The sequence below is a fragment of the Equus przewalskii genome, chromosome 17 (genome assembly GCF_037783145.1).
Source record: "Equus przewalskii isolate Varuska chromosome 17, EquPr2, whole genome shotgun sequence".
NCBI classification, from domain to species: Eukaryota; Metazoa; Chordata; class Mammalia; order Perissodactyla; family Equidae; genus Equus; species Equus przewalskii.
In genome coordinates, this window is record NC_091847.1 from 62,920,180 (window position 1) to 62,980,941 (window position 60,762).

A 60,762-nucleotide genomic window follows, 5' to 3' on the forward strand; every position below is an offset into this window, starting at 1 on the left:
ATGAAAAATGGAAAAATTTTTATGGAAAACTGTATTTTCCAGAAAAAAGATTAATGAGAAGAGTAGTGGTGCTTTGCATTTTTGCAAATCTCTTTAATATCTGTCAATAGAAGATGGTTGAATGCTCATTTCTGCTTCTTGATTAAAATATATAATGAAAATCCAGTCTCACACAGATATACTATTAGAAAAGAGAAGGACATTTTGATATTTTTTCAAATAACTGTGAAAAATGTTCTTTGATAATAAACTAAAACTAGAGAAATAAAAGTTTTTTAAAAAGGTTAGTTGCAATGAGGACTCTGAAACTGCATCAATAAATTTTCATACTTTGTTAAATTAAAATGACCCATCTTGCACTTTGAATGGATCTTTTACCCACATATAGTTTTGTTAACTCATGCGTTAGTCTTTTGAAAAATATCAGTTCACTGGGTTATTATCAGCTCAAATGTTTGTTATAAAATGATTTTAAAAATCACATTTGTTAACACTACCACCCACATCATCAGAAAAATCTTTAGGTATTATGAAGCTGTCAAGAAAAGCAACTAATTCATCTTTCAACCCTAACAACTACACTAATGTTTTTCCTTGACATGCCATTGTATTTCAGTATGCAGCAGAAGAGCTTTATAAATACTTTTGATTTTGTCACATAGAATGTTACAAAGATGGACATAGGGGTCAAGGTTTAATAAAATTAATAGTTTATACTGCTTGATCAAGGACATTCTTAAGTGAAACTTGATTTTTTTTCTATGAGTTCGTAGCAACGAAGAATACAACGACTACTAGTATTGTCAGGTGCCACTGCTTTGGTATGTGCTAAGGTGCCAACAGTGTTACCCATTGCTTTGGCACTATCAGTGCAAATTCCAACACATGCAAAATGCAAATAAAGTTTTAACTTTATTATGAACATAATTTTGACCTCATGGACCCCTGAAAAGGTATTAGAGACTGCCCCCTTGCTAATGTCTTTGTGCCTCAATTTAAGAACCTCTGATCTACAACACTGGAGTATTAGGAACCAAAGAATTGGCACAGTTCACCCTTTATCTCCTGGCAGAAATAAAAAACTCAGTACCAAATAGCTGCAATTTTGTGTCTTAGTCCCAACCTAGAAATAGACTTCTGGACTAAGCAGGATGCAAAGATCAAGTTTGCATAGAAGAGATTAGAAGATGAAAACCAGTAGGAAGGCATTTGCAATCACTCAAAAATACTATAAGAGCTTGAACTTAGGGTAGCAAATATGTCAATAACACCCTAGCTTTGGGGAAACATGGCAGAGGTGGAGTAAAAGATGATTTCTCAAACCCAAGATTGGTGGTACTAATGGGAGAAAACTAGATTCAGGAGGAATCACTGGAAAAGAAGAATAGAGATAATAGTGGTAACAATAATAATAACTAACACCCTTGAACTTTTGAGATTATACTAAGCAGTATTCGAATCACTTTGGTTTTAGATATCTTTTTGTTTTTAGATTTGGGCTTTGTTTTAAAATGAGAGAGGATGCTAATAAACTAAGAAATTATAAAATTTCTGTCCCACCTCTTTGCCAGTGTCTTTTTTTCTTTCTCTATTACCTTGTTACCACTACAGTATCTGGCAACTGTGCTATAAAGAATACCAGGGGGCCGACCCAGTGGCATAGTGGTTAAGTTCACACACTCCACTTGGCAGCCCAGGGTTTGCAAGTTCAGATCCTGGGTGTAGACCTACACACCACTCATCAAGCTGTGCTGTGGCAGCACCTCACATACACAAAATAGAGGAAGATTAGCATAGATGTTAGCTTCATGACGATCTTCCTTAAGCAAAAAGAGGAAGATTGGCAACAGATGTTAGCTCAGGGCCAATCTTCCTCACCAAAAATAAAAAGAAGAAGAAGAATACCAGGAACAAGTCAAAGGATAACACTAAAATCTTAGCATTTTTAATCTTGGTTAATGTGTAAAAACAAAAGTACATGCTTACTTAGTAGAGGGGGATGTGAGTCAGTCCACAATTAGTCTGAGAAATTATTGCTGTTAAATTAATCAATGCAGATTGTGTGGTAGGTACTTTCTAAGATGACCTTTGACGATCCTAGGATCCCTGTCCTGGTATTCCTGCCCTTATGTAATCCCCTTTCCTTGAGTGCGGGCTGAACTTACTGACTTGCTTTACAAATAGAATACAGTAAAAATGGCAGGCTGTCACTTCCAAGATTAGGTTCAAGACTTTGGCATCCAACTTGCTTGCCCTTTCTTCCTCTCTCACTTGCTCACTCTGATAGAAGTCAGCTTCACGTTGTGACTGTCCAACGCAGAGGCCCACCTTACAAGTGTCTGAGAGAGATCTCCAGCCCACCCTCTGTGAGAAACTCAGGCACTGAGTCAAACAACCCACAGGGACATGAATTCTGTCAGCAACAACTCGAGCGAGCTTGGAAGTGGAGCCTTCCCTATTCGAGCCTTCAGACAAGATCACAGCCCTGGCCACTGCTTGACTGCAGCCGGAGGACCCAGCGAGCCAAGCCCAGATTTCTGACAAACAGAAAGTGTGAGATGATAGATGTTTGTTGTGTTAAGCCACTGAGTTTTGGGGTATTGTAGTCCCCCCTTATCCATTGGGGATATGTTCCAAGACCCCCAGTGGATGGCTGAAACTGCAGAGAGTACCAAACCCTGTATATACTATGATTTTTCCTATACATACTACCTATTATAAAGCTTAATTTATAAATTAGGCACAGTAAGAGATTAATAGAAATAACTAATTATAAAATAGAACAACTATAACAATATACGGTAATAAAAGTTACCACAGATCTTAGCAACTTCAGCATATGATTTTTTTTTTTTTTTTGCTTTCCTTATTAAGCAAGAACTTTTACTTTTTCACTTAAAGGAAGTACTTTATGGCTTCTCTTTGGCATATCCAAATTGCCAGCCTCACTACTCTTGTACTTTGGGGCCATTGCTAAGTAAAATAAGGGTTACTTGAACACAAGCACTGCCATACCGCAACAGTTGATCCGACAAGCGAGATGGCTACTAAGTGACTAACAGGTGGGTAGCACATACAATGTGGATACACTGGACAAAGGGAAGATTCACAACCCGGGCAGGATGGGGCGGGACAGAGCAGAACAGCCAGAGATTTCATCACGCTACGCAGAATGGCACCCAATTTAAAACTCATGAATTTTATTCTGGAATTTTTTATTCAGAATTGTTTATTTCTGAAATTTTCCATTTAATATTTTTGGGCCATGATTGACCACAGATAACTGAAACTGTGAAAACCGAAACTGCTATAAGGGGGGACTACTGTAATTCATTATGCTGCCATTGAGAAATAATAACGAAAGGAACAGTTGCTCAACATTCATTTATTTATTCAGTGAATATATATTGGATGTCTTTGTGCCAGTCACTGTACCAAGGAGACGAGAAGGGGATGTGACTATGAAAAGTGGCCTGCCCTTGAGAAAATCAGTCTGGTGAGGGAGAAACATAGGTAAATAGATAGAATACAATATCTATAATGGAGATATAAGAAAAAATTATGTGGGACTATGAAAAAGAAAATAACTAATTCTATTTGAGGAGGTTTCACTAAGTAACTGCCATTTGAGCTAAAGCATAAAGTTTGAGCACGTTAAGACTCTGGCACATGGCACTGATTCAGTTGAAGCTGTTACTTCCAGGAACGAAACCAAGGAGTCTGCGTGTGATCATTTTCAAGCCGCCTGCATGCAGTTATGAGACAAAGCCGTGAGAGAGAATAATATCTCTTCAGAGAAAAAAGCATGTGGAGAAAAGGGAAGACTCAAGACGCATGTAGGTAAAATAAGGGAAGACAGCATTTGATTGATAAGATGAATAAACAAGGGGTCATAAAGTGCTCGTCAAGTTGACTTCAGACAAAAACCAGTCAGATAACTGGAAAAAAGCTTGTTGAAGGAGGCAATAATTTTAGGGATTGTTTAAATCATGTAATAAATATTTTGGGCTATACAAATAAGAAGCAAAAATACTCCTCAACCCCTTCAAAGGGTAAGATGGTTAATTACAGTTTCTACATAGTAAAAGTGATCATTTTCTCAATATTAAGAATTTAATATCTGAAATCAGAAAAAATCACTACCAATTTAACATAGTACACAAAAATGAGGGGTTTTGTGAAAAACAAAACTTTATGAACAGAGATACATAATTCTCTAAGTTAGATTAAAACTACAAAATGAAAATTTGAGCAGTTATAATTTAATCACTTTTTAAAAAACCAATTTCACCAAGATAAATAAAAGCACAGTACCAAGAAGACACTCAAGAAATATTGGTTGAACTGAGAACGGAACACCACTACAATCTGTACTACCTAATTACTTAAAAGCCTGGACTTTGGAAGTAAGAAGAGGGCTCCTGGCTCGCCTACTTAGTAACTGACTCTAGACAACTAATGAATTATATAATCCTAAGTTTTCTTATTTGAAAACTGGAGATTATCATAACTCTATCCTTAAAACCAGATTTTTTTGTGAGTTCCTATTAGGTAATATATGCGAAATTCCTCTGGAAATGTTTAACCCACCATACCATTCTTGTAGCTATTCAAGCAAGGCTATCAGACTACGGTCACCAAGACTAATTTTCAGACTACATGAGTTTAAAAACCTACTTTCTATTTAACTGACAAAAAAAGTGAATTTTGATTTTTAGCCTTGACATATGGCAATGAAACATGAATTACACATTGAATTCACACATAAATGTCAGAAAAATTTCCTTGATTTTTTTATATGAAATTTATTCCATTTGGAGGATCTGTTGCATTTCCGTAGGAAATTAATAACTTGATCAAAGCCACGGTATAAGGTTTGCTGCATTTATTTTGCCTTGTTTTACACAATGGCTTTTCACAGCTGTGTGTGCTACTTTGCCTCACAATATGAGAAGGAGGCCATTTACTGAAGGATACCATTTGCTCTGTGTATCTTTGAGTTTTGTTTGCACTGGACATTTGAATTAATATATTCCAAATCTCCCTCCAATTTACTTGTGAGTTTATTGTAGTTAGTTAAAAAACAAACAAAAACCTGCAGGTAAGTCAGATAATAAACTGAGACTTTCTAGGGCATTAATCTTCTGTATTAAGTAGGAGTCAGAAAGCTACACAGACAATTGGGCCATAGCATTCAGTAAGACAACTGATAGTGAATCAACAGGTCATTTCCTCCACCCCACTCTGTAGCTCTCAATGAAGCAACTGACATCTTCTTCCTCTAATAGAAGTTAGCATAGTCCCTTGGAAAAATAGTCCTTTCCCCACAAGAACACATAGGAAATAAAATATTTTAAATACATTAAAAACACCAATTAGCATAACTTTCTCCAGCAGTACTCAATAGTAGATGAACTGGACAGAAAAGGTGGATTGTGGAGGGATGGTTAGATCAAGGAGGGATCTCTATACCTCCAAATACCTATATTTGTGCCCACTCAGGCTCCATTTCCTCTTATTTCATAGAGACTGGTGGTTTCTCCACTTTTCCAAGGAAAGCATCTCTTCCTATGTTCTCTATCTAACTGTATTCAGCCTCCTTGATTTTGCTTCATCATTAATTCACTTAATTTCTGCATCTAGGCTGTTTTTGACTTCTCATTCTATAAACAGCTCAGCCTAACCAAAACCAAATTCCTGTTTTCCTTTCTCCTTGCTCCCAATCTGGCTGTTTCTTTTATATCTTACACCCAGTTGCCCAAGATAGAAAATATGAAATTATCCTCAATTCCTACCTATCCTCCCCTCTCATATCCTTTGATATAGATTTATCCTTATTGTTTCTATGTTCTAAATAATTCTAAATTTATCTACTCTCTCCATCATCACTATCTTTGTACAGGTTGTCATCATTTCTCTTGAAGACTACTGTGGTAGCCTAACAACTGACCTCTATGTCTAGTCTCTCCTCTTTCTAATTTGTCTTTTGTCAGATTTCTCTTGGCTAAAATATATATCTGAGATCATATATCTCTATAAGAACTTTGAATGGCTCATTAATAACTCAGTTTAAAGCCCAAGTCCTTTAAAATGATATATAAGAGCCTATAAAATCTGATCCCAATGTATTTTCAGCTTCATCTTTTGTCACTGTCTCAACACATCTTCACCAAATCATTGTCATTCTCCTGAAATGTCGTGTCCTTTCACACATTCATATATTTCCACGTGCTATTTTCTCTGCCTGAAATACGCACCACTCTCCACTTGGTAGACTCCTATAGTATTGAGAGTTCAAACAGCATCTCCTCTAAGCTCCTCTCCCTGAATTCCCTGGATGTGAAGTCATTTTTATCTATTCCACATCATTTTGCATATACTGATGACATATCTTTGTCACCTATATATCGTGGATGTTTTCAGGACTGTTTCAATTTTAAACGTCCTCTCTTTATGTCCTTATAAGAACATGAATAAATTTGTCAGACTGTGTTTCCCAATTTTTAATTCAGAAAATATGATTGCTAGTGACACCACTTGTCCCCTCCAGGAATTCCAGAATAAGCTATTGCAGGAAAAGACTTATCTGTCTCTTGTAGAATTTTTGGAATCTTTTCTGATTTTATGTGGCAAACATGCACCATTGAAGAAAGTACAGTGTCATTTCAAGCCCAGAGCACAAGTAAATATTTTTAAAATATTTGTATAAACAAAAAAAATGTTTATACCCTTCTCCACATTGCCCATTCCCCATTCACAACGCACAACACACCATCACAAACCCACATTCCATAATAAGCAGCTGAGGCATCATCAGCAGAACTGGAATAAAGGAAGCTTATAAATGTGTCTGTACACCTAATTAAAGATGTTTATCCTCACAAGTCTTATCTACTAATTTTGTCCTTTTCTGTGGAATCTTGGCATTTAGAGACATATAGCACATCCCCATTATTGCTGGAAAATACCCCAGATGGAGCTGACTGCTCATAACGTCTTGGCACAGAGGCTTTTATTAAATTCATCTTCAGTAGATAAGATAAATGCCAAAACTAAATACACACAGAGCAAATGGGAAAGAAATCTCAGGTCTCAACTTAGTTCTCGGCCATCATTCTTTTTTTTTCTATTGATGTCATAATACTTTATAACATTGTGAAATACAATACAGCCTCAGCAGGGAATGAGGAATAATTTTTCCATAGTCTAGAACCCTGGAATCTCAAGCATAGAGGAATTCAAAAGCAGTTAACATTCTGTTTTCTTTAGGATTAGACTTTTCGTTTCTTCCTTAATTCAAACATTTTCATGCAGCTAGAGGAAATAAAACTGCACATTTTTTTTCTTGTTGCTTTGTTTGAAGTATTCTGGACTTTAGCCATTGAAGTACTAATGGCTTTTTGACATATCTGCATATCAACTCTACTATGTACTTTTCTTTATTGAGGTCATAGTGGTTTACAAAATTGTGAGGTTTCAGTTGTGGATTCTTATTTGCCTGTCACCATATAAATGCTCCCCTTCACACTTTGTGCCCACCCCTCAGACCCCTTTCCCCTGGTAACCACCAAACTCTTCTCTTTGTCCATGTGTTTGCTTATCTTCCACATGAGTGAAATCATATAGTGTTTGCCTTTTTCTGTCTGGCTTATTTCACTTAACATAATACCCTCAAGATCGCTCCATATGTAGTATGGACATTTTAACTACGTTTATCATTGCAAATGGGACAATTCTGTCATTTTTTATGGCTGAGTAGTATTCTATTGTATATATATACACCACATCTTCTTTATGCAATAATCAGTCAATGGGCACTTGGGTCGTTTCCACATCTTGGCTATTGTGAATAATGCTGCAATGTACATAGGAGTGCATAAGTCTCTTTATTGTTGATTTCAACTTCTTTGGATAAACACCCAGTAGTGGAATATCTGGCTCATATGGTATTTCGATTTTTAATTTTTTGAGAAATCTCCATACTGTTTTCCATAGTGGCTGTACCAGTTTGAATTCCCACCAGCAGTGTATCAGGGTTCCCTTTTATCCACATCCCCTCCAACAATTGTTGTTTTTGTCTTGGTAATTATAGCCATTCTAACTGGTGTAAGGTAATATCTCATTGTAGTTTTTATTTTCATTTCCCTGATGATTAGTGATGTTGAACATGTTTTCATGCGCCTGTTGGCCATCTGTGTATCTTCTTCGGAAAAATGTCTGTTCACATCCTCTGCCCATTTTTCAATCAGGTTGTTTGGTTTTTTGTTGTTGTTGAGTTGTGTGAATTCTTTATAGATTTTGGAGATTAACTGCTTGTCAGATACACGATTGGCAAATATCATCTCCCAGTTAGTAGGTTGTCTTTTCATTGTTCATGGTTTCCTTTGCCTTGCAGAAGCTCTTTAGTCTGATGAAGCCTGATTTGTTTATTTTTTCTTTTGTTTCCCCTGCCTGAGTAGATATGGTATTCAAAAAGATCCTTCTAAGACAGATGTCCAAGAGTATACTGCCTATATTTTCTTCTAGGGGTTTTATGGTTTCAGGTCTTACATCCAAGTCTTTGAACCATTTTGAGTTAATTTTTGTGTATGGCGAAAGATAATGGTCTACTTTCATTCTATTGCATGTGGCTGTACAGTTTTCCCAACACCATTTATTGAAGAGAATTTTCTTTCTCCATCGTATGTTCATAGCTTCTTTATCGAAGATTAGCTGTCCATACATGTGTGGTTTTATTTCTGGACTTTCAATTCTGTTCCATTGATCTGTGTGTCTGTTTTTGTACCAGTACCATGCTGTTTTGATTTCTATACCTTTGTTGTATATTTTGAAGTCAGGGATTGGGATGCCTCCAGCTTTGTTCTTTTTTCTCATGATTGGTTTAGCAATTCAAGGTCTTTGGTTGCCCCATATGAATTTTAGGAGACTTTGTTGTATTTTCATGAAGAATGTCACTGGGATTCTGATTGGGATTGCATTGAATCTGTAGATTCCTTTTGGTAGTATGGACATTTTAACTACGTTTATTCTTCCAATCCATATGCATGGAATATCTTTCCATTTCTTTATGTCATCATCATTTTCTTTTAATAATGTCTTATAGTTTTCCTTGTATAGGTCTTTCACCTCCTTGGTTAAATTTATTCCTAGATATTTTATTCTTTTTGTTCTGATTGTAAATGAGATTGTATTCTTGAGTTCTCTTTCTGTTCATTATTAGTGTCTAGAAATACAACTGATTTTTGTAAGTTGATTTTGTACCCTGAAACTTTGCTGTAGCTGTTGTTAATTTCTAATAATTTTCTGGTGAATTCTTCAGGGTTGTCTATCTATAGGATCATGTTGTCTGCAAACAGTGAGAGTTTCACTCCCTCCTTGCCAATTTGGATACCTTTTATTTCTTTTTCTTGCCTAATTGCTCTGGCCAAACCCTCCAGTACTGTACTACAGTACAGTAAGAGATAGCTTTCAGTTTTTCACCATTGAGTATGACGTTGACTGGGGGTTTGTCATGTACGGCCTATATCATGTGGAAGTACTTTCCTTCTATACCCATTTTATTGAGAGTTTTTATGATAAATGGATGTTGGGTCTTGTCAAATGCTTTCTCAGTGTCTATTGAGATGATCATGTGATTTTTATTCCTGATTTTGTTAATGTGGTGTAACATGCTGATTGATATGCTGATGTTGAATCATCCCTGTATCCCTGGTATGAATCCAACTTGATCATGGTGTATGATCCTTTTAACGTATTGCTGTATTTAGTTTGCCAATATTTTGTTGAGGATTTTTGCATCTATGTTCATCAGCGATATTGGCCTGTAGTTTTCCTTCTTTATGTTGTCGTTGTCTGGCTTTGGGATCAGGTGATGTTGGCCTAATAAGATGTGTTAGGAAATGTTTCATCTTCTTCAATTTTTGGAATAGTTTGAGGAGGATAGGTATTAAATCATGTTTTAATGTTTTGTAGAATTCCCCAGAAAAACCATCCGGTCCTGGACTTTTATTTTTTGGGAGGCTTTTGAGTACTGTTTCAATCTCTTTACTTGTGATTGGTCAATTCAGAGTCTCCATTTCTTCTTGGTTCAATTTTGGGAGGTTGTGTGAGTCTAAGAATTTATCCTTTTCTTCTAGATTATCCAATTTGTTTTTTTTTTTGAGGAAGATTAGCCCTGAGCTTGCTAACACCAGTGCTCCTCTTTTTGCTGAGGAAGCCTGGCCCTGAGCTAACATCCATGCCCATCTTCCTCTACTTTATATGTGGGACGCCTACCACAGCATGGCATGCCAAGCTGTGCCGTGTCTGCACCTGGGATCCAAACTGGGGAGCCCCAGGCCACCCAGAACCAGAATGTGTGTGCTTAACAGCATCAACACCGGGCCAACCCCTAGAATATCCAATTTGTTGGCATATAGTTTTTCAGAGTATTCTCTTATAATCCTTTGTATTTCTGTGGTATCTGTTGTAATTTCTCCTCTTTCATTTCTAATTTTATTTATTTGAGACTTCTCTTTTTTTGTAGTGAGTCTAGCTAAAGGGTTTGTTAATTCTGTTTATCTTCTCAAAGAACCAGTTCTGAGTTTCATTGATCCTTTCTATTGCTTTTTGTTTGTTTGTTTCAATTTCATTTATTTCTGCTCTAATTTTTATTATTTCCTCCTTCTGCTGACTTTGGGTTTCGTTTGTTCTTCTTTTTCTAATTCTGTTAGGTGTAGTTTAAGATTGCTTATTTGAGAATTGTTTGTTAAGGTGGGCCTGTAGTGCTATGAATTTCCCTCTGGGACTGCTTTTGCTGCATCCCCTTTGAGTTGGTATGGTGTATTCTCAATTTCATTTGTCTCCAGATATTCTTTGATTTTTTTTTTTTTTTTGAGGAAGATTAGCTCTGAGCTAACTACTGCCAATCCTCCTTTTTTTGCTGAGGAACACTGGCCCTGAGCTAACATCCATGCCCATCTTCCTCTACTTTATATGTGGGACGGCTACCACAGCATGGCTTTTGCCAAGCAGTGCCATGTCTGCACCCAGGATCCGAACCAGTGAACCCTGGGCCACCAAGAAGCAGAACGTGTGAACTTAACCGTTGTGCCACCGGGCCGGCCCCTCCTTTAGTTTCTTCAATGATCTATTGGTTGTTCAGTAGTATGTTGTTCAGTCTCCACACGTCACTTTCCCAGTTTTTTTCTTATAGTTGATTTCTAGTTTCATAGCATTGTCAGAAAAGATGTTTGATATAATTTCAATCTTCTTAAATTTATTGAGGCTTGCCTTGTTTCTTAACATATGGTCTGTCTTTGAGAATGTTCCATGTGCACTTGAGAACAATGTGTATTCTGCTGATTTTGGATTGAGTATTCTACGCATATCTATTAAGTCCATCTGGGCTAGTTTTTCATTTAGATTCACTATTCCTTGTTGACTTTCTGTCTGGAGATCTATACATTGATGTAAGTGGGGTGTTAAGGTCCCCTACTACTATTGTTTGCTGTTAATTTCTCCTTTTAGGTCAATTAATAGTTGCTTTATGTATTTTGGTGCTCCTGTGTTAAGCGCATATATATTTATAAGTGTTATGTCCTCTTGGTGGAGTGTCCCTTTTATCACTAGATACTGCCTCACTTTGTGTCTCATTGTCTTTTTTACTTTCAAGTCTACTTTGTCTGATATAAATATGGCAACACCTGCTTTCTTTTCTTTGCCATTAGCTTGGAGTATCATTGTCCATGCCTTCACTCTAAGCCTGTGTTTGTCTTTAGAGCTGAGACGTGTTTCCTGGAGGCAGCACATTGTTGGGTCTTGTTTTTTAATCCATCTAGCCACTCTGTGTCTTTTGACTGGGGAATTCAATCCATTTACATTTAGAGTGATTATTGATACATGAGGGATTAATGCTGCCAGTCTATCACTTGTTTTCCAGTTGTTTTGTATCTCTCTTGTTTCTCATCACATGTATTTCAGGACTGCCAGTTCCATTTGGTGGCTCTCTATGATGGTTTTCTCATTACTTATCATTTGTGTCTCTGTTCTGAATTTTTGCTTAGTCATTACCCTGAGGTTCTTATAAAAGATCTCTTAAGTAAGACAGTCCATTCTCTGATAGCCTCTTATTCCCTTAGTCTCAGCAGGTTTCATCCCTTTCCTCTTCTTCTAAGTTGTTGTTGTCACAACTTATTCCATTATGTGTTGTAAATTTCTAGTTAAAATGAAGTGATTATATTTATTTTGAAGTTTCCTTCCATTTATCTTTAGAGTTATAATTAAGTGCTAATCTGTTCTGATACAGAGTTACAATTTTCTGATTTTGTCTGCCTGTTTATCTCCTTGCTCAAGGCTTTGTAAACCCCTTTTTTTCCCAAGTGCGAGGGCCTTCTTGATCAAATCTTGTAGGGGGGGGGGGGTTTGTGGCAATGAACTCCCTCAGCTTTTCTTTATCTGGAAAAGTTTTTATTTCTCCATTACATCTGAAGGATATTTTCACCAGATATAGTATTCTTGGCTGAAAGTTTTTGTCTTCCAGAATTTTGAATATATTATTCCACTCTCTCCTAGCCTGTAAGGTTTCTGCTGAAAAGTCCACTGAGAGCCTGAAAGGGGTTCCTTTGTAGGTTATTCTTTCCTGCCTTGCTGCCCTTGATATTTTTCCTTTGTCATTGACTTTTGCCAGCTTTGCTAATATACGTCTTGGGGAAGGTCTTTTTACATTGATATAATTAGGAGTTCTATTGGCTTAATTTACACGTAATTCCAGTTTCTTCTCCAGGTTTGGGAAGTTCTCAGCTATTATTTCTTTGAACAAGCTCTCTGCTCCTTTCTCCCTTTCTCCTCCCTCTTGAATACCTAAAACACTTATGTTGCATTTCCTAATTGAGTCAGATAGTTCCTGGAGAATTTCTTCATTTCTCTTTAGTCTTAGTTCTCTTTCCTCCTCCTTCTGGAGCACTTCTGTATTCCTATCCTCTAGATTGCTAATTTTATCCTCCATAATATCAACTCTATTATTTAAGGACTCCAGATTTTTCTTTATCTCTTCCATTGTGTTTTTCATCTCCATCATTTCCGATTGGTTTTTCTTTATAGTTTCGATCTCTTTTGTAAAGAATTCCCTCTGTTCATTAATTTTGACTTCATTGAACTATCTGAATTCTCTTGTAACTCATTGAGGTTTTTTTATGGTGTATGTTTTGAATTCTCCGTCATTTAGATTGTACATTTCTGTGCCTTCAGGATTGACTTCCGGGTGTTTGTCTTTTTCTTTCTGGTCTGGAGTATTATTATATTTCTTTATACCAATTGATGCAGTGGATTTGTGTGGCTGCATAGTGATAGTATCTGGTCACCGGTTCCACCTGCCACCACTGCAGGGTTGGGGGGCGCAGAAGCTGTGTAACCTGAGCCCACTGAAATCCCTGTCAGCTGTGCCTGTCCAAGTCTGGGCCACTGTTTGGGATCACAGTGGCCCTTTGGGGTCTCCCACCAAATGGGAAAGCAATCACATGGTGGCTTGGGGCTGCTGCCACCTGCTCCCATAGTCTTGCCAAGTTGCGCTCCCCCTTAGAGGCTGCAGTGGTACTATGGGTATTTGCAGCAGCCAGGAGCTCATCTGCCGGCCGCAGATATGCCACCATTTGCTCCTAGGTCACACCTGCTGTCGTGCTTGGTGGGCAGGGCCTCCCCACTGGGTCCGAGCCTGAGCACTCCCTGTGGACTGCAGGGCCCTGTGGACTCTCCCACCAAAAAGAGAAGCAATCACACAGGAGCACAGAACTGCCGTCACCTGTTTCCGCAGGCACACTGAGGCACGCTCCCACCCTCAGGGCCACAGTGGTGCTATGAGCACACCAGCCAGGAGAGCAGTCACACATGTGTACTGGGCTGCATGGGAGTTGGAGAGTGCTCACCTCTCTCCACCACCTCCCCGGGGGTAGTCCATCCCCCTTGTGAGGTATAGCTGCACAGGTCTCTCAGGCATCCTGATGTGCTGTGTGGGTATCCTCTGCTGATCAATGAATGTCCATTTAGCTGTAGTTTGAAGGGGGAGAGACAATGGGAACAGCTAACTCCACCATGCTGCTGACATCACTCCTTCATTCACTTTTCTAACACATTTGTTGAGTTCCTTCTAAGACACAGGTTGTGTTAGGTGCTACTAATGCAGTGGTAAACAAGAGAGTCAGGACCCTCACTCCCATGAAGCTCACATTATGGGGCAAAAGACATCCAATTAAGAAATAAACAAAAATACAAAATAATTACAGATTGTGATAAATGCTATTTAAAAAAAAGAAGAGAGGGGCCAGCCCCATGGCCAAGCAGTTAAGTTCTCATGCTCCGCTTCAGCGGCCCAGGGTTTCATGGGTTTGGATCCTGGGCATGGACCTAGCATCACTCATCAAGCCATGCTGAGGTGGCACCCCACATGGCACAACTAGAAGGACCTACAGCTAGAATATACAACTACATACTGGGGGCTTTGGGGAGAAAAAGGAAAACAAGATTGCCAACAGATGTTAGCTCAGGGCCAATGTTTAAAAAAAAAAAATATGAAGAGAGTGATGACCTAGAGATTAACCGAGAGTGGATATAATGGTCGGGGATAACCATTTGGAGGAATCCGCATTTGAGCTGAGATCTCTGAGATGAAAATGAGCCAGCCAAGTGGAGATCTGGGAGAATATATCCCAAAGAGGGAACAAGGGCAACAATACCCTAAATATAGTACCCTAATCACAAAAAAAGACTCCACAAAAATGCAGGTTACCAGCAAATGGCCATATCCATACATACATATGAGAAGAGAAATAGTGTGCCAAGACAATTTGAAATATCTACTAATTTCAGACTTCTAGGTCTTAAGTTGAACGCCTGGTACAATTTATCCTAATTCTGAAGGAGTAGCCACATTTTTAAGCCAACTCCAGAGTCAAAATTACCCTACTGAAAACCTACTACCTGAAAGATTCTTCTCCCTAAGCATCCCTCTCACAGCTGCCTCTTCTCATTTTCCTCCCTGAGCTGCTTTTTCTATAATTATCTTTTAAATGTTGTTCACCCACATTTCTATTCTTTTCTTGCTTTGTATAATCCCCTTCAAAGTAGTCCATTCCCATTGACATCCATATGCTCCAAAGTCTCTCCTGAGTTTCCAAGTCAAATATTCATATGCCATCAGATTTCTCCACATGAATGTCCCACTAGTGCCCTAAATTCAACATAGCCACAAACGGATACATTACTCCCTGCCCCACCAACACACTCCATACATTGCTGGTACATTACCTGACTAGCACCATCATTTGCCCACGCTTGACACCTGGAAGTCCACTCCTACTTTCTGACTTCTTCCCCCTCAGCTCCCACATCATGTCATACAATCTCCCAATTTTACATTCTTAATATTTCTTGGCGTGAGTTCCTTTAGAAATAAATAAGTCAACACTGAATTCTTTACTTCTTTACACTATGACCTGGATTATATAGAAATATAAACTAATTATGTGCTTACCATATGCCAGGCAGAGTGATTCACACACATTATATCATGTCATCCTTCCAACAGCCCTATGAACTACGAACAGTATAATTATTTCTCTTTTATATATAAGAAAACTGAAGCTTAGAGGTGTTCAGCAATTTGCCTAAAGTCACTTACGGAAATGGAAGGGATGAGATTTAACCCATATATTTCTGACTCTAAAATGTGATCTTTTAAAAACTGTATCATAGAAAAGTAGAAAATTAGCTTTCATAAAAGAAAAATTAAGCATTTAACTTGATAGTTCTTTCTAGGAAGAACCTTAACACTTCAAATATCTTAAGATGCTGGGATAACTGGCACTAGATCCAGCTACATAAGTGAAATGGTGTTCAATTAATTAAATCAGTTATTCTGAAATATGTTCAGGTAGCAGACATCTGAAAGTTGTGGTGTTATTTGGGTAATAAAAAAATTGATACATTTAATTTCACCAAAAACCTAGATATAATGTTTCTAAAAGAAAATAAGACTGTATTTTATGTAAACATCCCCACAGTATTTGGAATGTATATAAAATATTGCTTGTTTTTTTTCTTTCAAAGATTTTACTTTTCCTTTTTTTCTCAAAGCCCCCTGGTACATAATTGTGTATTTTTAGTTGTGGGTCCTTCTAGTTGTGGCATGTGGGATGCCGCCTCAGCATGGCTTGATGAACATTGCCATGTCCATGCCCAGGATTTGAACTGGTGAAACCCTGGGCCACCAAAGCAGAGCGTGCAAAATTAACCACTCAGCCACGGGGCCAGCCCCATAAAATACTTTTTAGTCACATGAAATGTGCTATCCATTATTGCTTGTTTCTTCTTTGTTCATTTGTTTGATGATTTGCTAGCTAAAAAATGCTAGCAACCTGCTAATTTTTTTAAGAACAAATGTGAGCCAGAAAGCTCAAAATTGAGAATGAGAGGTTCTTGCTATAGCCCAAGCAAGAGATGTGTTCCTGAAATAAGGTAGTCAGGTAGGAAGGGCATAATTTGAAAGATACTTAAGAGGTAGAGTCATTAGGACTTGACTGGATTTGGAGGTTGAAGAAAGAACCAAACATGACTCACCAAAGTTTCTAATTATGGTACTTAGATGGAAGGTAGACTGTAGTTTTGTTTTGGGTTATATACATAAGACTGTGAAAAGCTGTAAGGCAGCAGAGAGCAATAGGCGGGGTGTGGAGGTAGGGCATAGGAAAAGTTGGCCTAAAATGTGGAGTATAAACTGAAATAACAGAAGATAAAAAGCAGACATGAGAGGCCGGCCCCATGGCCAAGAGGTTAAGTTCATGTGCTCCACTTTGGCAGCCGGGGTTTTGCTGGTTCGGATCCTGGGTGCGGACATAGCACTGCAACATGCTTGTCAGGCCACAGTGAGGTGGCATCCCACATGCCACAACTAGAAGGGCCTACAATTAAAATATACAACTATGTATTGAGGGGATTTGGGGAGAAAAAGCAGGGGGAACAAAAGGAAGATTGGCAACAGTTGTTAGTTCAGGCGCCAATCTTTAAATAAAACAGACATGATTGGGCTGAGGAAAGCATAGAAACCCTTGCATTAAATTCAAAGGGACATGGGAAACCATCAAAAAGCTATTACTAGGGAAATGATATGATTAATGGGCAGTATGGGAAACCGTTTAGCTTCAACGAAGCAAAAACTTCTTTGGAAATTGTACATCTTGATTTTTTGACAAATGCCATAACAACTATTATCATAATGGCACAAAGAAATATTTCAAATAGAAACAGGTAAGTCCCCCATGTAAACCCATTTGAGAAAATTCTATGTCAGTGTAAGTTGAAGTGAGGGTTTACAAAATTGAAACTCAAACTGACAAGTTAAAAGAGATTTTACATGCTCTATTGAAACAGTGACAAATCTTCTGTAATAGTTTCTTATTTTGCAGAGGAAAAAGTCTTAAAAGAAACTGCCTACGGGTCAGAAGCATTTTGAAGCAATCAATATTTAAATCAAAATACTTTCTATTATGTACTCTCTCAATCCATAAAATGGATCAGCAACTTACATGGCCAGTCAACTTAGTCTTTTCATTACAAGAAAAGAATTTTCTTTCTTTATAAGACAAGAATTTACATAAACTAGTAGTCTTGCCTCTGCTCACCAGAATAGCAACACCCAAAGCCTAGTTTGGTTCTCTAACAGGCAGAGTCTGTATTAGTTTGCTAGGGTTGCCAAAACAAAATATCATAGACATGGTGGTTTAAACAAAAAACATTTATGTGCTTATAGTTCTGGAGGCTAGAAGTCCAACATCAAGGTGACAGCAGAGTCAGTTCTGAGGCCTCTCGCTCTCACTTGCAGATGGCTGCTTCCTTGCTGTGTCCTCATGTGGCAGGCACCTCTAATGTCTCTTTGTGTGTCCAAATTTCCTCTCTTAGAAGGTCACCAGTTGGATTGGATTAGAGCCCACCCTAACAGCCTAATTTTAACTTAATCACATTCGGAGATTAGCGCTTCAACATATGAATTTGAGGGAAGGAGGGACACAATTCATCCCATAATAGAGTCCTTACGTGCAAATGACTAATATCAAGCCTAACTTAAGTAAAAAAGGAATTTATTAGAAATATTGCTCACAGTATCTAAGGCATCCTGGAAATCTTAAGAAATTCAGACTCTTGGAAGCCTGGAAAATCAGGCTAGGGAAACAAAAGCAGCAAGAGATAATAGGGATGAATGCAATTAAAGTCTAGAGCGGATGCTGCCACTAGCCTACTGCCAGTGGACTTTTAATTCAGGTATTCTTCTAATGCCCTGAAGAACTCCTGAACTTTTCCTTAGTCTTCATCTCATTCCCTTGAGGTTAAAAACCTAAGGCACATAGAGGAGATGGCAGGAAGAATCTGCCTGCCCAACACTAAAATGTGTACCTAGGATCTTGTCTGTGGGATAAGGGAAAGTGAGAAACTTGCCCCTTTAGGTCTAAAGAGGGAATTTTAACATATGGGTACTCTTTCTCTCACACACACACACACACAGACACAGAAGGGGCCTTTGTTTTGGATCTTGGATCTCTATCTCTTTCTCTTTTTTTTCCAGCTTTATCCAGATATAATTAACATAAAACACTGTGTAAGTTTAAAGTGTGCAACGTGATTTGTTTACATATACATAGCAAAACGATTACCACACTAAAGTCAGCACACCCATCACCTCACATAGTTACTTTGTGTGTGTGTGTGAGTGAGAAAGAGAGAACTCTAACCATCACTACTCTCCTAGCAGCTTTCAAATATACAATACAGTACTGTCAACTACAGTGAGGAAGGACCTGTGGGTGCTGGGTAGCAAAAAAATAATTTCTACTTCAGTACCAAATCTCCTACTGCCTAGAGACTTGGCTCTAAGAAATATACTCTGGCATCTTCTAAAGGTGTAAAGCTATGGGAATGGACAACATTCAAGGTAGTAAATCCACAGCCTGTCTACCAAATCAACCAGCCAGCTTTGGCACATTTTTTCTTTTTCTTTTTTTTTTTTTTTGAACTCTTTTATGGTGGGCATTTACCTCAGATTTGACCCTGATCCTTAATGTATTGCAGGATGAGCCTGATGCCCAAGTTTATATTCCTGCTTTCTGGGTTATTTGAATTTGTAACCCCTAGACTACATCTTTAAACTTTGTTTTGTGGAAGTTTAGTTTGAATTATAAAGCAATAGAGTACAAGGTATAGCATTCCTAATCCTACTCTTGGAGACCATAAACAAGCAATCACCGTATTTCAGAAAACAGTGAATTCAATGAGTTAAACTTATTTTTAATCTATGAAAAAATGACTATGAGAGGAGAGGGTTATCAGAGCAGGTACTGTATTTAGAAAAGGATATTCTTCACTTGAGGCAAGAAAATATCTTTTTTCTCTGCCTAGATCACAACTTCAGAGCAGAAACAAAAGCAAAGGTCAGAAGTGGTGTTACCAAGCCCTAAGGGACCAGTGAGCCACAAGTGGGTCCTTTTGCCTGGAGCCCCTGGGACCAATAGAACGAGACCAGGTTTAGAATAGCAGAGCAGAAAGGTTATTCATCGAGCAAGGAACAGAGGAGGTAAAGCCCAAGCTCTTAAACACCTCTCCAAAAGGAAGGTGAGCAGGGTTCTTCCGGGATGTGAAAAGGGAGGCGTCTCCACATCATCACTCTGGGCGAGGGCATTTGGGGCATGCGCAGATCTTCCCTTCCAGCGGACAACAGCTCTTGCACGTTTCCTTTTGCATACTCACCCCCCATAGGCATCTTGAACCTTTCTAGTTTGGACTGGTTCTGCTGTTTGGTCACCTAGCATTGTTCTGCCTTGGTTCCTATAAGCAAGCACAACTTAAAAACAAGCATTAGACATGGAATATGTTTTAGGGACTTCTCTGGTGACAGTAGAAGGCTATTAAGAACTATGAACCTGCAGCCACTATTATAATTTATGAGATTTTAGATTCCTTATCATTTCTCCCTATTTGTTACTTATAATTCATTGGTTTTATAGGAACGATTACGGGTAAAATTCTTCAAAAAAACAAATGGCCCAAAGTATCTTTGGGGGCACTAAAAAGAGGAAGCTAAGGTAACTACATTCCACCCCCACAGTAAAGGCGAGGATCCCCAAAGAATCAAATAGATTATAATACTGAGTAAAGACAGAAGCAGGCTGGGTCCCTCTGTCCTCTGACAAGAACAACTACAAAAATAACAAAAGATAAACGAGGAAGTAAGTAAGTAAAAGACAGGGGAGTCTATCAACCTGGGATAGGAGCCCAGATGTAGTAAAGTCCCTGTGTGTGTATATATATACATACACAGACACACACATACTTGGGATTCTTTGGCATTAGTTCATGTAGAAAATTACTAAGCAAATACTCAATTGCAGTAATTAAAGGGACTTGTAGTTTACTCCTTATGCGAATTAATGAAAATGATTAAAAACTCGTCCAGAAAGATGATTCTTGGGCTCCACAATGCTCCCTAAAAGATACAGTTTAGACAATAATCACGGAACAAAAGTAATGTACATATTTAAAAGATAGTATTTTGGTTTGTACAAATATCAACGGGCCCCATTCATTCAAGTATCTTTTCAAACAAGACCTACTTTTGTAACGTTAGCGATAGGCATTTAGACTTTAAAGTCAGACTGCTGAAGTGAGAATCCCTGCCTCAGCCTTTTACATAACCTTGGGCATGTTTCTTCCTTTGTGTTTCATCTGTAAAATGTGAAGAGTAACAATTCCTACCTCAATGTCGTTGAGTAACTATATGAAATAATGTGTGCAATATGCCAAGGAGTTTCTGGACTTCTCAAGCACTTAATGAAAGCTGTCGAGGTGTGCTCACCATTCTCAAACTAGGTTTGGTTAATTTCACATTGCAAAAGAGTTTTTAGGAATCATCTAGGCACTTTCCTAAAATCTGAAAATAACTTGATAAATATAGTAGGTCAGAATTCAAGTGTCTTCTCTGGGCCGCCATCCCTGGCGCTCTTCAAATGAAAGAAATTTTTTTCCTTTCTTGACAAACCTTCGCAGAAACCTAAAGCACACAGCACTCACCAGCCGGCCAACCCTGCCCTACCAAGACAAGAGGAGGGAACTGGGCCCGCCCACCAAGCAGCCTTGAGTGGCTGCGGCTTCTCAGTGGTCACTCAGGATGGGGGTGGTACAGGCAGGACCAGCAGGACAAACCTTCACTCGAGGCGAAGATGGACAAAAAGAGTCACCCATACTCGGCGAAAGGGAACGCGTAGGAAAGACACAAGTGCAGTGGGTTCCAACCCGCTTGCCGGGATTCGCCCTCATGCCTGCCACAACCTGGAAACCAGGTGAACTACATCACGTGTGACGCACGGTCATTTTCCCACGTTCCGTCCCTGCCCCCTCCGGGCCGGCAGCGGCAAAAGCGCACGCGCAGCTCTGCTTCCGGGCCCCCTCTCCTCGCTACCCACAATGCTCAGCGGCATCGACCTGTCGCAAAGGCCGCGTTTCGGCGGCGAGTGAGCGACTAGCTTTCCGTGCGGTGCAGGGCGACGGCCGCCCGCGTCTTCCTCCTCCTGTTGCCGCAGGGCCGGGTCCCCTGAGGGTGTCCAGCTGCGCTTAAGTCTGGCAGGTGCCACCTGTCTCCGCAATGCCCCCCAAGAAACAGGCTCAGGCCGGGGGCAGCAAAAAGGCGGAGCAGAAAAAGAAAGAGAAGATTATCGAAGTGAGTACCCACCCCCTCCCCCACTCACGCCGCGAGCCCTCAGGGAAGCAGCCTCCCGGTTCCGCGCTGCCCGGTTCCTGCTCGCGTCTTCCGGGGCCACGTGTCCCTCCCTGTGGCTCTGGGTGACCCACTGCCCCTTCTCCCGTCCCCTGATGACGCTCGCTGCCTCTCATCGCCTCAGTGACGCTGCTGGCGCCCCCGCGCCCAGCCTTTGCCTCTCCGCCCACACGCCCGCCTTCCCGACCCTGGTGCGCCACCATCCCCCCGATGCCCGCCACAGGGTTTTGTCCTTCGCTAGTCCTCAAAATTGAAGACGTTTCTAGGCTTGTGTTTTAAAAAAACGCTGCACGGGCTCAGGCCAGACTCTCTGTGGAAGGCCGATTTATGACGAGCCTTTGTGTCCTTTTTTTTTTTCTTTTTTAACCCATCACCTAGGAGCAGTAGTTACTTCTTTCAAGCCAACATATTGGTGCTTCGTGGCTTTTTCGATCCATCTTTAAAACTGTTTCAAGTTCCATAAGGAGTGGGGGTTTCATTCAGGTCGCAGCCCACCGTCTTGTACATAGCACTTGATACATATATTCAGAATTAATAACGCTCTAAAAGGGATTAGGTTTCAGTGCCGCTACGTATGTTAAGTGCCCTATCGGAATTTATGTACGTGTTTGTCTGTATGATTATACATATGTGTACGTTTAGTGCTTTAACGTGTAGCCTCTAATGGCTGAGAAATGCTATTGACGTTCTTAAATGTTTTGTTTGTCTTCTAACGACTGTATCAGTTTCTGAAAGAGAATGATCCATATTTGAGATTACATAAATGTATCATATAGCTCCCAAGCATATATTTCTTCCCTCGATTTTTGCTATTAACCCTTCTGATAAATAGTTCCTCATGTGCTCTGGATGTAATTGGAAAAAGCCATGACCGTTTTCCTGCATGAGGTACATCTGAATAATAGAAAGTCTTTTGTGGAATAGTTACTTGTTATTAGAATGCGACCCATATGCATCTTGGGTGTTTTGAAATGAGATGTTTATTTACAAATGATTGTTTTTAATATTTGGTATTTATAGCCTTGAAAAATAACAGTGAAAGCCCTCAGGGCTTCATTGTGTAAAGCTAATCAGATCTTGTCTTTGTCGATTTTCACATAAAGTTTTGTTGAGGAAGATTCACCCTGAGCTAACATCTGTGTCATTCTTCCTCTGTTTTTTAGTATGTGGGCCACCAGCACAGCATAGCCCCTAACAGAGTGGTCTAGGTCTGCTCCTGGGAATCGAACTTGGGCCTCCTAAGCTGAGCACGCCAAACTTTACCACTAGGCTTCTGGGGCTGACCCCCGATTTTCACATAATTTGTTAAGTTGCTGATTTGACTTAACCAACATACAAAGAATTCTAGTAGCCTTGGCCAAGTTCCAACTCTGAAGCTGTATTTTTATGCCAGTTGGTACTAGTTAGAACTGTCGTGAAGTAGCATAGCTAGCAATTTAAAAACAGAATGATTGTCATCTTCACACCTGTGTCTGCTATCACCTTTTTGAACAATCTATACTCCTGGCACTTTGGTAGATCTCGGGATGGTCATCTGATGGCTTCAGTGCAGTGTAAACCAAGGGCATTTTTAGGGATGATATTTTACTTGTCAGTTTCCTTTAGTGAGGTTGAATTAACATGGTAGACCGTCATGCAAAGTAAGACTCCCATATAGGTGTGAAATGAAATGTTACGTGACAGTTTACAGTACACTTTATGTATTATTGAGCTTTAACTATATGCAATTGTTTTATTTTTAATTGGTAGAACTGGTTATTTTAGTTTTAGGGAATTATGCATGAAAGTAATTTAATAGTATCCCATCAATTAAAAATGATAGGTATATGGCTCCATTCATCTTGTAACAAGGTTATTTTTAAGGTAAAGAGAAAGCAACTTTAGTTTCTTTAGTGAAGAATTTGCCAAAGAAAAGTGCAAAATAAGACAGCTACATTTTTTAACTCAACAGAAAATATCCTAACAGAGTGGTGAAATTAAGCCTGGGGTTTTTCCCCCTACATTTAACTTATATGATTGCTTTTTTTTTTTAAATGGTGGTGAGGTTTTGCAGACTCAAGTGTAGTGCATAGATACCTGGTACCACTGGAGAGCTATAAAAATATTGTGAATTGTAGTGTTGTTACATCGTTTGTTGTAAAACTAGATTTATAGAGAATATTCTATTATCCAGCCTCGTTAGGAAACAGTATATTCCACATTATTCAGTACTATAGGTGACTTTTTTTTAACTTCCCTAAAGCTATAGCATGTCTCAATGGTTATTGCAAGGAGTTAAGGAGAGGTATAGCAGGCTTCTGAGTTGCGTTTGATACAGAACAGGACTTATATCAATTTTTGTATAAATTTGTACAATTCCAGTTACTAGAAAGGGTTATTACCAAAGCACTTGAAAGGCAAAGTTAAATGTATTTTTATGACAAACTTTTTTGTGTGGAGGAGGATTAGCCCTGAGCTAACAGCTGCTGCCAATCCTCTTTTTGCTGAGGAAGACTGGCCCTGAGCTAACATCCCTGCCCATCTTCCTTTACTTTATATGTGGGATGCCTAGCACAGCATGGCTTTACAAGCAATTCCATGTCTGCACCCAGGATCCAAACCGGCGAACCCTGGACCACCGAAGTGTAATGTGTGAACTTAACCGCTGTGCCACCGGGCCAGCCCCAATGACAAACTTATAATGAACATAATTGAAACATGGTTCATACTGGTTATTGATCTCTATGACTATCATAATTTTTGTCGAAAAATATTTCTTTATAATCTGTTTTGACATGTAAAGACTAGTATTTATTTCAGAGTCTGGTTAATTTGGTGAGGTTTTGTAGAAATATGACCTGCAATTCTAAGTTGGTCAAAAATTGATAGTTAGTGGAACATATGTGTTTAAGCAGCACTTTTGGATAGATTTAGAATAGGTGGTTGCCCTGCCTACCTGTCCCCTCTTCAGTACTTCTCTTGCTCCCACTCCCACCACCATGGGCGCTTACTATAGAAAAACAACAGCAGCATATAGCTTTTGAGAACTCTAAGGAAAGGAAATAAAAAGAGGCATGAGAGACAGCATAATTTAATGAAAGAAGCACCAGCTTTGGGGTCAGATAGACCTGGCTTTGAGTCGGTATTTCAAATTAAAATTTCAAACTGTAGTTTTAGGCAAGTTACAGTGACCTACCTGAACCACAGTTTCTTATCAGCAAAATGGAGCTACTTCCTCTGTTACAGAGCTGTAGGTTAAATGAGATGACAGGTAAAACACTTGACATATGGTAGATATTCAGTAAATGGTAGCTGTCGTTATTAATATTGTAAGAACTGGCTAAGGGTAATAATAATCTGACTAAACTGCATTGTCTATGCAGTGCTTACTTTCTGTCACTTGAAATAATTTCCTTACATTCCCTGCATTTTTTTCTTTCCCTCTTGGGAGTCCCCAAAATTTCATGAATTCATTTGCATTAGTAAGTATTTTCTTTCTAAGGTGAGTCTGTCAAAAATGGTTATAATTCTGTTAGACACAGCTGCCCCAAATGGCATATACTATTTTCTTTCATATAGCTAAAATTTAATAAATTGAAGTCAGCTTTGAAAAGTAGAAGGTTTGATTATGAAAAGGAAGAAATAATCTTTGGGTTTAGGGCAAGCAAATAAAGGATGTCCTGCTAAGGACTTGTAGCAGCAAGGAAGTAGTAATAGAGACCGATAGAGACGGGATCCAGGTGTGTAAAGGATGAAGCCAGAGAAATGATTGATTGCCAATGAAAAATTTCAACCATGGTCAACTGTTGATTCCTTGAAGCTTCATTAACCAGCTGCAGAATATCCAGTGCATGGATGGATAACAGAAATACATTAGACAGTGCATGTGAGGGAAGAGTAATGAGGTAAAACAGTGCCAGCCTCTGTGTACCCTAGTGTCCTGAAAGGTAGACCCCTGTTATCTTGGAGCACTATTCATTATTGACCTGTCCTCCCATCCCCTTCCTTTTTTCAAACATCTTATTTAAGGAGTGGAGGCAGGCCTGTAAAAGAAGCAGGTTTACTTAAGGGTGGGAGGGGGAGAAAGGGTCAGTTTTAAGTGAAGTCTGGAATTCACTGGCTGTTCCGGCTCCTGGAGCCTCAGGGAGCCATCCTTTTCTTAGAGTTACTACCTGCTTTCTAAACTCCTTTATATTCAGTTTCCCAAGTCTGAAATACACAGAGTTCCTTCCTTATAACCTAACTTTGTTGATCCAGCTAAAATCGCTGTTTCCCTCATTTTATTTTAACCGTGATTTGGAATCGATTGTAACCTCCAGTCTTCCCACGTCATATCCTCCCATCACCAAATCTAGGTTAGTTTTTAGGTATGGGTCTGTCCTAAGGTCCAGAAAAAGGAAGAAAACCCTTTTTGAAGTACCCAAATTTGCAAACCATCCTATTTTCAAGAGGCACTGTTGGTGTCCCAGATCTACACTGTGGTATTCAGAAAGCTTTTTGTGTACCAACTGGCCCAATAACCAGACTAGGTTTCTCTGGTAAGTAGTTTTTCATGGTAGAAAGACTAAAGACTTTGCTTGGAGTCCAGTACACCTTGGTTCAAATATCATCTGTGTCACTTAATAGTTAACGCTTACTGGGCCAAAGACAGGTCTCAGTGTTTGGGGAAAGGAGAGACGAGAAAAAAGCCATCTACAAGTGATAAATTTACCCAGCTCCTTTCATTCTCCCAGGGAGATAAGTAGTAGTACCCTTTTTACAATTGAGGAAAGAGGCACAGAGGTTAAATAATTTGCCCAAGATTACTGAACTGGCAAGTGGCAGAGCCAGAATTCAAACCCAGGAAGTCTGGCTCCAAAGTCCTTGCTGTTAACCGCTGTGTTATACTGTCTCTTCATAGTAAATCTTTTAACTTTCACAACAATCCTAAGAGGTTAGAGTGAGTCCCAGTTTACAAATAAGAGAACTGGCAAAGAAGGTAATTTACCTGGTTCTGTTTAGGGTTAGAATTTGGGCAGTCTGACTCCAGAGCTTATATTCTTAAATTTTTACACTATAGAGCCTGCCCGTTATTAGCAGTATTACTTCAAAAGGATTGTTGGAAGTTTCTGGACTTCAGTATCCACATTTACAGAGTGAGATGATAGTACTTCATAGAACTGTTAAGAGGATTTAATAAAGTATATATTCAGAAGTTTATGTTTAGTGAATGCTAGATAAATATGTATCCCCTATCTCTGTGGAAAAAATTTCAGAGCTCTAACCTTAGAGACTTTCAAAGCATAGCTCATTCATTATCTCTTAAGACTGGTTAATTATGTGCTAAAGGAGTGTAATTAAACCTGAAAAACTGTTTTTCTTCTGGGATCTGGAGATTATACACACACCTCTATCAGAAGCTGTTTTCATGAATACTTTCTCTTCTAGTTGGCCAGGTTCTCTTAAAGTACTTTTTTCTTTCCTGAGTCTTCATGTATCAGTATCTATCTTATTATTTGGCCTTGTTTATGGATGTTTGCTTATTCTCTATGGTTACATAGGGACATAGATTGAACCCCATTTATGCTCTTCTTTAGTGGGGCATTTGTAAATGCTGTTGCACTTTGCTCCTAATAATATTTTTATCTAGAGTTTTCCATCCCTCCCATGAAAGCTCATGTTTTGTAGAAGGAAAGTACAGTCGGCCCTCCATATCCACAGATAGAAAAGCCTACAAAGGCCTGTGATAGTTGCGTCTGCACTGAATCTATACAGACATTTTTTTCTTTCTCATTATTCCCTAAACAATACAGTATAACAACTATTTACGTAGTATTTACATTGTATTAGGTATTATAAGTAATCTAAAGATGATTTAAAGTATACAGGAGGATGTCCATAGATTAAATGCAAATACTGTGCTATTTTATATAAGGGACTTGAGCGTTCGTGGATTTTGGTATCTGCAGGGGTCCTGGAACCAATCCCCTGAGGATACCAAGGGAGGATTGTATAGCATTTCACACCTGGTAGCTGCATATGATCATTTCTGTCCATATGCCACATTATCCTTGACCATCTTTTCTTCTAATTGGATTGTGTTAAACTCTTATGTTTAAAAACAAGGGAAGCCAGCCATAAAAATCTCACTGCAGAGAATTTCAACTTGTATGTGCCTCTGACTACCTTTTTTTATATGTATAACCTATAGAAAATTCATGTAGAACTTTTTAATATGGGATATTAAAACATGAGATAGATGGGGCCAGCCCAGTGGTGTAGTAGTTAAGTTCACATGCTCTGCTTTGGTGGCCCAGGGTTTGTGGGTTCGGATCCTGGGTGTAGACCTAGTACCACTCGTCAAGCCACACTGTGGCAGCATCCCACATAAAACAAATAAAGGAAGATTGGCACAGATTTTAGCTCAGGGCCAGTCTTCCTCACACACACTCACAAACATGAGATAGGCATTTAAGTAGGGGAAAGTGAAGTTTTGGTATATGGATGGATATGGATGCAATGCATAAAGAGATATTTCCCAATGAGAAATAAGCTTTTAGAACTAAAACCCTCTTAAGAACGTAGAACTAAAACCTTCTTAAGAATGTAGAATGGTAAATAAAAAAATAAAAGAATGCAGAAAGGTCTATTTTATTGGTTTGAGATGCTATAAAATTATGTTGTGTGGGATGTTTTCAAATACTTATCCTATCAATACTGTTTTCCATTTCCAACTTGTCCACGTAGGTATGCAAGTATTCTGTACTTATGATATTCTCCCCATTACCACGTCCCTTCCCTTAGAAATAACCAAAATAAAGACTTTAAAATGGCCACTTAATTTATTTCAGACTGAATGCCTCTCAGAGGATCTCAGGTTACTTTCAAAAGTTCTGTGAAATTAGGAGACATCTATAATTTTGAACTTCAACAAATGAAGATTGATAGTGGATAGATGAGTTGGTGTCTGGCCTAGTAGAGCAAAACAGTCAGGCCTGAGTTGCCCACCTAGGAGTGTGCTATTGAGAAGCAAGTGGATTTGCTCTGCAGAATTCCAGGGAAGTCCAGCTGTGGGAGGCACTAGGTAATGCAGAAGGAGAGAGGCTGAAAACTAGGGCCCTAAAAGTGTGAAAATAGCCGATAGTTCCTGTCTGCTACCACTCAGCCACATGATTACCCCTGCAAGAAACAGGAGGGGAGAAAAATAAGTCACGAGGCCTCTCTGCTTCTGAAACTCTAGGCACAGAGGAGGAGGGAGGGTGCTTAAAATGTGAGCCTGAAAATGGCCACTAAGGAGTCTGTGCGGTAAATGAAGAGGGACCTTCTTTCAACTGCTTTCCTCTCCAGTCCTTTAGCCAAGCTTATTGCTCTCCCAGCTAGAGGATCCTTCTCCAGAGAAACAGAAAAGACAGAGAAAAAGACTTCACATGCCGGTGTTTGGTGGTTTCCTGACAGCCTTACCACCCATTCACCTTAGCGGGGAGCCCACTAGTCAAGCCTCCTGTATTAGTTTCCTAGGGCTACCATAAGAAATTGCCACAAACGAGGTGACTTAAAACAACAGACATTTATTCTCTCACAGATGTGGAGGCTAGAAGTCTGAAATCAAGGTCTCGTAGGGCCATGCTCCCTCTGAAGGCTCTAGGGAAGAATCCTTCCATGCCTCTTCCTGGTTTCTGGTGGCTTTTGGCAGTCCTTGGTTTGTGGCTGCCTCACTCCACTCTCTGCCTCTTTCTTCACATTGCCTTCTCTGTGTCTGTGTGTCCTTTCCTCTCTTCTTATAAAAATACCTGTCATTGGATTAAGGGCCCACCCTATTCCAGTGTGACCTCATCTTAATCATTACATCTGCAAAGATCTATTTCCAAATAAAGTCACATTCTGAGTTTCCAGGTAGACATGAATTTTAGGGGAATGTTATTCAACCCGATACAGCACCTCCTCCCCCCCCACACACACACTTGTGCAAAAGCTAGTCTAGAACTTAATGTATCTTCGTATGCAGTATTCCCCAAAATGTGTTCAGTAGTACATAATCCGTCAGAATACTCTGAGGAAAATGCATTCTGAGGGAAAATAAGATTTGGAATTGTTGTCTGCTCAAGGCTCCAGGATATCTGGTGCTTAAGAACAAAAAGCCCTGTTAACCAAGCATTGTCCTAAACTTATTTGACTGTAGGACTTCTTATTCTGATATAACAACTCTGCACATCCTGTAGAACTGATGTTTTCAAACACACTTTGGGGGAAAAAGCAGCATAGAGTAACAGGTTTAATGATAGTTGTAAGTATGTATTGAATTGTAAAGAATCCTGGGTGATGTTTTGAGGTCATTTGCTGCCTTGACTTGATGTTTTAGTACTTTGCATGAATAGAAAGAATAATTTTCTTATCAATAAGTAAATGAAAGAATGATTTTTAGATATGACTGAAAAAATAGGTAAGAAATTAAATTGGTAATGTATTTCTATACTCTTTCTCATTTAGGACAAAACTTTTGGTCTAAAGAATAAGAAAGGAGCAAAGCAACAGAAGTTTATCAAGGCTGTCACTCATCAAGTTAAATTTGGTCAACAAAATCCACGTCAGGTAAATAACTTAAATTTCTGCATTTTCTTCATATGGATGTGCTGCAGCATCTGTTACAGATAAAATATTTGATATTCTAATTGTATTTCAAAATGGAATCCTACTCTGTAAACTTTTCTGCATCTTGCCATTGTTGCTCAGCAGTTCCTCTTAGGTATTCCTCCAAGCCATTTTATATAGCTCTAATTTATTCTAATGGCTGCATGCCATTCTACAATGTCAATGTACTATATACCTCCATTTCAGTATTTGCGAGTGATTACTTTATTTCCAGCTTTCTGACACTGAGAACATTTCTACAAGAAATGTCCTTGTACATATGTTCTTACATGTGTTTATGCTTTTATTTCTGTGGCATGAATTATCTGGTGACACTTTTGCAAATTAAGGGAAATGGATCTCTAATCTTAATAAATTAAGTTTGCCTCATCACTTTCCCTGGAGATTGTAATACTTTACATTTTCATTTGCAGTGGGTGAGTTATAGGTACTAAAGTTCTTTTTAATGTTTTTAAATCTGGTAAGTATAAAGTAATACCTCATTTTTACTTTGTTTCCCTCACTACTAGTGACTTTGAGTATCTTTTCATATGCTTGTTGGCTGTTTGGGTTTGTATTTCTCTGACTTGCCTATTCAAATCCTTTGCGTTTTTGGTTATTTGTCTTTTCTTGTCAACTTATGGAAGACACCTTTTGTCTGCATTTACGGATAGTTTGTGATGTTTCTGTTATATTTTGTTGTACAACAATGTTTAGTTTTTGTATTGTCAGATATGTCTAGTTTTCCTTTCAGGTGGTTAAGAGGTCTCCCCTGCCTCTAGATTGTGTGTGTTTTTCCTAGATTTTTTTTCCCTAATCATTTCACTTTCAGTCTGTAATTTGTCATATAAATTTATTTTGTATGTCACTAAGTTTATTTTCTTGCAAATGAATAACCACTTATACCAGCATCATTTTATCCTACTGAATTGAAATACCACTATTGACATATGTTAAAGTCTCAAATACGTTAAGATCTATTTCTGGATTCTCTTTTCTGTTCTATTTATTGTCTGTCCCTAGACAGTATCACATTGATTTTGATTATAATGGCCTAGTAACATGTTCTATTAGCTACTAAGGCATGTCTTTTCCCCCAGGTGTTACTCTTTTGCTATTTTTCTGGCCGTTCTTAGGCATTTATTCTTCCATATGAATTTTGAAATTATTTTATCCATTTGGCAATTCATTCAAAAAAATTAACCCCATTTTCTTCATGTTCTATAGATCTTCCACTTTCTTGAGTTTAAGATTTTATAGACATGGATCTTTATTTTAGAAAGTACTTTTTTCATCATCCTATCTCCTTTTCCTTAACTTTTGGAAACTGTTTTTTATTTTCCATCTGAAATTATCAGAAATATTATATACTCATGAGATGGTTAACCCCTGTCTGAAACAAATTTCTCTCACTCGTGCTGTCTACAAATTGGTACTTCTAACACTTTCCTTTCTCATACACACAGCTTGATTCCAGAGCCAAAAACTATTCATCTTCCACGCTGCTAACTTAGTAGCCTGGTTTAGTAAAAATGTATGCTCAGGGCTCAGAGTCAGATCACCTTGGGTATGAGTCTCCCATCTTATTTGTTATGTGATCTTAAATTATTTAGCGACGCTGGTCTTTATCTGTATAGTGGAAGGACAGTTAACCCTTGTAAGTTCCCTATGGTGATTAAATGGGAAGATAATGTCTATCTTCTGGTGTAATACAGATGTGTAAGAAGAATTCACGTTCTTCCCTTATCTCCTTTTCAATCCTCTGCCTTCTCCCTCTACTTTTTCTTCTTGTGGGAAGTATATTGACTGGTAATTTCAGATTTCATAGACTTGAGAAAGCCATAAGATTTGTGGTCATAGTTAGGTTTGATAGTACATTCAGTATTATATTTTTGATCATTTCTTGGGTACCTGGGCTTTTATCTGCAAACATGAGGTGCCTAACCACCATATTTAATGTTGGAAAGGAGCGGCAGTCCTGCTGTTAGAGCTGGGCAAGAGGAGCCCCACCCTAGGCCTTGTGCTGTCGAGGACGACCCTGCTCTGTGTCTTCTTCAAACATAGCTCTCCCCATAGGCAAGGAGTTAGTGAGGCCAAGGGGACATGCCCACCCAGAGTGTGTACTAGCCCCCCTCCACAGCTTAGGGCCTGCGAAAGTCACGTTTGCCCATATCCATCTTAGGGTATCCTGTGCTGCCAGTATGCCTGAAGTAGTCGAAGGGAGGGTATGTGCCTGGAGCGTGGACAGGGCCCAGATCCCTACTGTGTCCGCCTCATCACCTTCCACCTCCTTGCACACACATGGTGGGATGAAACCCATGGTGGGAAGAGGAGGAGCTGGGAGTTGACTCTTGCTTTACTGCCTTGCTTCAGAGTGGAACTCCGTGGAACCTGAGTGTTTTAAATTTGAACGTGTCTTTCCAGATCATCAGGTATATTTGTCAAGTAGGGATACAAACCATTATTTTATTTAACTTTAGTTTGATTTCTAGCTTATAAACATCTACAAAAATAGTTTGCAGGCCTCCATTGTATTCTTCCTCTGAGCCCCAGAAACGTATGAGTGGGCCTGATGTGCAAAGTATACTTTTATTAAAAATAGTGACTTAAATTTCTTCTTTTTAAAAATTATTTCCCATTTTTCTATTTAAGCATACCCACCACATAGTCAGAGTCAGGATTTGGAATGACTTTAACCTTATCATAGCATTTGGCCACTCCCTTCCTGAAATTGCCTCTTCCTTGAATACTTTTTTATCCTAGATTTCTGCCTATTTGTTTGATGTTTCTTGGTCTTTTCAGGGGTTTTTTTTTTTTTTTTTTTTTTTAAAGATTTTATTTTTTCCTTTTTCTCCCCAAAGCTCCCCGGTACATAGTTGTGTATTCTTCGTTGTGGGTTCCTCTAGTTGTGGCATATGGGACGCTGCCTCAGCGTGGTCTGACGAGCAGTGCCATGTCCGCGCCCAGGATTCGAACCGACGAAACACTGGGCCGCCTGCAGCGGAGCGCGCGAACTTAACCACTCGGCCACGGGGCCAGCCCCTCAGTGGGCTTTTTATAGATTCTATTGGCTCATTTAATATTGGTATTCTTCAGAGAACTGTGAACTTTTTTGTCACTTTATTTGCTGTCCTTGAGTGGTCACATACACACCCAAAGTTTTAATTGTTATATGTAAGCTGCTATTTCTAAAATCTTTCTCTTGAAATAGACCCTCTCTCCAGAAATCAAGATTCATGTCCAGCTGCCTTCTAAAAAGCTCCACCTAGATGCTCTGTAAGCATCTCATATTCAGTACAGTCACGCACCATGTAATGTTGTTTCAGTCAATGACAGATCTCACGTACGACATGGTCCCATAAGATTAGTGCCATATAGCCCAGGTGTGTACTAGTCTGTACCATCTAGGTTTGTGTGAGTACATTCTATGATGCTTGCACAACAATGAAATCTTCTAACAGCACGTCTCAGAACATATCCCCATCACTAAGTGACGAGTGACTTTATATCTAAAACTGAGCTCGTCTCTTCCTCCTACCCTGAAACCTGTTCCTCCTGTATTCCCTGTCTTGTTTAACAGCACTAACCATACATGTGATAATCCTAGACTATTCCCTCTCTCTTATACTTCATGTCCACTCAGTCACTTAGTTCTATCAGTTCTGTCTCCTTAAGAACTCTGTCTCGCCCCTTTTCTCCCTCCTCTCGACTAATGCCTCTTTGAAGCTCTTATGTTTTCTTGCCTGCAGCAATTGCATCAGCCTCCTACTTTTCCTCGCCTTCATTCTTGGGCTGCTTCTAGTCCATCCTTCACAAAGTTGCCATCGTGATCTTGATAAAATACAATCTGATTGTGTCACTGCCTTATTTTAAACCCTTGTCTTATCCTGTCACCTACTGATACAGACCAAACTTCTCATTGGTGTTTCTCATACCTTGTTCCTTCTGGTCCCTGTATCTTTGCAGTGGCTGGCTGTTTCTGCATTCCTGTTCTTGCCCATCGGAAGAACTGTCCATAAGATATTAGCTCGGTCTAATTTTCTTAGGCATATAGGCATTCCTTGTTCCCAGAGCACCATGTATTATATTATGGTTGTTGACATGTCTGTCTTCCCACTAGATTCTGAGCTTCTTTAAATAAGCATCTTTGTCTTTTCATCTTTGTATTCCCTGTCATCTAACATAGGACCTGACATATAAATGTTTGGATGAATCCTCTAATCATATTAGGTATGTAAATCATATGCTTGGAACTATATCATATGTCATGTTTGTTTTGTTTTGTTGTGTTGATTAATCTCCCACATTGACCTTACCCACCATTTTTCCACAAGGAAAAGTATTTTGGGTGGTTCAGTTCTTTATTATGTGGGACCGCACATTTCAGGATGTTTGCATCTCTCGTCTTCTAAACACACCCACATGTTTCTGGGGAGTAGGTTGTTGCACAAGAAGAAAATCTCAGGTGAGAACCATTTGCTAAAAATGCTGGGCATGTAGCAAATGCTTAATAAATGCTTATCACTGTAAGTTTTTGAATATGCTTTTAACTTAGCATGGTACCATTCATAGATTTTTTTTAAAGTCAGCTGCTACAAGATTTAGCAGTTTCATTTAATAGCTTAACCACACCATTTAATAGATACTGAAAGGCCCTTGTAACACTGATATTAAAAGGTAAGGACTATATACATGTAAATATAAAAATGTCTTTATGTTAGTGGTATTATATACATTACTATATAGTTAAAACTATTATATGAAATCAAATTTACATATTATACCTGGGAATATTATAGGTAGCACAAAGTGAAGCTGAAAAGAAATTGAAGAAAGATGATAAGAAGAAAGAATTGCAAGAGCTAAATGAGCTGTTCAAACCTGTAGTTGCTGCTCAAAAAATAAGTAAAGGTAAACTTTAAATTTCAGAAATGTTGTTTTATCAAATGTAATTTATGTTTAAAAACTCTTAATTTGTTTCAGTGTGTTTTCTTCAGCATATAAACCAATTGTGTCTACTGTGAAAATGATACTCCCTTTGTCAGAATTACCTATATTAATTACTTTCTTAATGGTTCCTTTATATATGTCCACAGCTATGTCATTGTACAATTATAACTCCAGCCATTAGCCCCTGATTTATGTCAAAATTAAGAATTCAGGCAGCCTACTAGTTGATTTATAATATCCAGTCTTTGGTAGTAGCCAAGGCAGACCTATGGTTGTATGAAGTCAGTCTCAAACTCTTGGCTGTATGCCTCTGTTTATGTTTCTCTTTTGCCTCCTGCCTCATTGATTCCAACTAGACAAGTAACTGTGCAGTAACCTATGTGTTTGATTTACCACCCCGTGCCCCCTTGTTTGGTAAGAATAAAAGAAACAGAATGGATATAAAATACTATAGAAAGAACTTAAATGTCTTACTAATCACCTATACGTAGTATTTTCCTTTCAGATTAGTGAATGGAAAATAGCAAGTTAACCAAAAGTAATTGTATCTCAGGTGGAAGCTATACTTTATGATCTGTCTGATTGTAACGCAAATACTAAATGCCCTTTAACATAGGTGCAGATCCCAAATCTGTGGTATGTGCGTTCTTCAAGCAAGGACAGTGTACTAAAGGAGATAAGTGTAAATTCTCTCATGACTTGACTCTGGAGAGAAAGTGTGAAAAGCGAAGCGTTTACATTGATGCAAGAGATGAAGAACTTGAAAAAGGTATTTTTTTTAAATAAATAGCTATTAGTTTTGGTTTGTTGTTACAAAGATATTTAGTACCTTGAAGAATATTTTGGTCTTAGTAGGACAAACCTCAGTAGGTTTGTAAAGAATGATTATTATTTTCCAGTAAATCTGAACTTACCACATTATGCCCTTTAGTTAAGTAAATGAAGATGTTTTAAAGTCAGTGATTTATTTGGATTTGTTTCTCACCCTTTCTTCTAGTATTACCTTCTCATTTGCCTAAACTACTTAAGATTTTGGTGAATAATCTTACAACAGTGTTTATGCCTACCTTTGGTGTATTAAAGAAAATGTGTTAGGTCATAAGTCTTGGAATACAGCTTTCTTGTCTAAGGAGATATGCGATGTGGTTTGGGAACAGTAAAATTACAATATTTAGTCTTCATATCTCCTTTTATTTAGATACTATGGATAATTGGGATGAGAAAAAACTGGAAGAAGTAGTGAACAAGAAGCACGGTGAGGCGGAAAAGAAAAAACCAAAAACTCAAATAGTATGTCCTTTTCTTGAATTGAGTTGCTGTGGTATTTATCATTAGGGAGAATTATGTGGCAAGGTATTTGCTGCTGTTTTCTACTGGATTATTCTTTAAGTTATTGGATCTTTTTATAAAGATAGGGAGCATCGAGCTTTGTTCTTATGCATGTAGGTTATACAAAATTAGATTCTTGTTCAGAAGTAGTCTGAAAATCATGTGACTAAAGTCCTTTAGATGCCATTTTCTGAAGTGACCTTACTTTCTCAAATAGTAGCCAGTCACATACTCAGATCTAAGAATTCTTTCCTTATTTTTTGTGCAAAATGAATAGAGGGAGAACTGTTAAACTAACCCACTTAATTGATAACTTGTTCTATTTTAATGGTGGGGAGACTTAAAATCACAAAGGTGAAAATATTGTTACATATGAATTGCAAAATGAGTTTTTGGTAGGTAATGGCCCCTATATTGCAGGAAATGTACTTTTAAAACTTGGTGCCTTATTTCTCAGACCCTGCATTCATGTCCACATATTTATCTGTAGTGCAGGTACAATGAAAAACCTTGCTTGCTAAAATAATTCTAAATACTAGTTTTACTTAGATCTGTTCTATTTTTTTCAGGAAAGGAATGTTGTTTATTAGTTAATTTTTCCTTCTTATTTGCAGAGTTTATTCCCTGAGGCTTCAATACAATTGCATCTTGCACACATTCATGTTTTGAAGGGTCACTATCCTTTGTTTTCCTTTTGTACCTTGCTTCCTTCTTAGATGTAAGAAATTGTCTACAGGGGCCAGCCCCTGTGCCTTGGTATGCTCCACTTTGGCAGCCCAGGTTTGGTTCTCAGGCGTATACCACTTGTCAGCAGACATGCTATGCCGGTGACCCACATACAAAATAGAGGAAGGTTGGCACTTGGCACAGGTGTTAGTTCAGGGCGAATCTTCCTCAGCACCAAAAAAAAAAAAAAAAGTTTATAATTTCAGGTAATTCAAATAGTGTTTATTATTATTACTGCATGTGATTAGTTTTTATGAAAGATCAAAACAAAATCATTGGTTTTATTTATAACCATTTATATATTTTCTCATTTAAAAATCAGACTTTCAGGTTACATTTACAAAGGTTAAACTGAGGCAAGTCCTTTTTGTATAATTTTAAATTTGGAACATTGTTGAAACTAGAAATTTTATATAGATCCTTTCTAAAGGGAATTTACCATTGTATTAAGTATTTTAAGATTAATTTATGTGTGCGTTTCTGCACAAAGGATGCTCTGTACATAAGTGGTTTGCCTAGGATGTGCATAAGAATGTAACTTGTTCACATGCTTATGAATTTACCTTGGAAATGAAGTACACTGAGCCAGTACTTGTAATAGTATTATTGTCTCTGTAGGTGTGCAAGCATTTCCTTGAAGCTATTGAAAACAACAAATATGGCTGGTTCTGGGTATGCCCTGGAGGAGGTGATATTTGCATGTATCGTCATGCACTTCCTCCTGGATTTGTATTGAAAAAAGATAAAAAGAAAGAAGAGAAAGAAGATGAGATTTCATTAGAAGATCTAATTGAAAGAGAGGTAACTAGTGTCTTTTTCTTACTGTAAAAAAACTAAAGCAGAGGCCGGCCCCATGGCCAAGTGGTTAAGTTCCTGTGCTCCGCTTCGGCAGCCCAGGATTGCGCCAGTTTGAATCCTGGGTGGAGACATAGCACCGCTCATCAGCCCATGCTGAGGCAGGACCCACATGCCACAGCTAGAAGGACCCACGACTAAAATATACAACTATGTACTGGGGAGATTGGGGGAGAAAAAGCAGAACAAAAAAAGAAGATTGGCAACAGTTGTTAGGTCAGGTGCCAATCTGTAAAAAAAAATTTTTTTAATAAAAAAACTAAAGCAGTATTTATTGTGAAATTCTAGTATTTACCACTTGGGGGCAATAACATGTTATAAAAGGGGAAAAAAATGACCATTTCCCAAAGTTGCCTTACTCTACTCTTTAATTATTCTTGTATATCTAAAGTGTAACCCTAACCATAATTATTAGCCAATCCTGACATTAATTTTAGAATTATGAAACAATTTTTAGGTACTAGCCTCTGGCTTATTAAATAAATTGTTTTCATAAGATTGATACAGTAGTATATCACTTCATTAAAATGCTTAATCACTATTCAGACTGACTGAACTTGAAGTTTTAGATGTTTTCCCTGATGTCTTATTTTTTCACCATTTTACTAATCATTAACATGTATGGAAGGAGACAACTCCAACAACTACAGTTTTTCAGTTGTATGTTTTAGTATCACCTGTGGACTCAAAATACTCAATCTGCCGATAGAGGGGAATGACTCTTGAAGAGAATCTTCAGCTACTCATTGCTGGCTCAGCACAAGAGTTTTAATCTATGAGTTGGCAGATGTAGCGCTTGGGAGTGACATAAAAATGTTGAGATTATTGGAAATACTAGATTTAGGATTGTGTATTTGAAACTGTATGCATTTTTCCTTGACTTGGATAATCTAAATGTATAAATGTCTCATGTTGGGGTTATATACATTTGTTCTTAAATGGACATGGTTTGGTGTCTCAGACAGGAGGCAATATACTATAAAAGAAAATGTAGGCTTTGGAATCAGGTGTATTTGGGATTATTTGTATCCTGATTCGCACACATATTAGCTGTTAACCTTTGGTAAATTTTCCATCACCATCTATTTGCTTATTTGTGGAGAGCGATGTGTTAGCATATGTGTATAAAGCATTTAACACAGAATACCTGGCAGATGTTCACTAAATAGTATTTTTCTGTATGTTTATTACTTGATTATTGGCCCTGAGAAGCAAGTAGTGTTTTTTTGCTTAGTTTTTTGCTCATCTCCTTAGGAACACAGATGAAACTTGGATATCATCCTGGTGCTTTTCATATTTACTGTTTTCAGCAATTATGTTAAAACAATTTCTCATGACAAGTTTTACTCACTTTCAGTTTTGAAAAGAAATGTAGCTTCAAATAATATGTTTTATAGTGTTTCTATCTCTGGACACTCATTTTGCTCATTGCCATGTAAAATAAAAATAAATAAGTTTGGGGCCGGCCTGGTGGCATAGTGGTTAAGTTTGTGTGCTCTGCTTCAGTGGCCCAGGGTTTGCAGGTTCGGATCCCTGGCGAGGACCTAGCACAGCTCATCAAGCGATGCTGTGGTGGCATCCCACATAAAATAGAGGAAGATTGGCACAGATATTAGCTCAGAGACAATCTTCCTCACAAAATAAATAAATCAGTTTATTCTAACCTTAATGTCTTTATAACAGTCATAGGCAAAGACTTAATTGCATTTAGAGAAAACTGTTAAATGCTATTATAGGTGACTTTAAGGGGAAAACTTAACTCTTTTATCTTTGCAGCGTTCTGCCCTAGGTCCAAATGTTACCAAAATCACTCTAGAATCTTTTCTTGCATGGAAGAAAAGGAAAAGACAAGAAAAGATTGATAAACTTGAGCAAGATATGGAAAGAAGGAAAGCTGACTTCAAAGCAGGGAAAGCATTAGTGGTATGTCCCAAAATCACCCAAATAGATTCCTTTATGCTTTCTCTCATTTTATAATTTCTGTGTCGTGCAAGAGTTTATCCTTATTTAATAGGTGTATGTCTAAAATCAGTGACCAAGAAATGTTGGAATTTTGTCCTGAGTTTATATGTTTGTGTATCTGAATAGATCAGTGGTCGTGAGGTGTTTGAATTTCGTCCTGAACTCGTTAATGATGATGATGAGGAAGCAGATGACACCCGTTACACACAGGGAACAGGTGGTGATGAGGTAAGAGAGAGTTTTGGCACCTTGTCTCCTCATGTTGCTGGAGAGAAACAATAGAGTGTGGCAATAGAGCGGCATGGTTGAGAGTACCAACTCTGGGGCCCCATTCAAATCCTGACTCTAACCCGGGAAATTCCCTACACTCTAGGCCTCCACCCTCATCTGTAATACCCACATAATGATGAGCCCCGCATCACAGGGTACTTGGGAGAATTAAATTAGGTAATAATTTATATTTACTTATAGGTCTTTATAGAAATTGGGACAGTGCCTGGTATATAGTTAAGTGCTTATATATGTTAGCTATAAAAAGTATGTGTTTTATTCTCCCTCTGAAAGAAAAAAGATTTTTGTTTAATATTTTATACTAAAAAAACACATAGGACAGAGACTCTAAATAGTACAGAGTAGGGAGCAGGAGACAATAGCAGCGTCAATTGGTTGGAGGCAAACTTAGTAATAGCAGATGGCTAACTGTTCATTTTTTGTATGGTTATAAAACTTTGACTTACTTGAGTTGAAATATAAGAATATCATACTCGTGTAAAAATGTGATGTCAGAGGAAGAAACTTCAAATATGCCATTGCTATTCTTTTTTCAAGAAGTTTAGAAAAAGTGAATTTTGGCAGTAGTCAATTGTTTGTTTTCACTTGGCATTAATAATTTGTTTCATTAAAATAAATGTCGCAGGTAAAAGGCAAGTAATTTATGAAAACTTTTTATTAGTAACAACTTTCTTTTCTATATATTTTTAAAGGTTGATGATTCAGTGAGCGTAAATGACATAGATTTAAGCCTGTACATCCCAAGAGATGTAGATGAGACAGGTATTACTGTAGCCAGTCTTGAAAGATTCAGCACATATACTTCAGAAAAGGATGGTAAGTATGCTAACTTTTGTGTAATTCTAAGAACTAGGAATCTGTGCAAAGGGGTTAGACCAGGCTTGGCAAACGTAGATGCCTGCGTGTACCAGACTGGTAACATAAATGTGTGGTTTGGCTGTAGAAATGAGTGGCTGGGTGGATACTGAAGTCATTAACTGAAACTAAAAGGGGACGAAAATGAGTTTAGAAATGTAGCTAATGAGTTCAATTCGAGACCTCATGACTTAGAGATATTTTGGTTATCAAAAGTGGCATTGTCTAGGATACTTTGTGGACATTCGCAGGAGGGAAAGGTTTGAAAGTCATCTGCACTGGTAGCTGAGAGGGAATGAACTCACCTAGTCAGAATACATAGGATGTGAACATTCTAGAACACGCTGCAAAACATCAGTGTTTTAGAGTAGTCAAAAGAGGAAAAGCTTGGGAAAGACACTAAGACGGACAGAGAAAAATTAAGAAGAGTTTCCAAAAAATCAAGTAGGCTAAGAATTGGAAATAATTCTTAGTTGCAGTTAGGAAAAGAGTTGTAGGAATAGGGTGCCAGTTTTCATTAGGACTGCAGTAATACAAAGAATGAAGACAAAAATCAGTACAGACCACTCATTCTTAAGAACTTTGAGGGGAGACAGGGTCATGGGAAGGGCTTTTTAGGATATGGGAAATCTAGATATATCTGTAGGCCCTAGTAAAAGGATCTGGGAGAGGAGGGAAAATTGAAGATGAAAGGGTATTGGTTATAGAAGCAAGATCTGAAAGTATAAATAATGAGTTCCGTTAAGGGTGAAAATTATAGTTATATCTAATTGTACCTTGAGTAAGGAGTTTGAAGAGAGAAGTAAAAGTTTGGCATGGTTGCTATGAGAGAAAAAGGTAGAAATCAAGGCAAAAGTTGAGCGAGAAAAAGCTAAACCTTATTTTTACAATAAAGGAGTACAAGTATAACTTGAAAAGCTTGACTGCCCTCCTGAGATCTGAAAATGCTGTCAGATTTTATCTTAGTTCCAATCTGCAGACTCATTTGCTCCTTTTAGAAGTCAGGCTTTGGTGAGAGTAGGCACCATTTCAAGTACTTAGAGGTTATAATCTCCAAGACTGTCATCAGAGATGTTTGAAATAGCAAAAATCTAAATTAGGCTATTAAAAATTGTCTGTGTAAATATTGGTGTCACTGAACAAGAAAAAGCAGCATTTTGTTCTCAATAGTTTATAGCCTGTAAGGAAAAGGAGCTGCATAGCCCTAGGTTCTTTTTTCACAACTTGATGACAAGATGAAATGTTTCTGGATTGACACTCATTTACAGCATTACAACTATGTGACTTAACTACTATTTGCAAAACTAAAAGCTAAGTAGCTGCTTATATCATAAACATTTTTAAATTCTATAACCGTTTATTCAGACAAAATATTATGTGGAAGTTGACTTTTTAAAAACCTAATTGCTAGATCATGTAGGGAACACAAAGTTATATAAGATAAATCTTGCCCTCAAATGTGTGAACCATTAAGCAGTCAGATGTCTACAGTAAAAGACATACTTTATACTAGGTATATATAATTGGTACACATAAGCTCAGAAAAAGAAAGATCAGTCCTTGTTGGAGTAATCTTAGGGAAGGTTTTCATGGAAAAAGGAAAAGAGGAAGTGTAGTATCAGTCTGTGACTGTCAGTTGCTAATGTAATAGTGTTTTCTGTTTCTAGGCCTTATTGATTTCAATTTTTGTTTTTAGAAAACAAATTAAGTGAAGCTTCCGGAGGTAGGGCTGAAAATGGTGAAAGAAGTGATTTGGAAGAGGACATTGAAGGGGAGGGACAGGAAAATGGAGTCATCGATGCTGTTCCTGTTGATGAAAATCTTTTTACCGGGGAAGATTTGGATGAACTAGAAGAAGAATTAAACACACTTGATTTAGAAGAATGACACCACACAGTCAAGGAAAAAATTAAGCCGGCTCAGCATGAGTTGAAATTGACTACATTAATATTTTTCCACCTAGAATTCTTCAGCAAGATGTTTATTTCCCATGCTGATTCTGGAGGGCTTACTCTTCCTCCAAAAAAGGAATATTCTCCCTACGTCTTGTCTTCTGACTTTGGCTACATCTCATAGTAAGTTCAGAGTAGTTCATGATAAATTGAAAATATAATGGTCATTGCAGAAAATGATTGATTGTTGTAACTGTCCACTCAAGTAGGAAGTGTAACTGCTTTTCCAGCTTTTGATTTTCATTGGGCATGTGTTATTACAAGGACAACATAAATTTAAGTTTAAAATACCCTTCATTTAACACAGTTTTTAATGAGTGGTTTCATTTCCTTTGTATTCATATGTTTAAAAGACTGCCTGAAATATGAGCACTGTACTTCATAAAGGAAACTACATATGCAGATTCAGTATTGTTTACCTTTGGACAATTAGATGGACATATAAAATGAAACTTCTTTAATCTGACAGGATCAGCTGCAATGCCCTGTGTTAAACTGTTTTAAACTTTTTCCTCTTTTTTGCCAATAAAGTTGTAAATAAAGACCATCATACATTAAAATCCAAATAATGGGCCTTTTTTTTTTAAGTTTTTCTATGAAAGTTTTCTTAGTATTTCTAGCTTGAGGATTTTAACTTAATATCTCTTATGGTTAGTTAACAATCACAGAAGGCACAAACATTTAAAGGGTTCTCTTAATAGTGATTACAGAACTGTGTAGACTACTGACAGTACTACTGTGAGTTCACTGACACTTATCTTGAAAAGAGACTACAGGTGATGTTATATGAAAGGGTAATTCATGGACTGATACATCATCAGCCTCATTGAATATCAACTACAGTTGAACCAAACACTACTTAAGCATTGTTGTGGAGATCCATGATGATAGTACATACTAACCTTTGATTACTCTGTTTGAAAGAGTGTAAACAAATCTGCCTTTGATGTTGAGATCCCCTGAAAAATTAGGGTGATACTTTTAAAATGGACGTAATTTGCTAATGACATGCTTAGTACTAGTCATACTTTATTATCATTTTTATGTAAATATAGTTTCTAATAGTAATGCAGTGCTGCTTTTGTTATTTGCACATGTAAATGGATTTTAAGGCAACTAACCTAATAGCACTAAAATGTCAGGTGACCTGGACCCTAATCTTGTTTCTGCCTTAGATAAGTTGCATGATTTTCACATCTCTGGATCTTAGTTTCTTTATCTGCGTATAGAAGTTAAACTTCTGAATTGTAAAACTTAAGAAAAAATGATTGTAAATCATGTCAAATGGTAACATCAATATTGATAAAGAAATTGACTGCCTAGCTATTCAGTATTAGTACTATAATTGACATTTTTCAAATGTAGAATATCATGAGCCAAGTTTATTTCCATCTACAATGAAAGTGTACTTAAATACTTTGTATATAAAAAAGACTGCTTGAGGTTTAAAGTTGATATCTGAAAGGTTTGTTCTATTATTTTCATAAAAACGTTTTAAAATGTTATACTTACTGCATTATTTAATAATGAAACATTTCCAAAATAATCTAAAGAATTTAGATCTTTCTAAAGCTATAACCCAAGCAATCTTTTTTTTTGCATTTTTAAAACCATCTAAAACTTTCCTAAGAATTCTCTCTTAAAAGTTAGAATCCATTTACTTTAGACCCTAAGTCATTTTCTTTTAAGTATATTTAAGGTAGGCCTAAAGTAAACGAGTATGCTGAAGGCTTTTAGTTGTTTAGTTTAAAGTCTTACTACTTTACAGCAAACATGTGATTTTGAAAGCAAATTTTCTTTAATAAGCAAATCAAAGGGAAAATGCTACAGTGTGGAGATAATTTTTGATATCTACAATTCTTTAAATCTAGGAACGCCTTTATTTATCTTGCCTGTAGGTTTCTTCCATTTTAAATGCAATATATGCTCAGAGAATGCCAAAAACATTTTAATATGAGAAAGTCAAAATGCAAAATTAAATCTGCTTCTAAAATAACATGTAGTACCTTTAGAGGCCAGTAGGTATAATTGTTGTGTTGTTCATAGTATTACCCTATATTAGTACAGTAAGTCTGAAATTGGCTTTTTCAAACCCATTCACACATAACTTTAATTTTAATTAGTTTTTTCTTATAAATTGTTCTTTTATATAATTCCCATTGTTAACATAGATCTCTGTAATCTAATTTCAATTATGTGAGTTAGCTTCATTTTTAAAGGTTTATAGTTTAGAAATTCAGAAATGAATAATGAAGCCTCCTGCAGCAGGGGAACTATGGCTTTGCACGCACTTCTTTCTAGTCTGTAAAATGAGATAATTTTACCAAACGTAAGAACTTTTCATTTTCTCCTTAATATCTAGGAGATTGCATCAGCCTACATTCTTTTTATCCTATACTTAATAATGATTAGACCTATAATGATCCCATGTTTGCCAAAATGTAATTCAGAATAGTTAGATTATGAATTTTACCTCATTTCTGCACAAATGATTTGTATGATACTGGAAGCCCACCATGGGTGGACTGATATAAAATTGTATAATTGTTGTATTACATATTTTTAATATTTGAATTAGTCAACTCTGACCATTAATGTGATAGGAATGAAACTACAGAATCGGACGTTTAGATGTAGCAGATCATTACGAAAGCATTGCATCCATCCTTAGGTTTTAACACACAAGGTGGACAGAGGGAGTTTGTGACAGAAGTTCATACAGAGAATGATATGAGTTCCACTTGTATTCGGGGTAGTGAACTTTGTGTAAAAAACTTTCAGGATCACAGACTACCTCTCACTCTCTTTATTAAGTTCGGGACCGATTCTTATATGTATGCTGTTATGTTAGTGCTTTCAGGTACTTAACACATTGTGTTCATACTGTTTGAACATGTTGCAACGAATGTATCTCAAGGAATACCAGATGACAGGATCGACTACCAAAATCTTATGTTTGGGGTTTTTGTCTTTTTTGAGTGCATATTCTACTGGTAATAGTAGTGTTTTCTAAATAAAGATATCACCTTATTTCTCAATAAATAAAAATTACAGAGGTAGAAATTAGTAGAAGCCCACAGCTTTTGAACTCTTAACCTAGAATTTAGTGACATCTGCAAAATTACATGACGTCTTCAGAAACAAACCTGAATGAAACATTAGTACAAAATGCATTCTCATATCCCCCCGTTTTAATATGTGTTTACCCTTTTATTGTTAATTACTTTTTGGTGGTGTGCAAAGAAGAGAAGCAATGATTACTTTTTATTCATTCAGTTGACATTTTTGTGCCTTTTTACGAATAAGACACTTGTATTAGGCACTATAGATAGCATGAACTGTGTGAGTTAAGACTTGGTCTCTATGTGATTTGAGTATACATTTTAGAAGAGGAAAATCACAACTATTGTAAGGCTATGACATATGAAACTATGAAATAGTAAGTACCTAACCATTAATAGGAATGCCTTTGCAATCAGACTGTAGGCAAACTTCAGTCATTTTGTAATCAAACTTCATTGAGTATTTAGGTAGATAGATATAGATATATAAATGTCCTTTGTGAAAATATTGTGATGGACATTTTTCAGGCAAAAGTGGTTATTTTACATTGGTCCCCAGAGACATGTATTTCTGTGACAGCTGATCTGGTTTTCACACAGATGTATGTAAAATTTACTGATCCTTAGAGACCAAGTACCACAGTTTCCTTAGCCCTGTCTAGTTAGCCTTATGGTATAATTCAAAAGACAATGAATACTTAGCACTTCTGGCAGTTAATCTTTAGGGTATACCAGTGTTTTCAAAGGAACATATATCGGTTTCATCACACATGTGCAGCTGTTTCTTTCTACCTGTGAATCCTTTATACTGTATTTTTATTCAAGTGTTAGGGAACTGTGTATTTCAGTGACAGAGGTCATCAGTACCTCTTTTACTGCTGTACATATTTTAAGAATTTTGTGATGTTACCTTATTTATTTATTTTGAGTAGTCTTGCTTATAACTTTACAGCATGTATAGAAATGTAGAATCAAAGAATATGTAATTGCAAGTGTTTGAGTAACTCTAACCTCTCAAGTTAGAAGTGTAGTGTATGATACACTAATTGTGTGGATCACTTCATGATTATGCATTTTTGTATATATTGTATTTATTTCACTTAAAATTAGAAAAGTTTATTTTGGGAGAAGTAGCATCGTCTGCATTAGTAGAAATGTTCATCTTTGAATTTTTACTCAGTATTAAATAGACAAAGTAAAGACTTCAGTAATGAAATCCTTTTTGATAATTTTTTGAATTACCATAATGGAGAAGCCAGTTAATTTGGGAAGATATGCATAACAAAACCAGCTGTCACCATTTGGTTGTATACAAGCTAGCTAACTAATCACATTGGTGGCTGGCTCCACGGATCATTTTCTTCTAATATGCTAAGAATTATTAGGTATTCCTGCACATCTTGCACTGGTTACCCACCACAGAAGGAAAAGTAAATATTTAACTTCTTGTATACTGCAGACCTATCTTCTACCCCTGTAGGGGGGGAAATTAATCACTAATAGCTTCAGCCTATTTATCTTCAATAAAGACTAGGACTAAAAAGAATTATAGTGTAATCTAATTTAAGCTAATCATTGCCATTTTTTAATTACTTGATAGGGTTTTAAATTGTTTTTCCCCAGAGCAGTCTCCTAATGGGAAGGGTAAAGCCCTCAGCTGTCTAAAAGGCAGCCTTGAAGAAACTAAGTGTATAGATGTATGGCTTATATACAAGAGACCCCATCCATCCCTTGACACCCACCCCACCCTTCTTCTCTCCCAGGAACATTTTTGGCAGCAAAGAATTCTTCTTAATTATTAATCATTCAACATATGAGATAACTAAGAAGATTAATTTGTAGGTTTATTACACAGGTGGTTTCTGATTGATGATATCTCTAAAAGTCAAAACTGTATGAAGGATAAAAGTTGATACCCTTTATAAAAACCAGCAGAATCATTATTAGAAGTGACAGAAGTATCAACACAAGTGAGTTGTCTATATGAAGACAATGTTTTGAAGGCTAGGAAGGCATTCATAGAGTCTGTAGTCCTATAACATGCTAATCATAGACCTCTATGTCCCTATACAGCATGCCACTGTACAAAAATAATACTCTAAAAATACAGGAATGCAAGGACAAATGAAACAGTGTAGGATCAACTCCCTTGATGATTCATTTGCACAAAATCAAAAGGTTTCATCTGGCAAGGACATAATTGTATTTTTCAACCCTTTACATGTGAGTGTCATATGTATATATAAAAGGAATCTCTCTTAAAGAAGGGTTCGAAAACCAGATAGGAAGAAATCTTACTTGATTAATATGAATGAGCATGTTGAATTCCATCTAATAAATTCTCTTTAAAAGAAATGCATTATTGCAAACTGTAACACTTTAAAAAGAAAGCATAGTTCCTTGCCCCCCATATTTCAAATTTGGGGAATGTCACCAGAGACATTTGGCAGTTTCAATGAGCTCTCTCTACGGAGGCATATAAACTATGATAAAATTCTCAAAATTGAAAGAACCAAGTGTACCTTGTTTAGATGTGTTTGTTTCTCCCCTGCTTCCCACACACAGTTTGATGATACAAACACAATTATTTAAAGAAATGCAAGATGAAGTAAGGTGAACATTTGTTTAAGAACACTAGATAGTATTCTAACGCTGTTAGGAAATAATTGTTTGAGTGTTCAAAGGAATGAATTTCAGGATAGTAAGATAGCCATACCAAAATGCTTTATAGTTTTAGCAAGCACCCTGAAATTTTTCATGGAAAACTGGGAGTGCTATGAAAATGCACTATGGAATATTTTTTTATTATGTTCAGAAAAACATATCTCCCTTTTCTTCAAGTCAGTATTTTGTAAGTGTGTGCTGAGTATTTAAATCTTGAAGAGATGGTTTCCAGATCATTTCTGAAAATTTTAATGAAAAGATACTAAGTATGAGGAAGAGAAAGAGACGATGGTAAATATTTACCACCACCACCCACCCCCCACAAATGCCATTTGTGGAGTAGAAATGGCAAAATTGGAAATTAGATTCTCCTGAATGGATTTAACCAGTTAGCATTTTGAAGTTGAGGTATAATTGATCCAATAAAGCCAATAGTCTTAAGCCTCATTAAGTCTTTATTGTCTCTACCTTTACATAGTTTGTATTAGAAATAGCACCTATTTAAATTTAATAGGAGCTTTATATGTTGCAAATTCTACCAGTTTATTTGAAGTCAAATGAAAATAAGTACACATTTTTTTAGGTTTCGGTAAGACTCTTAAGTATATAATGTGAGGTATCATTGCTCATTTTTCCTGAACAGAATTGCATAGTGCTAACAGTTTTCAAAAACCTGCCCATCTTTTTCATCTTCTCTTCCCTTTGATCAGAAAAGCAAATGCAAAATTAACTGTCAGAACTTGTCCAGGGGCAAACAATGAAAGCATAGGAAAAATTAAAGTGAGCCAGTAGGATTTCAGAGGCTTTAACAAACTTAGGCTGCTAGCGGGTTTATGCTTGTACTTACATTTTTATATCTGATTTAATTGCATACCTAAATAAGAGTCATCATACTTGCCTGTAGAACTAAGAATGAGCTCTTCTATGAGAACAGTATTTTGGAATTTTTTGGTGCAGTGAATTTCACATGGAGATTTTTGCCACAGTTTTATGAAATGTGTTTTTATTTTCAAAACATGAGCTTATATAGTGAGTTATTAACATTTAGAAGTGTAAAATAAGCCAAATTTCAAAGAGGTAAATTGACAGACATGTCTGAATTACTTCCTCTGATAAAACTAAATGGCTTTTTATAGATCTTTACCAAATTTTTTAAACAGCTTCATTGAGGTATAATTGACACAATAAACTACACATACTTAATTGATGTTGACAAATGTATATACCTGTGAAATCATAATCGCCATCAAGATATAATGTACGTATTCATCCGTACCAAGATTCCTCATGCCCTTTTTAATCCTTGTCTCCCCAAACAAGCTCTCACCATAGATTAGTTTACATTTTTTATAATTTTATTTAAATGGAATCATACTAGATGTATGTATGTATTATTATTTTTGCTTTCACTCAGCATAATTATTTGGAGATTTGTCCATGTTGTTGCAGGTATCAGTAGTGCATTCTCTTTTTTTTTTTTTGCTAAATAGTACTCTTGTGTGGATATAACACAATTTGTTTATCCATTCACCTGTTGATCAACTTTGGGGTTATTTCCAGTTTGAGGCTATTATAAATAAAGTAACTATGAACATTTATGTACAAGTCTTTGTATGAACATAGGGTTTCATTTCTTTTGGGTAAATACATAGAAGTGGAATGTCTGGTTTATATGTTTAACTTTCTAAGAAATTTCCACAGTTTTCCAGAATGGTTGTACTATTTTATAGTCCCACCAGCAGTTTAGAAGAGTTGCAGTTACTCCACATCCTAAGACTTGTTGTAGTTAGTTTTAATTTAGGTCTGTTATCCATTTTGGGTTAATTTTTTTACATAGTCCAAAGTATGGATAAAAGTTCATTTTTTGGCACATGGTGAAAATTTAGTCGTTCCAGCACCATTTATTGGAAGGACTATCCTACACTGACTTGCCTTTGTACCTTAGTCAAAATTAAACTGACCATCAATCTACAACTGGTTTTTTAACTCTATTCTGATTCATTTATCTCTTTGTCTGTCTTTAGATCAATACCATACTTTCTTGATGACTGTAGCTTTATACTAATAACGTCTTAAAATCAGGTAGAATAAATCCTGCAACTTTGTTAATTTTTTACGAAGTTACTTTGACTGTTCTAGATTCTTTGCATTTCCATGTGCATTTTAGAATGAGCTTGTCAATTTTTACCAAAAAAGAAAAATGGCTGGAATTTCGATTGTGCTTGTGTTAAACCTGTAGATCAGATTTGCAAAGAATTGACATCTCAGTGTTGAGTCTTCTGATCTGTGAATATGGTATAGCTCAGCATTTATTTAGGTCTTTTTGAATTTCAGCAGTTTTGTAGTTTTCAGTATACAAGTCTTACACATCTTTTGTCATTTTTATCCTTAAGTAGTTCATATCCGTAAGTAATTCGCATTTATCGCCACATATAGAAATACAGTTGATTTTTGCATTTTGATTGTATGCTCCAACCTTGCTAACCTCACTTATTCTAGTAACTTTGTTCTAGATTTCATAGTCTTGCACACAGATGATCATCTGATAGTCATCTGTGCATAAAGACAGTTTTCTTGAGTCCAGCCCCATGGCCGAGTGGTTAAGTTTGCGCGCTCCACTTTGGCGGCCCAGGGTTTCACCAGTTTGGATCCTGGGTGCGGACATGGCACCGCGCATCAAGCCATGCTGAGGTAGCATCCCACATGCCACAACTAGAAGGACCCACAACTAAAAATTTACAACTATGAACCGGGGGGCTTTGGGGAGAAAAAGGAAAAATTTTTTAAAAATAAAAAAAAAAATTTACAAGTGACTTACTGATTTAAAAAAAAAAAAGACAGTTTTCTTCCTTTCGAATCTGGATATGTTTTATTTCTTTTTCTTGCATTATTGCATGAGTCAGCAAACCTGTTTGTGTAAATAAAGTTTTATTTAAGTGCATTTATTTATGTATTATCTTACCTGTTTTCATGCTATAATGGCAGAGTTGACTAGTTGCCACAAAGACCAAATGGCCCCACGAAGCCTGGCTTATTTACTGTCTATTCCTTTACCAAAAAATTGATCAGACTCTGCCTTATTGCACTGGCTAGGAGCTTTAGTAAGATAAAGAGTAGAAGTAGTAAGAGCAAACATTCTTGCCTTGTTCGTGATCTTAGGTGAAAAGCATTCAGTCGTTCACCATTAAGTAATGACGTTAGCTGTGGATTTTTCAAAGATTCCTTATATAAGACTAAGTTCCCTTCAATGCCTAGTTTACTGGGAGTTGGGGGTTTTGTTGGTTTTCTTTGTAATCCAGAATGAATGAATGAATGTTTTTCTACATCTATTGAAGTGATCATATGGCTTTTTTCTTTTTGTTAACATGTTAATATAGTGAAGCCAGCTTTGAATTCCTGAGATAAATCCTACTTAATCTTGATGTATTTTTATGTAATGTTAAACTTGACTTGATAAAGTTTTATTTAGAATACATATATTCATAATTGATGAGTTGGTCTGTACTTTTACTGTAATGTCTTTGGTTTTTGGATCAGGGTAATATTATCCTCATAAAATGAGTTGGGAAGTATTTCCTTCTCTTCAGTTTTCTGGAAGATGTTGTATACAGTACTATATCTTTCTTAAATATTTGGTAGAATTCACCAGTAGAACCATCTGGACCTATAGTTCCTTTATGGGAAGGTTTTTAATTACAAATTCAATACATTTAATAGATATAGGATTATTTAGATTATTCTTGTGTGAGTTTTGTTAGTTTGTGTCTTCCAAGGAAATTGTCCATTTCATATAATTTTTCAAAGTATTAGCATAAATTTCATAATTCTTTATTATTATACTACTATAGAATATGTAGCAATGTTAACACTCTCATTCCTGATGTTAGTTTGTGTCTTCTCTTTTTCCTGATCAGTCTTATCTAGAGGCTTATCAACTGTTGATCATCTCAGAGAACTGACTTGGTTTTATTGATTTTTCTCTGTAATTTTACTGTTTTCTGTTTCATTGATTTGTACTGTGGTCTTTATTTTTTTTTTCTTCTACTTAGGGTTTAGCCATCTTTTAGTTTAACTTGACAACTGAGGTTACTGATTTGATAGTGTTCTGATATAGATGTTGAGTGCTATAAATTTCCCTCTAATTACTACCTTAACTGTATGTTTTGATATATACCATAAATTTTATTTTTATTCGGATCAAATGCTTTCTGATTTTCCTTTGACCAATGGTTTATTTAGAATCATGTTATTTCACAAGTACTTGGAAATTTTCCGAGAATATTTCTATTATTGATTTCTAATTCTATCATGACCGGAGAACATACTTTCTATAACTTGGATCCTTTTAAAATTACTGAGACTTGTTTTATGCCTCAGAGTATGGCTCATCTTGGTGAATGTCCCGTGTGCATTTCTGCTGTTGTTGATTGATATGTTCCATAAATGTTTATTAGGTCAAGTTAGTCAGTAGTGTCTTTCAGTCCTTTTATATCCTTACTGATAAGTTCTAGCATGGCATATCTTTTCCGTTTAACCCCTATTTGTGTCTTTAAAGTAGGTTTCTTTCAGGCAGCATATAGTTTTGGGTCTTGCTTTTTTTAATCCAATCTAATAATCTCTGCCTTTAAATGGAGTGCTTAGACCATTCACTTGTTATATGATTATTCATATGATTGAGTTAAAGTCTAACACCTTGCTGTTGTTCTCTTTTTTTTAAAGATTGGCACCTGAGCTAACAACTGTTGCCAATCTTTTTTTTTTTTTTCCTGCTTTATCTCCCCAAACCCCCGCCCCATACGTAGTTGTATATCATTAGTTGCAGGTCCTTCTAGTTGTGAGATGTGGGACGTGGCCTCAGCATGGCCTGACGAGCAGTGCCATGTCCGCGCCCAGGATCCGAACCCTGGGCCACCGCAGCGGAGTGCGCCAACTTAACCACTCAGCCACGGAGCCAGCCCCTGTTGTTTTCTATTTGTTCTATTTGTTGTGTCTCTTTTTTTCTTTTACTTTCTTGTTTTTAGATTGAATATTTTGTTTGATTTCATTTTATTTCCTTTCACTTCTTAGCTATAATCTATGTCAGTTTTGATTGAGTTTCCTTCTCATTATGGAGTGTATTTTCCTAGTTTGCCTGATAATTTTTGATCAGATGATAGACATTTTGAACTTTACCTTGTGGAGTGCTGGATATCTTTGTATTTCTGTAAATATTCTTGAGCTTTATTTTGTATGCAGTTTAGTTACTTGGGAACAGATTTAGTCTAATTTTCCTCACAAGTGAGGCAAAACCTTTCTAAGTACGGTACCAGGTGCCCCTTGAATCACGAGATTTTCCCCCTCTGTGAGAACAGGAAGTATTCTGGCCCTGTGTGAGCTTCAAGTATTGTTCTCTCTAAAACTTTTGGATGTTTTTTTCTCCAGCCTTCGGTAATTTCCTGATATGTATGGGCTGCTCAGTAGTACTCAGTTGAAGATACAGAGGGACCCTTTGTCTATCTCCAGAGTTCTCTTTGTGTGTGGCTCTCTTCTCTCTGGCATTCTGCCTTGCAAATTCTAGCTGCCTTGGCCTCCCTAGACTCCATCTCCTCCTTGGTTTCCCCTTCCTGCCTTATGGCCTGGAAACTCCAGACAGTAAGCTGGGAGAAATCATGGGGCTCGCCTTTGTTTTTCATCTCTTAGGGATCATTGCCTGATGTTGACTGTCTTGAAAACCATTGTTTATATATTACATATGATTTTTTAATTGTTTCAAGCAAGAGGTATATCTTACTCATTGTGCCATCTTGGCCATAAGTGGAAGTGAAGTCTAAATTTAGATTTGCACTACTTCTTTGATACAGGAAGTGTTTGAATGAACCCTGATGATGAATTTTCTCTACAAAATCTGGTAGAAATATAGGAGTTCACAAAGTACCAAACCCCAGTTAATTCTTTACCACAGATCCTTAGGTTTGCCTGGGTAGCTTATGTTTCTTAGACATTACTACTCATAAAAATCTGCTTGACAGAAATAGCATTGCTAATATTAAGAATGTTTGGGCCAGCCCTGGTGGCCTAGTGGATAAGTTCAGCACACTCTGCTTTGGTGGCCCAGGTTCAGTTCCCAGGCGTGGACCTACACTGCTCTGTTAGTGGCAATGCTGTGCTGGCAGCCGACATACTAAAAAATAGAGGAAGATTGGCATGGATGTTAGCTCAGGGTTAATCTTCCTCAGCAGAAAAAAAAGAATGTTAATATTCAAAAAAGGAATAATCTGGTTTTCTCTATTAAGATTCTCTTTGAATGGTTAAGTATTGAGTAGAAATTCTGTACATGGGACTATAGAAGGAAATATTGAAAACAACTCAGGTGTAATATAAACAAATGTTAACTTCAGGGGAAATTAATATAGTAGTCTGTTGACTAGCTGAAAGAATGATCTTGTTATAGTACATAGTTCTTTTGAATTCGCTATTAAAAAGATGTATCTGGGGGCCCGCCCCGTGGCCGAGAGGGTAAGTTCGCATGCTCTGCTTTGGCGGCCCAGGGTTTCACCGGTTCGAATCCTGGGCACGGACATAGCACTGCTCATCATGCCATGCTGAAGTAGCATCCCACATGCCACAACTAGAGGGACTCACAGCTAAAAATACACAACCATGTACTGGGGGAGCTTTGGGGAGAAAAAGGAAAAATAAAATCTTAAAAAAAAGAAAAACATGTATCTGTATTTAAAGTGATTCTATGAAACTTTTTAAAGATTCCCCCACATTACAGCTTTCCCTTTCCCAAGGCTTTTTATGTAAAAGCTACAACTACTAACAAATTACTTAAAACAATAGAACTTGATGGAAGTTAAAATATTCCGTGGATGACCTTCTCAGAGAAGTTACGAATATATCTGTCTGTCTTGTTTTAATTTCCATGTATTTAGATTAAAAGCTGTTGATTTAAATTGGATCATATAGCTCAAGAAACATTTCACCACTTTCTCTCCTTGGTTCATTTACTTGCCCCATATATTAATAATGAAGACTTAAGTTACCACCACCCTAAAAATGGGGAAAACATTTGAAGTGGTATCAACCACCTGTTTAAGACCTCAGCTTTAAAAATTAGTCTCTAGAAATTCAGAGAACATATAAGATGACAGTATATTTTGCCTCACCCTCTGAACATATTGACATAATCATTTGGCTGTATAATCATCCTGGGAAAGAAAACTGCTCAGCATCTGCATAGCCTATTCTTTACTAAACATATTTCCAAAAGTGGTTTACATATTTTTTAATGACATAAGTATTGCAATCCATTTTCAAAAAACAAAGATGAGACCATCAATAATGTCCAACAATGTATTGTGTCTAGCTAGATTCTAGCCAGTCATTTATTGACTGATAATCAGTTATTACTGAATGTGTTTCACCATCAGGAACAAGCTTCCCATGGTAACCATATGAAAAATTACCAGTTTTGGGCCAGCCTCATGGCCTAATGGTTAAGTTCTGCACGCTCCACTTCAGTGGCCCAGGTTTGGTTCCCAGGTGCGGACATCCACTACTTGTTGGCAGCCATGCTGTGGCAGTGACCCACATTCAAAACAGAGGAGGACTGGCACAGATGTTAGCTCAGGGCAAATCTTCCTCAAGCAAAAAGGAAGATTGGCAACAGAGGTTAGCTCAGAGAAAATCTTCCTCAGCAAAAAATATATATATATTTATATGGTTTTACATTTGAAAAACCCAATCCCAACCTGGAAAAAGTGGTTGCATTGATGAGCAATAAACTCTGAATATTGCAGATTCCCATATTGCCTGAATTCATTTCACGATATTGGCAAACAATCTGAATTCTTAACTGGATACATCGATGCTTCTCTTCCAAGCAGGTATTAAAAACACATTGTCTACTTCGCAGAGAGTCATAGCAGAGTTGCTGCACTGTGTCTTTTTGACAGTAGTTTACGGTTTGGAATGTATTGAAATTGCTTGGAAAGATTCATCCTGCTCTGTTTTCTCCTCCATGAATTTAATATAACTCCAGTGGGCTGTACAATTTGTTTTTAGATATATGGAGAGATATGTGGACTACTATAAAATTATTTTTCTTCCAAAAAGTGAATTTGTTAAATGAGGGAAAAGATGGTTAAATAATTTCAAAGTCACTGTTTTCAGTTAGATTTGTAAATTACATGTTATTGGTACTTACTGAAACATCAAAGTTTTTTTAAAAAAGAGACAAGATTAAAAAGCAAGCAGGCACTCCTGCTGTTTAATTTCATCTTCCTGGACAGTTAAATGAAGTTTTGCATTTAAAGTGTTTTCATATGGCTTTGTTTTAAGGGCAAAGGGATATGAATTTCCCTTGCAAAATGTAAAATTTTTAATGCATTTTTTCCTCATCAAAACAGCCTTGAGATTAAATTCAAATGCCTTTTTATATGTGTTCTTCAATTTCATATAGTAATTTTAAGGTGTACCTGGTCTTTCCTGGGTGAGATTTACATCTCTGTAAATGAAACAGTAAGTTGTGGGCTTTGACATGTGAACACTAAGTGACTTGTCAATATACCATGTAGTTCTGAATGCACTGATAATACAGAGCTTAATTCTGTTCTGTAGTCTTCATGTCATCAGTGGTAATTGTGGTAGAACCTTCAGCTTGACAGTCTGTGGCAAGTTATGTAGGAAACAATAACATTAGTGTTCATATATCTCTATTAATGTACAGGAAAATGAGAGAGAGATTGTAGACACTTGAGTGGCTCACGTCGCTTACTGCTCTGCTTACCTTCTTATATCAATCACTCTAGTCCTGAGCTAACAATAAGTTTATAACATAACACTCAGGAGTTCACATTCACAAGAAAAAAGCTGAAAATGTCATGAAATGAAAACATGGAGGAAACAGTTTGTGAAGTTGCCCTTTGGTTTCTTGACCAGCTGCTTTCAAACTCAGCATTCGACGTGGGCAATTGGTACTTTTGACTGGGCTCAAGATGATCATGCAATTATAGAACCATCGATTAACCTCATTTTGTATTTACAATTTGAGAGTCTTCTAAATAGGTCTTCCTTGGGGTCCTCTAGGCCTCTTTGCCATCTTTGGTTATGCTCTATTCCTTGGCAATCTCATTCACTTTCATGATTTCAATAATCACTTCCATATGGGCAACTGTATCTCCAGCCTCACGTTTCCAATAAGCTACCGCACAGTTCAACATGAATATCCTGCCAGGACATCAGATTCCAAATTAAAGACATCATTTTCTCTTCTAAATCTTTTTTCCTTTCTTTTTTCCCGATCATTGACATTTTATTCTCCAGCCACTTGAACTAAAATGTATCTATTGATTCTTCTACCACACCAAGATTTCTCTCACATCCTTCCTCCTCTCTGTTCACACTGCCACTGTCCTGTGTTATTCCAGCTCTCATATCCCTTCATATTTTGTCACATGTTATTTCCAGGACATTTCTGAGTGCGAAAGGGACATTATGGAGAGTGAAATAGGCTCTTTTAATATTTCTAGGACAACTGGCATACATTGAGACTGCCCCTTGCAAACCTAGGCATATGGTCACTGTATTCTAATTAATCTAATTTATTTCCTGTAATTAGTCCATCCAAAGCACTACCAGACTTACCTTCTTAAAGCATGAATTCTTAATTATGAAGTTTCCATTTTCATAATTTTTCAATGGCTCTAAATTACCTACCAAATAGAATCTAAGCATTCAGGCATGATCTTCAAGGTCTTCTTTGGTCTGGTCCCAGCTTCCCTCTCCTACATTATCATTTCTTCTTTTTTTTGTGGTTTTATTGAAATATAATTGACATACAGCACTGCATAAGTTTACAGTGTACAGCATGATGACTTGACTTACATATATTGTGAAATGATTACCACAAGAAGTTTAACATCCGTCATCTCATATGGATACCAAAAAATGAAAAGGTTTTTCCCTGTGATGAAAACTCTTAGGATCTGCTATCTTAACAACAAATATACCATACAGCAGTGTTAACTATAGTCATCATGTTGTCCACTATATCCCCAGTACTTATAACTGAAACTTTTTATCTTTTGACTACCTTCATCTAATTTCCCCAACCTCCACCCCCCACCTCTGGTAACCACAAATCTGATCTCTTTTTCCATGGTTTGTTTGGTTGGGTTTTTTTTTCTTTTAGATTACACATATAAGTGAGCTCACACAGTATTTGCCTTTGTCTGGCTTATTCCACTTAGCATAATGCCCTCATGGTCCATCCATGTTGTCACATTATCATTTCTTTAGTCAAGGAACTCACAATGTTAATACTTAACTTTTCTGATCCTGAGTTACCTCGTTATTAAATAGGAATTAAAATGTTTATTCCTCAGTTGTGAGGCTGAAATGGAGTATTATATGTAAAGAATGTAGCTTGGTACATAGGTGCTTGGTACATAGGTACTTAGTACTTGCTGCCAAGTACTTAGTTCATAGGCACTGAGGAACTGGTAGCTATTATTATATACTGTACTTCTGTATGTCTTACCTACCTGTTCCTACTTTCTGAAATATTCTCTTCCTCTTCTCTAGTCTCCCAATCTCCACATTCCTAAATTCTTGCTATCCTTGAATATTCTGAAGATGCGTTCTCTTGAAACCAGCTTTGATTCCCCCGAACTGGGGGTCCAAACTTCATATGGCAATTAATATGTATGTATGTCTTTCTACCTTGTTTGTTTACGTGTATATCTTTGCTTTCATAATAGAGTGTTGTTTGCTTGAGGACAAGAACTCTGTCATTCCTTGTAGAGCCCTCCCCCCTACTGCTATGCCCCTTAGGCAATGAACATTTGTTAATTATGAAAATTTTTATCATTAAAGTGCTCATTCCTTTGGAAATATGCAGCCTCTGAGACAGCCAAATATGGTAATACATTTGCCAAATATGGTACATTCATACAGTGAAATACTATGCAGCTATTTAAAAGAATGAAGTAGATTTATCTGTATACTGACATGGAAAGATGACTATGGCATTCTGTTGAGTATTAAAAAAGAAAAAAGGCAAGTCTGAGAACTCTGTTAGAAGCATGTATGAGTGTATAGTGTGCGTGTGTCTGTATATTCCATTTTTTTAAAAAAAGCCCTGGGCCTGGCCCCATGGCCGAGTGGTTAAAGTTCTATGCACTCTGCTTCAGTGGCCCAGGTTTGCAGGTTTGGATCCTGGGCACAGACCTGCTCCACTTACCAGCCACACTGTGGTGGTGTCCCACATACAAAAAAGTAGAGGAAGATTGGCACAGATGTTAGCTCAGGGCTGATCTTCCTCAGCAAAAAAAAAAAGAAAAAAGCTTTGAAGTTACACACCTGTTAACAATAGTTGTCTTTGTAGTATGGTGTTTAGATAGTATGTGTGCAGTAGTTTATAGTAGGGCGGGAGTGTAATTACAGAGACCCTTGACTTTCAGGGGTTTTTTTGTGTGTGGCAGAAAAAAAAACCCAACCACATAACATTAAATTTACCATCTTAATCATTTTTAAGTGTAACAGTTCAGTAGTGTTAAATATATTCACATTGTTGTGCAACAGATCTCTAGAACTTTTTCATCTTATAAAACTGAAACTCTACAGTCATTAAACACTAATTCCCCCTCCTCCTTCCGCCGGCCCCAAGCCCTAGGCAGCCACCTTTACCTTCTGTTTCTCTGATTTTGACTGCTTGAGATAACTTCATATGAGTGGAATCATACAGTATGTGTCTTTT

The 60,762-nt window shown here is 37.3% G+C and overlaps 1 protein-coding gene across 1 annotated transcript; it reads left to right on the forward strand.

The window, feature by feature from the left end:
* Positions 1-21,176: 21,176 nt before the first annotated feature.
* Positions 21,177-43,862, forward strand: ZC3H15 (zinc finger CCCH-type containing 15). Its single transcript, XM_008530576.2, has 10 exons — positions 21,177-21,733; positions 30,236-30,337; positions 35,176-35,287; positions 35,943-36,095; positions 36,525-36,616; positions 38,000-38,182; positions 40,013-40,159; positions 40,325-40,426; positions 41,182-41,305; positions 43,041-43,862. Exons 1-10 carry the CDS (start codon positions 21,659-21,661, stop codon positions 43,229-43,231), a joined length of 1,281 nt encoding a protein of 426 aa, XP_008528798.1. The 5' UTR covers positions 21,177-21,658; the 3' UTR covers positions 43,232-43,862.
* Positions 43,863-60,762: the final 16,900 nt, after the last annotated feature.

Excerpts from the sequence above, each read along its gene's own strand:
- ZC3H15 (XM_008530576.2), top strand. The coding sequence starts at position 21,659 with ATGCCCCCCAAGAAACAGGCTCAGGCCGGGGGCAGCAAAAAGGCGGAG. Across the intron at positions 38,183-40,012 it reads AAGATCTAATTGAAAGAGAG|CGTTCTGCCCTAGGTCCAAA; the intron begins GTAACTAGTGTC and ends TTATCTTTGCAG. Across the intron at positions 40,160-40,324 it reads AAGCAGGGAAAGCATTAGTG|ATCAGTGGTCGTGAGGTGTT; the intron begins GTATGTCCCAAA and ends GTATCTGAATAG.